The 72089-nt window shown below is 50.1% G+C and overlaps 1 protein-coding gene across 3 annotated transcripts; it reads right to left on the bottom strand.

The window, feature by feature from the left end:
• Nucleotides 1–22515: 22515 nt before the first annotated feature.
• ptafr (platelet-activating factor receptor) lies at nucleotides 22516–59327 on the bottom strand. 3 transcript variants are annotated; one of them, XM_038797103.1, is made up of 2 exons: nucleotides 59019–59327; nucleotides 22516–24733 (listed from the first exon to the last, which is right to left on the bottom strand). In XM_038797103.1, exon 2 carries the CDS (start codon nucleotides 24667–24669, stop codon nucleotides 23590–23592), a length of 1080 nt encoding a protein of 359 aa, XP_038653031.1. In that variant the 5' UTR covers nucleotides 24670–24733; nucleotides 59019–59327; the 3' UTR covers nucleotides 22516–23589. The 3 variants fall into 3 exon arrangements, 2 of the variants coding, with proteins under 2 accessions (XP_038653031.1, XP_038653022.1); XM_038797094.1 differs by lacking the exon at nucleotides 59019–59327 and adding an exon at nucleotides 28513–28643; XR_005460656.1 differs by lacking the exon at nucleotides 22516–24733 and adding an exon at nucleotides 42008–42047.
• Nucleotides 59328–72089: the final 12762 nt, after the last annotated feature.

Genomic DNA, 72089 nt, shown 5'->3' with positions numbered 1-72089 from the left:
GCATCCTGGGGAGGCACCTAGACGTAGTGGTAGAGCATTATTTTCATCTGGTCATCACAGACGAGCTGTTTGTCCAGGGACTGGAACCCCATTCGGTTTACGTAGGGCACCCCCAGATGGCCCGGTGAGCGCAGGGCAACATGTGTGGCTTCTATTACCCCCTGGACCTGGGGCATCCCTGCGATAGCAGAGAAACCTGAAGCCCAGGCATCTCGCTGGGCTTGATCCATGTCAAAGATGGTATAGTTCTCCACTGGAGCATGCAGGATATTCATGATTTGCCGGATGCACCTGTGAGTGTGGCCTGTAAGACACACACGGGTCCCCGCTCGTGGTGTAAAGGTTCAGGGCTGCAGTGATGTAGACAGCCACCAGAAATGGGTGTCCTCCTCCAGCATGTGGTGCCAAGTCCGCGAGAACATGACACAGGTGCCGCACCCGTCCCCTTCTTGAGGCGGAGCCTCCTGCAACATGCGCAGTCTGTCATCTATTCAAATGGTCAGCGACGCCTGTACACCATGGGCCGTCGCGGGACTCCCCGTCTGGTTCTCTCCCTAGCCTGATGGACGGCCGGGTCCACTGGGTGTGGGGTGGGGTCCGGCACATGGGCTTCCGCCTCCAGCATCTGCAGACGCCTCTGCTGCTGTCGTCTCTGGCGTCTGGCTGCCCGGCCTAGCAGCAGCACCACGATGGCAACTTTGGTGGCCAATAACGCTGCCATTGCGTTCAATATCTGTAAAGAATTGGGAGTGGGTATTAGACTAACACAGCGATGGCTCCCACCCTGGGACCCTCCATTCCCCCATTGATCCCCTCCCCCCACGCACAACGCCCTGCTCACGCACACCCAGCCGCAGCGGGCCGCCCTCACCAGACCACAGTCTCGGTATCCCGGTCACCTTCACCAGGCGCTGTTCCACTCCCTGTGCCACTCACCCACCCTGAGGCCATGGACATGTCCACGGAGCTGTGTTCCATCCCCTGGGTGTTCAGATATTGGCTGCTGTGTGTGTAGTCTTGCCTCCTGTAGGGTTCAAGCACAATGTCCAGGCATCAAGGTGTGAGTGGGATGCTAGGCAAGGACTCCCAAATGCTACATGGCCCACCTATCCATGGAATCCACTTGGGTTGTGCTCACTGAAGCATGATTGCCAATTCCCTATTAGCAATAGCCTTCAGTCACATGGCCAGAGGCCTCGGCAGTCGATGGGGGTTATAGGTAGTCGGTGGGACAGACAGGCAGGGACAAGGGTTGCACCCGGAGCGGGTACATATGATCCATTGGTTGACATGGTGGTGGCGCAAGCGGTTGACCCCTCCCGGTGCCTCCCCCCACCCTCCCATTGTGGTCCACCCCTGCGAGGGTCCCCCACCCCCAGCTGAGGGTCCACCCAACCCCGGCCGAGCACAGAACTAGCAAGCCCAGTGTCCGCGGGCTCTTTGCCTGTGAGAAATGATGGCTACATACACCTTGGTTCCCCGCAGAAGCTCTTCCGCCAGGTTAACGTTTTTCAAAAGGAGTACTAATCGGCGCCAGCGTCACTACTTGCTGGGGAGGCTGCTGAATAAGGGGTCTCTCCCATTAATTGTATGGAAATGGAACTTAAGTGATGATAATTGGTTTCTCGCCACACTATGGCGAGATCCCGATTTCGCCTATGGGGTGGACTGGCTGCTTCGCAAACTGTTTAGCTCCTGGTGCGATTCTGGTTTTCTGCTCCTCCCACTTTTTAACGGCCTCATTTTGCTTGAGCGATAGTGCAATGAGGCCGGAGAATCCGCCGTACATAATTTTCTTTTCATAAATTGATGTTGACATTGCACAATTCTACCATTCACCTGTAATTGCCCAGTATAACATCCTTAATAATAGATCCCAATGTTTTCTCTACACCAATATCAAACTAACAGGTCTGCAGTTCTCCATTCTCTCTTATCTTCCCTTATTAAATAGTGGCTTACAGTTTCTACTTTACAGTCCACAGGAACCTTTCCAGAATCTAAATAGTTTTGAATGATAACCATCAATACATCCACAATCTCTCTAGCCTTCAACACTCTGGAATGAAGATCACCTGGTCCAGGCGATTTGTCACTCTTCAATCCAATTAACTTTTCAAGTACTGTATCTTTCCTCACACTAATTTGTTTTAGTTCCTCAGTTTCACAAGTCTCTAGATTGCCCAGTATTTCTGGGAGATTTCCATGTCTTCTTTTGTGAAGACAGATGCAAAGTAACTGTTCTCCACTATAAAGTCTTCTGTCTGTGGTGATATCATGGTTGTGTTGTAATTCACCGACTGACCACTAGGAGGCTCATTAGTATATAAGTGAATGTTAGAGTCAGGAGACCTCAGACTGATTAGGAAGCTGGGAGAGAGGTTGCTTATGCATGGTAATATTGTTACTCGTCTATGTTTTTGTATAGTTGACCCAATAATAAATCATTTATACTTTTGCTACAAGTGTTCATGTAATATAAATCAGGCCATCCAACAAGAACATTACACTGTCTCCACCTGTAATGGATCCATATTTGCCCAAGGCATGTTATTAATGAAGCAACTGAAGATGGTTGGGGAGAGAACACTTCCCCTTGGAACTCCTTCAGTGATGTCCTAGGACTGTAAATACCAGCTTCCAATGGCTAAAACTATCCTCCTTCATGGTAACAGACATCTACAGATGCGGAAAGATGCCCTCGTATAAATAGGATATGGCGCTCGACTCATCGATAGACAGTTCCAACCCGCCACAGCAAGAAAACGCAGCGACCTCCCCGCCACAGCAAGAAAACGCAGCGACCTCCCCGCCACAGCAAGAAAACGCAGCGACCTCCCCGCCACAGCAAGAAAACGCAGCGACCTCCTCAGAAGTCAAACAGGGGACACAATCGACAGAGTACCCTTCGTCGCCCAGTACTTACCTGGAGCGGAGAAATTACGACATCTTTTTCGCAGCCTTCAACACGTCATTGATGAAGACGAACATCTTGCCAAGGTCATCCCCACACCCCCACTACTTGCCTTCAAACAATCGCGCAACCTCAAACAAACCATTGTTTGCAGCAAACTAACCAGCCTTCAGAACAGCGACCACGACACCACTCAACCCTGCCATGGCAATTTCTGCAAGACATGCCAGATCATCGACATGGGTACCACCATTACACATGAGAACACCACCCACCAGGTATGCGGTGCATATTCGTGCGACTTGGCCAACATTGTCTGCCTCATATGCTGCAGGAAAGAATGTCACGAAGTGTGGTACATTGGCGAGACCATGCAGACTCTGCAACAACGGATGAATGGACATCGCGCGACAATCGTCAGGCAGGAATGTTCCCTTCCGGTCGTGGAACACTTCAGCAATGAAGGGAATTCAGCATCTGATCTTTGGGTAAGCATTCTCCAAGGCGGCCTTCAGGACGCACGACAACACAGAATCGCCGAGCAGAAACTTATGGACAAGTTCCGCACACATGAGCACGGCCTCAAACGGGACCTTGGATTCATTTCGCATTACATTCACCTCCCACCATCTGGCCTGGGCTTACAAAATCTTACCAGCTGTCCTGGCTTGAGACAATTCACACCTGTTTAACCTGTGATTGTCCCTCTCTCCAGTTACTCCATCTGGACCTGTAAAGACTTAATTACCAGAAAAGACTCGCATTCAAAGTATCCTCTTGCATCTTTGACTTTGTCTATATATATATATGTTTCTGGAACCCACCTCTTCATTCACCTGAGGAAGGAGCAGTGCTCCAAAAGCTAGTGATCCAAAACAAACCTGTTGGACTTTAACCTGGTGTTGTAAGACTTCTTACTGTCCTTCGTGCCAGCTGTCAAGCTAACCACTAGAATTCGAGCTCTCAGCTCTTCCAGCCAGGTCTGGATCAAGATTGTAAAGAGAATGGAAGCCATGTGACTGTAGCTGAACCTGAACTGGGTGTCAGTGAGCAAGTTCAAGATGAGTCAATATTGCTTGATAGCACTATTAATGATTCCATCATTATGAGTGTAAGATAGTATTCAGGGCTGTAACTGAGTTGGTTAAGAATATCCTGTTTTGTTGTCGATGAGACATATCTTAGAATCATCTGTATTGTCCAGTTATCTAAAAGGTAATCAAGGGCTGCAAAAGTACTTGCATTATATTAAAAGTCAGAAACTGGAAATGTTTGCATGGTTGATTGTGCTTTTAACTGAGCAATTGAAAATATTTTAAAGCTTGAGGTGAAGGATAAAATTGAGTTAAAGTTTATGACTATTCTGGGTGATAAATGCCCGGAAGTTTTTGCTGAATTTGCTATTGTTTTACAGCTTGGCTAAGGGATCATCCAGCTTTGTGTAAAGTTCTTCATGATATTGTCAGGGTCATATAGTTTGTTGTGTTCAATGGCGGGGAGCCAATTTGTTTTGTCACTTGGAAGGAATCATTGGTTGGACACTAGTACACTTGATGATGGAGACCTTGGGGAGATGTTGTTTAACATCACCTCCTTAGCGTCTTTGGCAGGAAACACTTTGTATTCTCCCAAGCAGTGACAAGCCGGGCCCTGCTTGCAGTTGTTTATGATAGGGATATTCATGGAGCTTCCTCCTATTATTAGTTGCTAATTACCCACTTCCGTATTTGACTGGATATAATAGGGCTGCTAAACCTTGTGTTCTGTTAGTAAGCATGTCATTTCAATCGACATGGTGGCACAGTGGTTAGCACTGCTGCCTGATAGTGCCAGGGACCGGGTTCAATTCTGGCCTCAGGTGACTATGCAGAGTTTGCACATTCTCCTCGTGTTTGTGTGGGTTTTCTCTGGGTGCTCTGGTTTCCTCCCACAGTAAAAAAAAGATGTGTTTGTTAGGTGGATTGACCATGCTAAATTGCCCCTTAGTGTGTCCAAAGTTGTGCAGGTTATGGGGATAGGGCAGGGGAGTGGGCCTTGGTGTGATGTTCTTTCAGAGGGTCGGTGCAGACTCAATGGGCTGAATGGCCTCCTTCTACACTGCTGCGAATTAATTCCATGTCAATAAGTCGAGCGCCTGCTGTTTTGGGGTATTTAACATGCATGTAACCCTGTGTAGTAATTTCACAAGTATCAGAACCTCATTTGGAGGACTACCTTTTGCTGATCGTAGCAGCTCCTTCTACCTGAAACAGATCACGTGATGGTGGTAGTTGATTGTGCCTTATGGATGCCCAGTTTTCGGTCTGGCCTTAAGCTGTGCCATGTAACATGGTCATAGTACCACACTACCTCATGGAGAATGCCTTCATGGTGGAAAAGAGGTATTGATTATCTAAGAGCAGTGCATGTCTACCATTGCTACTCTTGGAGAGAAGTGTCAGTGACATGTTGGTTTGTGCGGTTAAGGTGGAGTGTTATTTCGGTTCCATCTAGAAGATGCAAAAGAACAAGCTCGAATGACAGATCCTTCCATTTTTCAATCCATTTCTATCCCTTTACTCAGTTTTGCTGTGCTCCAACATCACTATATAAGAAACTGTGCCATGGTACAGTACCTATATAAATAACTATAGGCATAAATATAAATAACTACAGATATTTAAAACTATTCATTCACAAAATGGTCCTTGAAGTGTAATTTAATATCCCCAATAGTCATTGCGTGGACTGCCTGGATGTCCAGACAAGGCATGAACTGTAGTCTGTGCATTCTTTTTTTTAATACATTTAGATTACCCAATTTTTTTATCCAATTAAGGGGTAATGTAGCGTGGCCAATCCACCTATGCTGCACATCCCCGGGTTGTGGGGGTGAGATCCGCACAGATACGGGGAGAATGTGCAAACTCCACATGGACAGGGAGCCAGGGCCGGGATCGAACCAGGTCCTCGGCGCCGTGAGGCAGCAGTGCTAACCACTGCACCACTGTGCCGCCCCAGTCTGTGCATTCTTAACTGACCCTAAACAGGGAGGCAAAGGTGGCAGAATTTATTATAGTGTTCCCTGGATAAGGAGAGAAAAATCAGTTAGCTGAAAGGGCATGCATATGTGGGTAAGTTAGTTTAGCAGAGTCCATCTCAAGTAAAAGGGCAAAAACACTTCAGTAATATTATGAACATTCATACAGCGGGACATAGTAGGATTACCAGTAATTGGTTTGTCTTATGTACAGTAAAATGGGTGCGAATAACATGGAACACAACATCATCACCACCACAAGTGTAGCCTACAAATAACTGAGAAGTGAAAATATCGAAGGCTTGTTGCAGCTCAGCCACATGGAGCCAGCTGAAAGCAACATTCTGTACTACCTCAAACCTATCTAACATTACAGAAGTTTTGTGGTTAATTTCTGATTTATATCTTTCTGAACCACTCTATTTCTGCAGTGTAATAGTATTTGCAAGATATTGCAGGAAATCCTGTTTTCTGAGGGACAGGAGCATGATTCCATGTAATACAGGATGGATCATTCTGCTGTTAAGATTCAGAGTAGGCAACTGTGACGTGGGTGGACCAGAATTTTACACCCCCATTTGTTAGCGAGCTGGCCGGCCGAGTTGTGTACAATCAGTTGGTATGTCAGGGTGCCATGCCAGCAAACTGATGCTTCCGCTGGTAATTTAATAGGTGTGACGTGACCTATCTACCCTTACACCAATTGAATCTCTTAAATGGCCAAGCCATTCACCATGTGCCCAACAAAGCTCACCACCATCCCATGGTATTCCCTGCTCCCGTTTGTTTTCCCCTCACAATGATGCTCCCCTCGCCGCACCCCTGGGTGCTGGGCTGACAGTGCCCGGGTGCCAGCGGGACTGCCACCCTGCCCTGTTTCCGACCACCCGGGGGTCTCCAATGGCCTTGGAGTCCTCACTCCGCCCCAGGTGCTGTTACATCTGGTTCACATTTGTGTGGACCAGTACTAAATACGCCATGTCGAGATCTTGCAGCTGATGGGTCCTGGGCATTGGATGAATTCAGCATCCAGGTATTTGTGCGGCTCATTTAAATATGCAGATCTGGATCTCGCCTACTGAGAGCAAGATCCAAATCATGCCGGGCGGATTGAGTCGGGTGACTCACAATCAGCCTGGCGCAGAGTCCAACGTTGGGCTTGCGCACAATTCAACCGTTGTGCCCGGATTCACACCGGGCGCAATGTGGCCGCTAAATCGCACCCAATGTCTCTAATATACTGCTCCCCAAGGAATCCCAGAAATCATAACAGAATCCCATTCGGCCTCTCCTAAAGTCTGTCTGTCTTTTAAACCAGGATTAAAAATAAATATTACTGCAGCAGATACACACCTTAACCCAGACCTTTAAAAACATTACTGCAGATATGTAGAATACAATATATATATATACCAATTTCTTACATTCCTCACAATCGCCCATTGGTGCTACCCTTGTTGTAATATGAGGCATGATCCAATAATGGAATAGGAACCTTGCCAGCTCGTATTCTGTTTCACCAAGCTATTCTAGGATGGGTGTTATGGAGCAGGCTGGATGTGCCTTACTATGCGGCACGTATAAATGATTGGAATTCCTGACTAATGAACAGGATCCCATTGTCCATGACCTGTACGTCCGGTATCTTGTGGGTGCTAAATGGTTGCCATAATTTCTCCACTGTAGTCCTTGAGGTTGAGGTGAGCATCCTGTGTATGCCCAGCCACTTGGAGTGGGCATCTACGAGGACCAGAAACATCAACCCCATTAATGGCCAAGCAAAGTCACCATGCAAACGCACTCAAGGGTGCCCTGGCCATTCTCAGGGATGAAGCGAGGCTAATGGGGGGAGCTCCTGGAGCTCCTGACATGCCGGGCACCATTTTACCACGCTCTCAATGTCACCATCAATTCTGGGCCACCACACATTGCTCCTTGCCAGCATCTTCACCTTCGAGGTCCCAGGATGTCCACTATGCAGGTCCTAAAAGATCATCTCTCGACACAGCCATGAGACAAGCACATGAGCTCCCCAGAGGAGGATGCCATCCTCCACACTGACCTCCTGCGGCTTCATTATATAGCGCTGTAGCTTTGCCGGGGTTTTTCCCTGTAACCCACATGCAGGACGATGTAGCGTAGTTTTGCCAAAACAGGCTACCTCTAGGTCCACATACGGATCTGCACAGCCATCACAGGCAGAGTGTCCATGCAGTTCAGTAACTGGTGTAGAGGGGGGTCATAGACTGTGGTGATATGCATCACTGTAGATACACAAGGGGTTAATGTAAGTACACATAGACTAGCTGGACACTAGAGGGAGCACAAGAGACATGACACACAGATACTCAACCAATAGGTCAGTAAGATAGGACACGACCAATGGGCATTCACGATACCACAGGGGGGCTTTACACCAACCCATATATAAAAGACACAGCACACATGATCTTCCTCTTTCCAGTGGAGAGACTCAGTGAGTACAGACACAGGGTTGATTCAACATCACACCCACCACGTGGACTGTAGCAGACTGGTTCGTCAGTCTGAGTAGCTATAACAGGATTAATAAATGTGTTGAAGTTATCTCCACTTCTGAACCTTCCTTTGTCAGAGTGAACATCAAGGAAGCAGCTTATGCTACGCCAAAAGCATAACAAGACATGGTACCAGTTGAGTGACTGTTTCAATCCATATAGTTACAACTCAGCAAACAGTGACAACCAGCAACAACAGCCAGGCAAGACAATGTTTGGGATTCCGGTTCCACAGCAGCTCAGGTACCAAGGCAATCTTAGTGAAAACTGGCGTTGGTTCAGGCAGAGATTCGAGATCTACCTGGTAGCGTCCGAATTAGATGGCGTGGCGGATGCAGAGAAAATAAAGCTTCTACTCACCATTGCGGGTCCAGAAGCAGCAGAAATCTTCCAGACCTTTAAATGCTCAAAGGGGCAAAACAAGAGCGATTTCCAGGCAGTCCTGGACAAATTGCAAGAATTCTACAAGGGACATACAAGAACAAACGGCAAAAGAGGCGCCAAAACTCACCACGAGGTAGGCTTGCAGCAGAAATCTGCAGTTTTGAATTGCAGCCATCTTGGTAAAGGTGCTGCACATGCGCAGTTGAGAAAAAGGCCCCAAGTAAAGCAACAGTGATCTGAGCATGCCCAATCGCTTCCTACGACCTACGTCACACGCATCATGATGTCAGAGGCCCCAGGTCACGCCCACTTAAAGGGGAAATGTCACAAAACACGATAAAAACATTTTAAAGCTGTAAAACCCTGCTGGAACGACAGCACAATGCTTGAAATTCGACCAGTAGCTGAAAGTAACCTCCTCAGAACCCTGCAACAAGCAGTTAGCACCGCCCCAAAGAGATGATACAGTCCTTAAAATACAACGACTCCGACCTTTATTTCTTCTTTGGACATCGCGAGCCCAATGCCAGCTCCGACACAAACAGCGATGACATGGTCCTAGAAGACTACGACTCAGACAAAGGTGTTTTCATTAGAGATGGCGACCCCAGTACCAAATCCGAAACCGCAACAAGATATGTTCTACAGTGAAGAATCCGACACAGATGCGGATGTGTTCTTCAGATTTGAGGATCTTCAGCCCAGCATGTATGACATCCCGACTCGTGAGTGCAGGATTATGCTGCGACCTGACACCGAGAGACAGAGAGCGGTACAATCCCACAGAGAGCGGCCTGCTGCCACACAGAGAGTGGTCTACGCACCTCAAAGGGTCCCCGACTCCACACCGAGATGGTCCACGCACCACAAAGGGTCCCAGCCTCTACACAGGAAGCGATGAAAGACTCACCAGCGAGTCAACTGCACGTCTCCACACTAGAAATGACTCGAGTGACACAAGCTTCCACAGCGAGCTCATGGACAGCCTCCACGATAGAAGCAATGCAAGACTTCAAAGCGCAGTCCTTGCATGAACAAGACCATGAGGGTCTAGCAACCTCCTCTGAGCAACCAGCAGCAGGCGATGCAAGTCTGCCATGCTCAAGTGAACAACAGAACGACTATGACAGTCTGCCATGCTCACGTACACAGCAAGAAGACTATGACAGTCTACCACGCTCCAGTGAACAGCAAGACGACTATGACAGTCTACCACGCTCCAGTGAACAACAAAGCGACTATGACAGTCCACCCACATTGTTTGAGCCACCAGAAGAAGACTCTGACAGTCTACCCAGCTCAAGTGAACAATAAGAAGCTACTGAGGCTCTATCCACTGTATGTGAGACAAGTGACGACAGCATCCCACTTCCCATACAAGATGTGCAATGTGACAGACCTCAGCTAATGTGTACAGAGGCACACGATGATCACAGTGAGACCATTGGTGACTCCGGTGACACCACGTTACTTCAAACCACATTCGCTCGAGCCTCTCCACAAGCAAATGCATTCCTGAATGTTTTGACTCCAGACATGGAGCATCAAGAAATCTCAGCCGACTCCAGTGAACCTGCTATGACTCTGGACGGGGAGCATCGACAAACCAACACTGACTCAGGTGAAACAGACCAGACTCCAGACGGGGAGCATCGACAAACCAAAACTGACTCAGGCGTAACAGACCAGGCTCCAGATGGGGAGCAACCAAACACCAAAACTGATTCAAGTAAGCCGGACATGACTCCAGATGGGGAGCGCCGCAAACTCAGTGACGGCACGCTCAAGAAAACAGCAGATGCCACAAAGCACGCTGACACGGGTAACTGTGTGAACGACTCGTGTGGTCCTTGAACACAGCGAACACAACAACAGAACCATCCAACACAACATCACAACCTATGAAAACCATATCAAAGACAACGACACGACGCGTACCAAAGGCAACATCATCGACAGCAAACACGACAAAGACTACACCAATGGATCTACGACTGGTACGACATGGTACAACTCTACCCATGAGGAACACTGTTACTGCTCAGCTCAGTACAATGACATACCATGGCAGGACGATGCATCTTCCCAATTCACATGTGCTGCACTACCAACAGGCAACCTGGCTTTCAGGACAGATGCCATTCAACTTCACTATCACAAGCATCGGAAGAAAAAAAGACTCCAAATCAGATAACAAAGTGATTTGACCACTTCTTGGTTCCTTATGCACAGGGACACTGATGGCGTTCACAAGGACATGCCACCATCAAAATCACCAACTCACCAACATAACAAGAAAGACATTCGACCATGATAATTGATGGGTTTTGGACTCATACATATGAGTTGGACTTATTGTTTAATGATCACTGTTATCATAATTTGTACAGAGCATCGCTTATCTACCTGTCTTTTTGTTCAATTTTCTTTACCAGTGTACAGAAAATATGCAACACGAAAAAAGGGGGCATGTGGTGATATGCTTCAATATAGATACACAAGGGGTTAATGTAAGTATATGTAGACTAGCTAGACACTAGAGGGAGCGCCAGAGACATGACACACAGACACTCAACCAATAGGTCAGTAAGATAGGACACGACATTACCACAGGGGGGCTTTACACCAACCCATATATAAAAGACACAGCACACATGATCTTCCTCTTTCCAGTGGAGACACTCAGTGAGTACAGACACAGGGTTGATTCAACATCACACCTACCACGTGGATTGTAGCAGACTGGTTAGTCAGTCTGAGTAGCTATAACAGGATTGGCGAACCCGAGTAGGAGAATTGTAAATAGTTTAATAAACGTGTTGAAGTTATCTCCACGTCTGAACCTTCCTTTGTCAGAGTGAACATCAAGGAAGCAGCTTATGCTACGCCAAGAGCATAACAAGACATAGACAACTTATCGAGTCAACTGAAGGAATCAGCATTTGCTATCTGTATACCTGGTCAATTCTCAAACCTGTACTCATAATCTGCTAATAACATTGGCTTGTGCTGGATCCTGGCTGAGACTATGGGATGAATCCCTTTGTCCTCCTTGAAGAGGCCCAGTTGGGGCTTATGGTCAGTGATGACAAAGAAGTGGTTCCCGTAGATGGAATTTCTTCACCGCATATACCCTGCCAGCCCTTCTTTCTTTGTCTGAGTGCAGCAATGTTCCGCATTGGCCAGCATCCTAGATGTGTGTGTTATTGAACGTTCCAATCTATCGTCCCACCAATGGACAATATTGCTGAAATGCCATATGGGGAGATTTCGCATGTGAGGTTGAGCAGCCTTGAAGAGTCACAATGTGCCAACAGCTGGAAGGTAGTGGGCACCATCTAACAGCCTTGTTGCGCCAGGCACAAATCCGAGTGAGCCAGTTAGATCGAGTGAAAGGCCGAAATCGGAAACCATGCCAGGCGCCGATTGGTTTCCGATCTAACCAGCCCACTCCCATTAGCGAGATCCGGATCCCATGGCAATGCGGCGAGAAACCAAGAATCACCAATTAAGGCCACTCTCCATCCCATTAATGGGAACAACCTTCCATGGTGAACTGGCTCCCCAGCGAGCAGAAACATGAAGCTGGCACAATGGCTACTCTGGGAACCAGAGGAGGTGAGTAGCCGTCTTTGAGACCAGACAATCAGCCCAGGACACTGGGACTTCTGCCCCAGTGCCCAGGGTGGGCGGGTAACCCACCAGGAGGAAGGGACCTTCGGGGGAGGTTGGCCCCATCGGTGGGGGAGGGGGGGGGGGGGGGGGTCGCCTCTGGGCTGGGGGGGGGGGGTGATGGGCTCAGCGCCAGTAGGTCCAACATGCCACCCCCCGATAGTGTATACCCATACAAGGGGCAACTTCAGGTGCTGCCTGTCCATCCCACCGAACCACCGAACACCTCCTGAGCAGAGCCCTGTCTGCAGTAATATGGTGCAAGTTACTTTAACTCCCGCTGACCATGGCAGCCTCTGGCTGCACAGCTGAAGGTTATTGCTAATAGGGAATTGGCAATGTTAGTAATGTGAGCACTTTCCAGCTGCAGGTTGTGTTTGCTGCATGCTGCATGTGGTGACCTGCAAATGCCTGGAGGGTGCTGTCGCTGGGAGTTTGCTTGCTGTTTGCTGCTGCCTTTTCTGTTTGCCCGCTGTCTCGTCCTATTGGGTTTACTTGCTGCTTTCTGGATGAAGAGAAAGAAGAAAGAAGGTAGTTGTCTTTCGGTCTCTTTTACCTGGAGTGCGGCAAGGGGACGATTTTGGTGGGTCTACTCGTCAGCTGAGGATGTAGGAGGACTTGCTCAAGCAGCCTACGGATGTTTTTTTTAAAAATCATTCCAATTGAGGGGCAATTTAGCGTGGCCAATCCACCTACCCTGCACATCTTTGGGTTGTGGGGCTGAGACCCACACAGTCTGTGGATGTTTTTAAAGGTATTTTTTTGTGTATTCTGTTCTGGACATGTGGGTCACCTGTTAATGCCACCTGTGACCCGGTCGTCGGACAGGGTGGTGATGAAAGATCAGACACCAATACTCAGGAGAGGAAAGGCGTTGGCCCGGTTCGAGTGCGAAACCCCGCGGTTGTTGGGACACGTTTTTTTTAATTTATAGTACCCAATTAATTATTTTTCAATTAAGGGGCAATTGAGCGTGGCCAGTCTATCTAACCTGCACATCTTTGGGTTGTGGGTGTGAGACTCATGAAGAGACGGTGAGAATGTGCAAACTCCACACATACAGTAACCCGAGGCCGGGATCGAACCCGATTCCTCAGCGCCATGAGGCATCAGTGCTAAACACTGCACCGCCGTGCCGCCCTCGTCGGGACTTTAATGGACTACTGGCGACATTTTATGTACAGTTGACATCTGCTGCTCCAGTTATGGGAGCCGTGCTGGTCGCTGGTGTTCCTTGTTTTCCTTTTGCACTGTGTTCGGTCTATGTCTATGGGGCGGGGGGAGTTGTTTGATGAATACCATGTAACTGCGGTATATTTTTGTCGCCGGTTGCAGCCACTCCTACCTCTGAGGCCTGGGAGTCGATGGTAGACATTGCCAGTGCTGGAGAGCTGGTTTTTGCATTCTCTCCCTCCACTGCTATGCTCCATGTCAGTGCAGCCTTCCAGCGGTTGGCTCGTCCAGCAGCTTTCCACTGATGCAGATCGACTGTAGGGGCGAGGGAGGGGCGGGCAGGTAGGGTGTCATTTTTGCACTGTTGGCAATGTGTTGCTTTTTGTCTGGCAGCTGTGTGCTTGTCTGCTGCGATACTTCTTGCTTCTATTGACACATGGCAAATTACCAATGCTGAAGAAGACATGGGGTGTTCTCTTCCCTTCTTCCGCTGCGCCCCGTGTCGTGTGACCTTTTCCAGTGGTCTTTGCTGCTCGTTGCCGCGAGCGGAGAGGGGGGAGGGATGTGTGTGTGCACGGACTCGGCAGCTGGTGGTATAGTTTTTTTTTGTCTCTTGTCTCGATTTTGTCTTTGTACAGCTGGTATCCTCATTATATTCCTGCCTGTTTTGTGTTTTCCTTCGGTGCCGCTGCCGATGCTGGTGGGGGGTGGGGGAGGATGCACGCACTGATGTTCACAGAAGTACTTTCCCCTACACACTTTGGGCAATTTTCCGTGGAGGTCTGCTGCGGGGACGGGTGGGGGTTGTCCTCATTGTATTGTCTTCTGTATTTTGATACTGTCAATAAACTCAATCAGGTTGTGTTTGCTGCTTGCTGCTGCTGGTGGCTGCAGAAGCCTAGAGGCTGCTATTGCTGTTTCCTTCTTTTTCCGTGGCTTGAAGGAAGGACAGTTTTTTCCAAGATATCGGGCTCACGGAGTATCTGGCCAGCGAAGAGATGGGACGCCAGCAATAATGCCCTCAAACTGGTCCCTTTACATGAGGCTGCCTCCACCTGCCCACACACCGACCACTCCTCCAATGCCCATTTACTAACCATTGCAATGTTTTCTGCCCAACAATAGTTTTGCGAGCTCGGTAATTCTAAACCAGTCCACAGCCCAGCTGCCACCGATCACTCTCCAAGAACACCCTCCTAGCCCATGGAGCCTTACCCAATGAAAAAGTGAGACCTCTTAATCAATCCATTCAACCCTGAACGTTCCACATAACCAACCAGGTTGTGGGCTTCCCCCTCCCTCCCCATTCAGCCATAGCCCCTCTTTACCCAGCTCCCCCTGGTCCATGCCTCACTCACCCTCCCCAAGATGTCCGGCGCCAACACATCTTAACCAACAGCGCCACACCAACTCCCCTCACGTCAGCACACCCATCCCCCAACCCCCCCATAAACAAATTTTAAAAATCTAATTGGTGGGCCCCGATCGCGAGCCAGGCCACCATGTCCCACCCCACCCCCCCCCCCCCCCCCCACCCCCTTCCAGGACAGCCCCTGCAGACAAACCTTCCAGCTCCCGCCGTGTGGGACCTGAGTAACCCACGCCGGCGGGACTCGGCCACATTCGGCAGCCACTCGGCCCGTCGGGGTCCGGAGAATCGCCGAGGGGGGCCGCTTTCAACGGCCCCTGACTGATGCGCCGGGAATCCCGCGGGCGCCTGAGATTCGCCGGGGAGAATCGGGAAGTCGGCGTCAGGGCGGCGTGGCGCGATTCTCGCATCCCCCGGGGATTCTCCGGCCTAGCGCGGGGTCGGAGAATCCCGGCCATTGGCTGGACTCTGCGATTACGCCATTTTTGAGGCGGAGGAGCATCCAAAAAACAGCGCCGTCCCCCGATTGCGGCGTAAAATCGGATTCTCCAGCCAATCGCCGAACTCGATTTCAGCATCGGCAATTGGAGAATCCAACCCGTTGTCTGGCCTGATAAGTGTTTTCCATCATATTTTGTTCTGACTTATGGAAAATCTTTAATGATTTATTTATATATCATATATTTTAATTTTCTGATTTGCTCTGTTCTCCTCACAGTAATTGCAATGTAACAAATTATTTTTAAAAACATTTATTCATAAATTTGCAAGTTTAAATCATAAATTACAAATAAAAATGGTTGAGCAACATTCGTTATGAATAAACACAAACAATAGTACAGAGAATGAGTGCAGAGTTTCTAAAGGAGTCTTTCTATGATCTGCCGAATCTGCGCATCATTGGTCATCGGTTTTTCACCAAGTCGATGTACACATTATTGCAGTGCAGTCTCTGTCTGGAGTAGTTTGTTCTGTGGGAGATGCACCTCTCGTATTCCCAAGGCATCCCCTTCTACCACTGCACTGACTTAACATTGATATTCATTCTTCCTTCAGCTGTGGCTCCTTGTCACTCTTTCCCTCAACAAAGAAGTGTTGAGATATGTTTCATGAAGTCACTGGATGATTTGCCACATGATACATTCATGTACAGGGATGGTCAATTATGCACACTTTGGAAGTGTCTGCTGTTTGGGACATGGAAGGTCCATTTTATGATAGTTCGTGAGATTTATGAGACAGGAGACATCAAAGACCTTGGATGAATTGCAGAAATGGTCCAAATGCATGTTTTTAGCAGGGAAATTTTCAAAACATAAATTTAGATTACCCAATTCATTTTTTCCAATTAAGGGGCAATTTAGCATGGCCAATCCTCCTGCCCTGCATATCTTTGGAATGTGGGGGCAAAATCTACGCAAACACGGGGGGAATGTGCAAACTCCACACAGACAGTGACCCAGAGCCGGGATCGAACCTGGGACCTTGGCGTTGTGTGACAACAGTGCTAACCAATGTGCCACTGTGCTGCCCTCGTTAGCGGGGAATTTAATAGTCTTTAGTGTCACAAGTAGGCTTACATTAAAACTGCAATGAAGTTACTGTGAAAATCCCCTAGTCTCCACATTCCTGCGCCTGTTCAGGTACACAGAGGGAGAATTCAGAATGTCCAATTCACCTAACAAGCACATCTTTCGGGACTTGTGGGGGGAAACCGGAACACCCGGAGGAACCCCATGCAGACACAGGGAAAACGTGCGCACTCTGCACAGACAGCGACCCAAGCCGGAATCGAACCTGGGGACCCTGGAGCTGTGAAGCAACAGTGCTAACTACTGTGCTACCGTGCCACCATGCTTCATCTGAGTGAGTAAACACCACAAAGACACCTTGAATATTATCATTCTGAAGGCCACTGCCTCCTTTGCAGATGTGCTTAATGGAAAGACAAACAAAAGCTTTTGATTTCCTTGATGCAATATGGGTGTCCAGTTTGGGCATTAAGTCCTTATAATCACCAAAAAGAAATTCAACTGTACATTCACTGGGCCAAGCAGAATTCTCTACTGAACGTTTAGACAAGCTCACAATCTGTACTCAAGCACAAGGACTCTATTTAATTACAGTAAACATTCCCTCAAAGGGATTTTTATTCAATCACCTGAATTACTATCCAGAAGAGAAAATAAGAAGACACCTTCACAGCTCTAATAAGGTAAGGACATGATTAACAGTAGGCGATTTGGATTTAATTGTGTCTCAAAGTGGAAACCATTTGGCTCACCTTGCTTGTTATCCAATGACTTGGAGTTCCAGACTCTTTCCGCAGATTTTTTTTTTCCTTTTCACTTAACCTACACTTCAATCTGCATTCAGGAACTGCATTGCGGTTGAAGGCTTCACATCCCTGCCAATATTCTTCCCTTTTTTGAGGAGAAGGTCAGGCTGCCCGGGGCACGAGATTTACCCAAGTCATTTCTTTATTAGCGTACTACTGTAGGTGGGAATGATTGCTGCCAGTCCCTCTGCTTCTGCCAATCATTTGGTTCTATTGTAAAACTACATCCAGCTGCTTCAACTAAGAACCGGCAAGGCTCAATAAATGATGGAAGTCGTTGCCAAATCTTCCTGACAACTTTAAAACATAGCTGTCTTACCTTCTAGAAAATTGTTTTTTATCCTGTCTTGAAATAATGTGCCTTCAACACAATGGCAGGAAATAACACTTGAGGAAACTTCCAGGAACAATCATTCATCTCCAATTAATCTAATACCCCGCTCATTTAGATTACTCACTTATCAGAACAGTAGCCTGAAAGCCCAGGCGAGATTTCCAATAAATATCACAGAATTTGAGACTATACCATGGGTGCTATTTACAGGTTGAAATTCAAGCTCTTCATTCTAGATGTCAGCTCGCTGTGGGTTTTGTGTGAACGTGTGCCTGACTGTCAGCTTTGTGAATAGAACGGACAGTTATTTAACCTCAAGAAGATCCCATAACTGGTATTGCAAATATTTATTTATTTATTTTAAAAAATAATTTTTATTGAAAAATTTTGAATTTATACAACAATAACGCACCATAGTAAAATACCAAAAATAACAATAATATTAACAATCATAAACATTCGCCCCACCCCCATGCACAACACAGCATTTCAATAACAACGCAAATTAACACAATATAAAGTTACAGAATAGAAACTACAATAAGGAACACCCCCCCCCCCCCCCGCCGCGCCCCCCCCCCCCCCCCCCCCCCCCCCCCCGGTTGCTGCTGCTATTGACCAAGTTACCTATCTTTGAGCCAGGAAGTCCAGAAAAGGCTGCCATCGTTTATAGAACCCTTGTACTGATCCTCTCAGGGCAAATTTGACCCTTTCCAGTTTTATAAATCCCGCCATGTCACTGATCCAGGTCTCCACACTTGGGGGCCTTGCATCCTTCCACTGTAGCAAGATCCTTCGTCGGACTACTAGGGACGCAAAGGCCAGGACACCGGCCTCTTTCGCCTCCTGCACTCCCGGCTCTACCGCAACTCCAAAAATCACGAGTCCCCACCCTGGTTTGACCCTGGATCCCACCACCCTCGACACCGTCCCCGCCACCCCCTTCCAGAATTCTTCCAGTGCTGGGCATGCCCAGAACATATGGACGTGGTTAGCTGGACTCCCCGAACATCTGGTGCACCTATCCTCACCCCCAAAGAACCTACTCATCCTAGTCCCGGACATGTGGGCCCGGTGCAGCACCTTAAATTGGATGAGACTAAGCCTCGCACATGAGGAGGAAGAGTTGACTCTCTCCAAGGCCTCCGCCCAAGTCCCGTCCTCTATCTGCTCCCCGAGTTCCTCCTCCCATTTAGCCTTCAGCTCCTCCACTGACGACTCCTCCACCTCCTGCATTACCTTATAGATGTCAGACACCTTCCCCTCTCCTACCCACACCCCCGAAAGCACTCTGTCCATCGTCCCCTGCGAGGGCAGCAAAGGGAATCCCTCTACCTGTCGCCTAGCAAACGCCTTTACCTGCAAGTATCTGAACATGTTCCCTTGGGGAAGGCCAAATTTATCTTCCAGTTCCCCCAGGCCCGCAAACCTCCCGCCAATAAACAGGTCCCTCAATTTGCTGATGCCCGCCGTTTGCCACCCCCTAAATCCCCCATCCTTGTTCCCCGGGATGAACCGATGGTTGCCACCCAGTGGAGCCTCCATCGAGCCCCCTGTTTCCCCCCTATGCCGCCTGCACTGTCCCCAGATTCTTAGGGTCGCCGCCACCACTGGGCTCGTGGTAAACCTCTTAGGGGAGAGCGGCAACTGCGCCGTTACCATGGCACCCAGGCTCGTACCTCTACATGACGCCATCTCCATTCTTTTCCACGCCGCCCTTCCCCCCTCCATCACCCATTTACGCACCATTGACACATTGGCCGCCCAATAGTACCCCAGAAGGTTGGGCAGCGCCAGCCCGCCTCTATCCCTCCCTCGCTCCAGGAGGACCCTCTTCACTCTCGGAGTCCCATGCGCCCACACAAAGCTCAGAATACTGCTAGTCACTCTCCTAAAGAAGGCCCTGGGGATAAAGGTGGGCAGGCACTGAAAGAGGAACAAGAACTTCAGAAGCACCGTCATTTTGACGGACTGTACCCTCCCCGCCAACGATAATGGCAGCATGTCCCACCTCTTGAACTCCTCCTCCATCTGATCTACAAGTCTGGTGAAATTATGCTTGTGAAGAGTCCCCCAGTCCCTGGCCACCTGCACCCCCGGGTACCTAAAGCTCTCCCCTGCCCGCCTAAGCGGGAGCCTACCAATTCCTTCCTCCTGGTCTCCAGGGTGCACCACAAACACCTCACTCTTGCCTAAATTTAATTTATAACCTGAAAATGTCCCAAACTCAGCTAGCAACTCCATCACCCCCGGGCTGGTTTGGCTCACCAGGCTAAATCGCTGGCTTTTAAAGCAGACCAAGCAGGCCAGCAGCACGGTTCGATTCCCGTACCAGCCTCCCCGGATAGGCGCCGGAATGTGGCGACTAGGGGCTTTTCACAGTAACTTCATTGAAGCCTACTCGTGACAATAAGCGATTTTCATTTCATTTCATTTAATTTCCCTCCCACCGGGTCCGCCACATACAGTAACAGGTCATCGGCATACAACGACACCCTATGTTCCTCTCCACCTCGCACCAAGCCTCTCCACCTCTCTGAATCCCTCAACGCCACCGCCAGCGGCTCGATTGCCTGTGCAAACAACAAGGGGGACAGGGGGCAACCCTGCCTGGTCCCTCGGTAAAGCCGGAAGTACTCCGACCTCCTCCTATTCGTGGCCACACGCGCCATCGGGGCCTCATATAGCAGCCTTACCCATCTAATGAACCCTTCACCAAATCCAAACCTCCCCAACACCTCCCATAAGTACCCCCACTCCACTCTATCGAAGGCCTTCTCTGCATCCAGCGCCACCACTATCTCTGCCTCCCCCTCAATCACCGGCATCATGATGACATTCAACAATCTCCGCACATTCGTGTTCAGCTGCCTTCCCTTCACAAAACCTGTCTGGTCCTCGTGCACAACCCCTGGCACACAGTCCTCTATCCTGGTGGCCAGGATTTGTGCTAGCACCTTAGCATCCACGTTGAGGAGAGATATGGGCCTGTATGAACCACACTGCTGGGGGTCCTTGTCCCTCTTTACAATTAACGAGATCAGCGCCCGCGACATCGTCGGGGGCAAAGTCCCCCCTTCCCGCGCTTTGTTGATTGTCCGCACCAGCAAGGGGCCCACTAGGTCCACAAACCTTTTATAAAATTCCACCGGGAACCCATCTGGCCCCGGTGCCTTCCCTGACTGCATCTGCCCGATCCCCTTAACTAGCTCCTCCAGCTCAATCGGCGCACCCAACCCCTCCATCTTCTCCTCCTGCACCTTCGGGAAAGAAAGCCCGTCGAGGAACCTCTCCATTCCCCTCCTCTCCCCCGTTGGCTCCGACCGGTACAGTTCCCCGTAAAAGTCCTTGAAGACCTCATTCACCTCTACCCCCTTCCGCACCACATTCCCACTCTTGTCTCTCACTCCAGCAATTTCCTTAGCCGCATCCCGCTTGCGGAGCTGATGAGCCAGCATCCTACTTGCCTTTTCACCATGTTCGTATACTGCCCCTTGTGTCTTCCTCCACTGTGCCTCCGCCTTTCTAGTGGTCAGCAAATCAAATTTAGCCTGCAGGCTGCGCCTCTCCCCCAACAGTCCCTCCTCTGGTGCCTCTGCATACCTCCTGTCCACCTCCAGAATCTTTCCCACCAGTCTATCCCTCTCACTCCTCTCGCTCCTCTCCCTGTGTGCCCGGATGGATATCAGCTCCCCACGAATCACTGCCTTCAGGGCTTCCCAGACCATCCCCACCTGAACCTCCCCCGTATCATTCACCTCGAGGTACCCCTCAATACTTGCCCGGACCCTCCTACACGCCTCCTCCTCCGCCAACAACCCCACATCCAACCGCCACAACGGGCGCTGGTCCCGCACCTCCCCCATCTCCAACTCTATCCAATGCGGAGCGTGGTCGGAGATTGCAATGGCCGAATACTCGGCCTCCTCCACTCTCGGAATCAGTGCCCTACTCACCACGAAGAAATCTATCCGAGAGTAGACCCTATGTACGTGGGAGAAGAAAGAGTACTCGCGTGCCCTCGGCCTCACAAACCTCCATGGATCCACCCCACCCATCTGGTCCATAAACCCTCTCAGTACCTTGGCCGCCGTCAGCCTCCTACCCGTCCTAGAGCTGGACCGATCCAGTGAAGGATCCAACACCGTATTAAAGTCCCCCCCCATGATCAGACCTCCCGCCTCCAGATCCGGGACCCGTCCCAACATACGCCTCATAAAGCCCGCATCGTCCCAATTTGGGGCATACACACTAGCCAGTACCACCTTCTCTCCTTGTAGCCTGCCCCTAACCATGACATACCTACCCCCCTTATCCGCCACCACCTCCGATGCCTCAAACAACACATTTTTCCCCACCAGAATCGCCACTCCCCGGTTCTTCACATCCAACCCAGAGTGGAAAACCTGCCCCACCCATCCCTTCCTCAGACGGACCTGGTCCGCCACCTTCAGGTGGGTCTCCTGAAGCATTGCCACATCTGCCTTTAGCCCCTTCAGATGAGCCAGTACCCTTGACCGCTTCACTGGCCCATTCAACCCTCTCGCATTCCAGGTGACCAACCGGATCAGAGGGCGTCCCGCCCCCCCCTCCCATGTCGACTAGCCATAGCCCGTCGACTGCCCGCCCCAGGCCAGCACCCCCTGCCCGACCCAGTTCCCACGGCGACAACACCTCCCCTCTGTCCCCCCAGCCCCCACCAGCTCCTTCCTGACCCTACCAGCAGCAACCCGGTATTCCACCCCTCCCTTCCCCCCCAGGCTAGGAACCCTCCTAGCCGCGAATTGCAAATATTTATTAGCCAACATTTTTTAAGTCAACGATTTTCATCTGTTGCCTTCAAGGATAAGCTGTCTGGCTGAGTCTCTGAAGACAATAAGATAAACCAGACAACTTTAATAATTTGGTGAAGGGAGCATTAAAAACCAATATGAAAAAACACTTTACGGTTGGAGTGTGGAGCTGTAATTATTTTCGATTATACATAGCATCAGCATAGAGCAAAACCTTTGTAAACGTGTACGCCAAGTTTCTGCTCTTATTAGCTTGTTTAACGACTGTCTAATCAATTTGCTATTTAAAGCCTACAACAAGATCCACAGCAGGATCTTCCAGTCTGTTAAAGGTGGAGGTGACCCCCCCTCCCCCACCATGGTGGGTTCCCCAGCGTTGGTACAGGCGAGCCACACAAAACGTTATAGACCGGAAGATCCTGTTGACAGCCAATGACGAATTGCCTCCGCCACTGGGAAATACCCATATATTAAGTCACGTTCTCTGACCTACATTGCATTTGTTAGCCGGTCCTCGACTTCAAATCCCTCCATCCCCTCATACCATCTCCATCTCTGCAGATATTCTGCTTTATCCTCCATATTCACTCTTCCAACCTTTCGTCATTTGATTTTTGCCTTTTATGCATCGATTTTCACATTCACCTCAGCAACAGTGGTCAAAAGTTCAATCACCTTGTTCCTGGTATTTAGGTCTCCCTCGCTGAACCTTTAAATAGCTCCAGTTCCCTTTCTAATCTTTGCAAAGGTTCTCAAAACGCAATTTCTTTGGCAAAGGTTTCAGACGCCACTCTTAATTTTAGGTCGCTTGACTTATGTACCTTTTCTCCCCGTGAGACACTAATGGTGCTGTAAGTTGTAATTGAAAGCTAAAATGCATAGCCACCTAAATCATTTTTGTTAAATAATTGAAAGTGGACAGTTTATCCATGGCGGAGACTATTGTCTCGTGACATTAAATAACATGATGCTCATATTTAACAACTGTAAGTTCAAAAAGAAAGAAGTAAAGATAAATGGCACAAGTCAAGAAAAGTCAACATTAATTTGGTCCAATCAGCAACTACACTTAGATGAGTTGCCAGTGTTTTGCAAAACTATCTCTCCATCCACATTAGTTTCCGTGGAGATGGTCCTAATGCTCCTCCGAGTACTTCTCCATCGACTGAGACGCTGTGTCAAAAATCTCCTGAATTTCTTGGTCAGGAAGCAGTATATGATGGGGTCCAGTGTACAGTTCAAGCCCATCAAACACAGCGTGATCTGGTGGGTATCATTCAGTGCGCGCCTGAATGCACAGTCATCCTTCCGCCACAGTTCCAGGACGGTGAGGGTCCAGGGGCCGTGGACCAGATGATGGGGGACGAAGCAGATGCAGAAAACGGTGATGACCGCGCACACCATGCGGAAAGCTTGTTTCTTCACCTTCTCACTCCTGGTCGGCTGGCCTGGCTGTGAAGAAAGCAGTTTCAGGATGCACAAGTTGCAGGCGATAATTATAAGGAAGGCAAGGAAGAAAGCTCCAATCAAGATGAAGTGAATGATAACCACAGGCGTGGATGAGTCACCGTCATATCCTTCAAAGCATTGAGTAACGTTGCCAACTGGGTTTGTCCCTTGTTGGAATAGGAAGGGGGATGCACCCCCAATGATTATTAACCAGATGACTGTTGATATAACGAAGCCTCGCTTTCTGCCATTCTTCTGAACTGTTTCAATGGGATAAGCTACGGCACAGAACCTGTTATAACTGATCACTGCCAGAAAGGCAATAGAACAGTAAGTGTTGATAAAAAATAGGCAGCCAGCCACCCTGCAAAGAATTTCAGAAAAGATCCAGTCCCCTTTGGTGCTATAGTACACTATCCAAAAAGGGAGGGTCAGGATAAAAAGTAGATCCGTCACACTCAGGTTCACCATGAAGATTTTAATCTCAGTCATGCTCTTTGCTGGGGTCATCAGTTTAAAGACCCACAGCACGTAACAGTTCCCCAAAAGTCCGAATACGAAGATGAGACTGTAGACAATCGGAAAGAGAATATATCTGAATTCAGCATCAACCTGGCAGCTGCTGTTGCCCTTGTAGGAGAGGCCAATGACAGCCGCATAGGAGATGTTATTGTCTGGTAAATCCATCACTGAACTCTACTGAGCCCAAATCTTGTAGAAAATATGAAGCGTTTGCAAATAGCACTGGTACCTGCAAAGAAAGTAAAAACAAAGGTGTGACATTTTCAAGTCAGTCGCACAGCCCAGAAATGGCCCTTTGGCCAATCATGTCTGCGCCAGTCAAAAACAACCACCTAACTATTTTGATCCCATTTTCCAGCACTTGGCCCATAGCCTTGTATATCTTGGGATCGCAAGTGCCATCTAAATACTTCTTAAATGTTTTGAGTGTCTCTGCCTCCACCACACTTTCAGGCAGTAAGTTCCAGACTCCCACCACCCTCCGGATAAAAAAGTTTTCCCTCACATGCCCTCTAAACCTCATGCCGCCTGCCTTAAATCTATGCCCCCTGGTCATTGATCCCTCCATCAAGGGGAAACGTTTCTTCTACTCTATTTATGCCCCTCATAATTTTATGCATTTCAATTTTGTTCCCCCTCAGTCTTCATTGCTCCAAGGAAAATAATCCAAGTCTATCCAATCTCTCTTCAGAGGTAAAACTCTCAGTGATTTAGTAACGAGAGCATATAGGGTTAAGATTATTATCAGAAAAGTAAAGCTTAGGGACATATTGGGAGAATTTAGTTTCCTCAGACAGTTATTAGAACATGGAATATCCCAGCAGAAACATTGAGGGAGCCACATGCTCGATAGTTTTTCAAAGGGAAGAGGAAAACATTTTGAAAAGATATGTGGAAAAGGGAGGGGAATGGGGCAAAGTTGACAGATAACATCTATCTCTGCATTACTAAAACAGATTATCTGGTCACCATTTGATGCTGTTTGTATGGGGGACTGGGCAAATTGGCTGCCATTTGACCTTTCTTTCAAGGGAGTGGAGTATAAAAGTAAGAAATTCTTACTACAACTGTACAAGGTGAGCCCCACCTTCGACTAGTGTGCTATTTAGAAAGATTCACATTGCACAGACCAAAAGTTGTTAACTGCAGCATTCTTAGAGCTCCTAAACATTCTGTGATGATCCATTGAATTAATCCCCCTCCCTGGCCTCTGCTAAGGCTGAACCAAACTGTTTGCCACCTCTACAAGGTAGCACAGTTGCACAGTGGTTAGCATTGTTGCTTCACAGTGCCAGGGTCCCAGGTTCGATTCCCGGCTTGGGTCACTGTCTGCGGAGTCTGCACGTTCACCCTGTGTCTGCGTGGGTTTCCTCCGGGTGCTCCGGATTCCTCCCACAGTCCCAAAAGACATGGGGCGCGATTCTCCGCAAATGCGGCGAGTCGTAAAGGCTGCCGTGAAACTGGCCATGTTTCACGGCAGCCTCCGCGCCCCCCCTCCCGGGACCCAATTCTCCCCCCCGTGCGGGGCTAGCAGCGGGGCCCGTGAAGCACGGCATCGCGGCCTTAGCGACCGTCGCTAAGTCCGCGCGCCAAGCGTCACGATGGCTGACGCGCACGATGACGTCAGCCGCGCATGCGCGGATGACGTCATCACGCAGACGCGTCAAACCCGAGCATACGCGGGCCGTCATGCCCCTCAGCCTCCCCGCGGACTGATCCTGTGGGGCGGCGGAAGAACAAATAGTGCGCGGGTATCGGACCCGCTGCCCGCGATCGGTGCCGACCGATCGCAGGCCCATGCCACCCTTGGCACGGCCGTGGTACGGCCATGCCAATCGGTGCCATGGTTGTCTGGGACGGGCTCTTTGCGGCCATTTTCACAAACGCTGAAAGCAGGTGTGATCGCGGCCGCGAAAACGGCCGTAAACTCCGCGGTATTCGGCCCATCGGCCTACGGTGAATCGCTGTTCGCCGTAAAAAACGGCAAGCAGCGATTCGTGTCGGGGGTCGGCCGGAGGGGGGGGGGGGAGAATAGCGGGAGGCCGTGAAAATTGTCGGGAAGGCCCTCCCACTATTCTCCGACCCGTCGTGGGCAGCGGAGAATCGCGCCCATGCTGTTGGTAATTTGGACATTCTGAATTCTCCCTCTGTGTACCCGAACAGGCACCGGAATATGGCGACTAGGGGCTTTTCACAGTAACTTCATTGCAGTGTTAATGTAAGCCTACTTGTGACACTAATAAAGATTATTATTATTATTGAACAAGAGCTGAGCTTCCAACCCCAAATCTTCTCCAACACCTACTGCGTACTTCCACCTTTATCCCATTGTCCATCACCATTTTGTAATTTCATATCTCAGATCTATGAATAGATGACACACCAATTTAAATGTGCGCAGGAACTTTATTTACAATGCTTTAAAATGTCTACTCCACCTACCCTGCATATATTTTTGGGTTGTGGGGGTGCGACCCATGCAGACATGGGGAGAATGTGCAAACTCCACATGGACAGTGACCTGAGGCCGGGATGGAATTCGGGTCCTCAGCGCCGTGAGGCAGCGGTGCTAACCACTGTGCCACCCGTCATCTCAGTGCTCACTGACTTCCATCGGTTCCCGGTTAAACAACGTTTCATTTTCAAAATTCTCAGCCTTGCTTTCAAATCTCGACATGTCCTTGCCCTTGTTTGTCTCCATAACCTCCTTCAGCCCAACAACCCACAAAGAACTCTTCACTCCTCCAATGCCGGGTGTTTCTTCTACATCTTTGATTCCCCAGCCCTACCATTGGTGGCTGTGCCTTCTGCTGCCAAGGCCCTTCGTTCTGGTAGTCCCTCCCCAAACCCCTCCACCCCTCAACCACTCTCTCGCCTCCTTTCAACCTGTCTCTTTGACCAAACTTTCGGTCCTCTGTCCTATTTTCTCATTCAGTGGCTCAGTATCAAATTTTGTCTGGTAACGCTCATGTGAAGTGCTTTGAGATGTTTAACTGTTAAAAATGCTAGTTGTTGTTGTAGAGAAGTAACATGCAAAGTGTGAAAGTAACCTTTTCCACTGCTCCCCCCATTCTTTTATTGCAGAGAATACTGAGTTCACTTGCACTGACATTACCTGAGTGTAAGATCAAAGGCCAGGCAGCCACAAATGCCTAATGGATGTCACAGGGGTCGACGGTGGCCTCACAGAGCTAGGGACACGAGTTCAATTCTGACCTTGGGTGATTGTGTGGAGTTTGCACATTCTCCCGGAGTGTCTGATTTCCTCCCACATTGCAAAGATGTGCAGGTTAGGTGGATTTGCCAGGTGGAATTGCCCCTTGATGTCCAAAAGGTTAGGTGGGGTTACTGGGTGGGGTTACAGGGAAAAGGTGGGGGTGTCGCCTAGGTAGTGTGCCCCTTTGAAGAGTCAGTGCAGACTTGATGGGTCAAATAAACTCCTACTGCACTGGCGGGGTTCTATGACTGATATTTTTCCCTCCTTAGCCGAGGATCATTAAGCTAATTGTAATGTCCTTCCTATCGAAATAATCTCATTCCCCGCAGTTTCCTTTATAAAACTTCTGAAGATCCCTAATTGCTGGTGCAATGCTTCTGTGTTTCCCTAGTAACTTTTCCAAATGTTCAATCAAATGCAGTTGGGTGAGGAACTAAGTGAGTTTTTTATTGTGTCTGAACTTCTGACACACCGATTAGATTCTATGAAATATGTCCCTTCCTTCCTTAGGGTGGTGTCTTATGTAGTGTGCCAGAACATTGAAATAAAGCCACCTAAATTAAAATAGTCAAATGTTACCATTAAAAATGGTCATCTAGTTCTCAATTCAAATTGCCATCATCTTTAATACTCACAGCGGCAAAAGATTTTTTTTCCCCCCTGATTGGTTGTTTTCTTTACCGTTAGGAAGAAACCGTTCACTCAATCAGCATATAATTCGCTAAATAAGAGCACCTTATCCCAGCCAAATATTATTTCTTCAGATACAGCAAACAATTGAAAATACTCACCCTTTCCTGAAAACTGCCGAACAATGTAAATGACAAATAAGAACTCAGGATCTCAGTCTTCAGCGATCCCTCAAATATATGAAAGGACTCCGATGAAAATTACAAACTTCTGGTACGACATTGCAGTTAGAGTGTTTGTTAGTCATGTACGAGGGACTATTTCCTGCTTTGCTGTTCATGAATCTCTTGAGCAATTACATGACAAAATACAGATCTGTGAAGAGGAAGTAACCGGGAAGGATACTGGAGTCCGCAAAACGTTTATGTTTAAGGCTGAAGTAGTGCCATTTATGACACTGAAAATCTGTGTAGTTTTACAAAACCCACCGTATAACAGGAATGCCGGATTTTTAAAGGGATCAGAAATAGCACAATAGGCTTTTCTCTTTGGACTACCCGACAGGAGCTTGAAATAGTGACACACTGTTCTTACCTCAGGCACACTGTTCTTACTTCATTCAGAAATGCCTTCTCACAACAACCCTATTGCTCAAATCTAAAAGTTCCACAACTTGTTAGAATTTCTTTTTTTTAATTTAGATTACCCAATTATTTTTTCCAATTAAGGGGCAATTTAGCATGGCCAATCCACCTACTCTGCACATTTTTGGGTTGTGGGGGCGAAACCCACGCAGACACGGGGAGAATGTGCAAACTCCACATGGACAGTGACCTAGAGCCGGGATCGAACCTGGGACCTCAGCGCCGTGAGGCGGTTGTGCTAACCACTAGGCCACCGTGCTGCCCCCTTGTTAGAATTTCTGTTGGTGAATAAGCTTTGCATAGGCATAGATCATAAGGCATGTGGGTGACTCAGCAAAGCAGGATTGTCCATGGCATAAATGGTATGCGATACCCTAATACATAGAAACATACATAGAAAGATAGAAAATAGGAGCAAGAGTAGGCCATTCTGCCCTTCGAACCTGCTTCGCCATTCAAGGTGATTATAGTTAATCATCCAACACAGAAATCTATACCTGCTCCCCCCCCCCCCCCCCCCCCCAATCCTCTGATCCCTTTAGCCCCAAGAGTTATATCTACCTCCTTCTTGGAAATATACAATGTTTTGGCCTCAAATGTTTTCTGTGGTAGCGAATTCCACAAGCTTACCATCACCTGGGTGAAGAAATTTCTCCTCATCTTTGTCCTACATGGTCTACCCCGTTTCCTCAGATAGTGACCCCTGGTTCTGGACTCGTACACCATTGAGAACGTCCTTCCTCCATCTACACTGACCAGTCCAGTTAGAATGTTACAGGCTTCTGTGAAATCCCTTCAGTCTTCTAATATATTCAACAAATATAACCTCTATAAGGTGAGACTCAATTTCTCCTCATATGTCAGTCCCACCATCCCAGGAATCAGTCCGATGAATCTTTGCTGCACTCCCTCTGTAACAACATCATCCTTCCTCAGATTTTGCACACAACATTGAAAGTGTGGTGTCACTATGAAGACCAGCATACCATTTGCTTTCTTTACTGCCTGCTGGACCTGTATACTTGCCTTCAGTGACTGGTGTACACAGACACCCACATTTTGTAGCACATTCCCCTCTCTCAATCTGTAGCCATTCAGATAATAACCTGGCTTCCTGTTTTGCTACCACATTATACTGCATCTGCAATACATTTGTCTCACTCACTCAACTTGTCCAAATCACACTGAAGCATCTCTGCATCCTCCTCACAGCTCACCCTCCAACACAGCTTTGTGTCATCTGCAACTTTGGGGATATTACATTTAGTACCCTCATCTAAATCATTAATATATATTGTGAGGTAACTAGCATTGATCCCTGTGGTACCCCACATGTCACTGCCTGCCAATTGGAAAAGTACTTGTTTATTCCGACTCTTTGTTTCCTGTCTGCGAACTAGTTTTCTATCCAACTCAATGCACTACCCACAATCCCATTCACCTTAATTTTGCACGCTAATCTCCTAAGTGAAACTTTGTTGAAAGTCCAAATAAATAACAGCCACTGGCTCCCCCTCATCAATCTGCCAGTTACATCCTCGAAGAATTCCAATAGATTTGTCAAGCATGATTTCCCTTTCTAAATCCATCCTTACTCTGTCCAATCCTGCCATTATTTTTCGAGTGCTCTGCTATCAAATCTTTGATAATGGATCTGAGCATTTTCCCTAATGCCAAAGTCAGACTGTCGTAGAAATATAGAAAATAGGAGCAGGAGGAGGTCATTCCGCCCTACAAGCCTGCTTCGCCATTCATTATGATCATGGCAGATCATCAACTCAACAGCTTAATCCCACTTTACCCCCATATCCTTTGATCACCTTCGCCCTAAGTGCTATATCTAACTGCTTCGTGAAAACATAAATGTTTTGGCTTCAATTACTTTCCATGGTAATGAATTTCACAGGATCACCACTCGCTGGGTGAAGAAATTTTGCCTCATCTCTGTCCTAAATGGTCTACCCTGCAGCCTCAGACTGTGACCCCTGGTTCTCGACACTCCCACCATTGGAAGCATCCTTCTTGCATTTACCCTGTCTAGGCCTGTAAGGATTTTATAGGTTTCGCTGAGATCCCTCATTCTTCTGAACTCCAGCGAATACAACCCTAACCGACCCAATTGCCTCTCATACATCTGTCCTGCCTTCCCAGGAATCAGTCTGGCAAACCTTTGCTGCACTCTCTCTAGAGCAAGAACATCCTTCCTCAGATAAGGAGACCAAAACTGCACACAGTATTCCAGGTGTGGCCTCACCAAGGCCCCGTATAATTGCATCAAGACACCCCTGTTCTTGAATCCTATCGCAATGAAGGCAAACATACCATTTGCCTTCTTTACTGCCTGCTGCACCTGCACGCTTACCTTCAGTGACTGGTGTATGAGCATACCCAGATCGCGTTACACATTCCCCTCTCCTAACTAATGGCCATTCAGATATTAGTGTCCCTTTCCATTTTTTCTATCAAAGTGGATAACCTTTCTATTTATCCAAATTATACTGCAATTTAGACTGGTCTATAATTCCCTGTTTTCTCTCTACCTCCCTTTTTAAATGGTGGGGTTACATTATCTACCCTCCAATCTGTAGGAAATGCTCCAGAGTCCATAGAATCTTGGAAGAAGACCACCAATACATCCACTATTTTTAGGGCCACTTCCCTAAATGCTCTGGGATGTAGATTATCAGACCCTTGTGATTTATTGGCCTTTCCCCAACACCAGTTCACTACTAATACTGATATTCTTCATTTGCTCCCTCTCACTAAACCCTGTGTTCCCCAACATTTTTGGTATGTTATTTGCGTCCTCCATTGTGAAAGCAGAACCAATGTATGTATTTAGTTGGTCAGCTATTTCTTTGTTCCCCATTATAAATTCCCCTCTTTCTGACAGTAAAGCAACGATTTTTGGCTTCACCAATTTTTTTCTCTTCACATATCTATAGAAGCTTTTACAATCAGTTATGTTCCCCACAAGCTTGCTCCTGTACTCCATTTGCAGCTTCTTTTTTTAAAAACGTATTTATTCAAAGTTTTCAATAAGTTTACAAAACCCACCAAAAAGGAAAATAATACAAAGAAAGAAGGGCAACATGCCAACAGAACAGAACAACTTAACCCTCTAAACCAGTGGTTCTCAACCGGGGTCCACATGGGGGTCCATGTAACATTACTGGGGGTCCACACAAACAAAATACCGAATTGGGGGTCCACGGTGATATTTGTGGTCCATGGAGCAATTCTACTTCAGAACAATTGTTATTACTGAGAATCAAGTAGAAGAAAAAAATGTTTGTTTTCATGATGAATATTCACATTTCTCCCTCTCTCTCTCTAGAGTCTAAACGATAAACAGTTTAGCAAATTAACACCCAATTCAAAACAGGATAGAGCATGCGCCCCTTACAAAGAGCAAAATAAATCGCCCCCCCACCCCCCCCCCCCCAACCAGGTTGCTGCTGCTGTTTTTTTTAATTAAGGTTTTGCAAAATTTTCCATATTAAACAGTAATAGTCTTAACACAGCAACTTAGTGAACATTAATCTAGTGCATAAAGAGAATATACATCAGCAATCCACTAGACGTTACCCCACGCGCCTCAATCCTCCAACCCCCTCCCATCGGGCACTCTCCCCCCCCCCCCCCCCCTCCCCCCTTCCCCTCCCATGGGTCGCTGCTGCTGCTGCTGCTGCTGAAGTGTTAATTTTCCTGGCGAAGTCAGTGGACGGTATTGTGCCCCTGCTCAACAGCGGCAGCTCTGTACCCGTGGCAAAGTTATTTACACACATATGTAGGCATCCGCTCGTGGTGTTGTCCCTTGCTTCTTCCGGACGGATTTCGCTGACGTTGTCGTCCCGTGCGCACTTCTGCTCCTGCGGCCCTCCCATCTTCCCCATTTTCTCTGTTCCTGTGGATGCCAAGTTTGTTAACGTTTCCCTGCCTCCCTCCTCCCCTTCCCTGGCTCTCCTCTATTGTTCCCTGTCTCTCCCCTCTGCCCCCCCTCCCCGATTCTGCCCCCCCCCCCCAAGCCCTGTGGTTCGCCTTTCCTTCCTCTTAGGTTTAGCTGCTGACCGCCAGCTAAACAGGATTCTACGGCGGGCAATCAGGGAGGCAAAGGCAAGGGCGTCCGCCCTCCTTCCCAGGAATAGATCTGGCTGGTCTGAAACCCCGAAGACCGCCACTATCGGGCATGGCTCCACCCTCACCCCCACCACTTTGGATATAGCCTCGAAGGCGGCTGTCCAGTACTCCACAAGTCTGGGGCAAGACCAGAACATGTGGGCCTTGTTGGCCGGGCCTCTTTGGCACCGTTCACATCTGTCCTCCACCTCTGGGAAGAACCTACTCATACGGGTTCTTGTTAAGTGGGCTCTATGTACCACTTTTAGTTGCGTCAGGCTGAGCCTTGAGCACGTGGAGGTGGAGTTGACCCTATGCAGTGCTGCATTCCAGAGTCCCCACCCTATCTCAATCCCCGGGTCCTCCTCCCACTTCCTTCTTGTTGCGTCTAGTACGGTGTCGGCCTCTTCTACCAGTCGGTTGTACATGTCACTACAGTTTCCTTTATCTAGTATGCTTGCGTCTAGTAACTCTTCCAGTAGTGTCTGCCGTGGTGGTTGTGGGTATGTCCTTGTCTCCTCTCGTAGGAAGTTTTTTAATTGCAGGTACCTTAGCTCGTTCCCCCTGGCTGGCTGGAATTTCTCTGTCAATTCGCCCAGTGTTGCGATCCTGCCGTTTGTGTATAGGTCCCTGACTGTCAGTGTCCCCCCGTCCTGTCCCCACCTTTTGAAGGTGGCGTCAGTCAGAGCTGGCGTGAACCTATGGTTGTTGCAGATGGGAGCTTTACCTGACATTTTGGTCAGGCCAAATTGCTGCCGTAGTTGGTCCCAGGATTGTAGGGTGGCTATTACCACCGGGCTGCTGGAGTGTTGTTTGGGTGGGGATGGGAATGCCACCGTGGCGAGGGCCCGGATTGAGGTCCCCCAAAAGGAGGTCTCCTCCGCGCGCACCCACCCAGCTTCTGGCTCTTTGATCCATCCCCTTACACACTCAGCCGTCGCCACCCAGTGGTAGAAAATGTAGGTTTGGGAGGGCTAGCCCCCCCCCCCCCCCTGGATTTTGTTTTTTGCAAGACCTTCTTTGGGATCCTAGCATTCTCCCCCCCCCCCCCCCCCCCCCCCCCCCTTAGTTTGTCTAGTGCTTTGAAAAAGGCCTTGGGGATGTAGATCGGGATGGATCTAAACAGGAAGAGGAACCTGGGCAGTACGTTCATTTTGATCATCTCGACTCTCCCCGCGAGGGAGAGTGGGAGTGTATTCCATCTTTGCAGGTCCTTTTTTACTTCCTCTGTCAGACTGGTGAGGTTCCATTTGTGGATCCCTTTCCAGTCATGGGCTATTTGGATCCCCAAGTAACGGAATTTATGTCGGGCTTGTTTGAACGGCAGCCCCTTTAGTGCTGCCGCCCCCCCCCCCCCCCCCCCCTTGCTGGTGTACTGGGAAGATCTCGCTTTTGCTCATGTTGAGTTTGTAGCCCGAGAAGGCACCAAACTCTTTCAGGAGCGCGATGATTCCGTCCATGCTGCTTTGTGGGTCCGAGATGTAAACGAGCAGATCATCTGCATAGAGTGAGACTCTGTGCTCTCTGCCGGCCCTTTGGATCCCCCTCCAGCTTTTTGCTGCTCTGAGCGCAATTGCTCGTGGCTCGATCGCTAGACCGAACAGCAGCTGGGACAGTGGGCATCCTTGTCTGGTGCCCCTGTGCAGCTGGAAGTATCGAGAGTTGGTATTGTTTGTCCGTACGCTCGCCATGGGAGTGCTATATAGGAGTTTTACCCAGGAGGTGAACCCTGTTCCAAGCCCGAACCGCTCCAGTACCTCTATGTGGTATTTCCATTCGACTCTGTCGAAGGCCTTTTCTGCATCTAGGGAGACAATCACCTCTTGTGTTCTCTCCCCGGATGGGGTCATTATCACGTTCAGCAGGCGCCTAATGTTCGAAGTAAGCTGTCTACCTTTGACAAAGCCCGTCAGGTCTTCTGCTACCACCTCTGGCACGCAGTCTTCCAGCCTTTTGGCTAGGATCTTGGCCAGTATTTTGGCATCCGCGTTCAGTAGTGAAATTGGTCTGTATGACCCACATTCCGTTGGGTCTTTGTCCTTCTTAGGTATCAGCGAGATTGAGGCCTGTGCTAGCGTGGATGGCAGTGTGCCCCTGGCTAGCGAGTCTGTGAACATCTCCCGCAGGTACGGGGCCAGTGCTGTCGCAAATTTTTTGTAGAAGTCCACCGGGAACCCGTCTGGTCCCGGCGCCTTCCCCGCCTGCATGGAGCTAATGCTGTCCATGATCTCTCCCAGTGCTTCCAGGCCCTGTTTTCTGCCCTCCCCCACGACTGGTATGTCCAGTCCATCAAGGAACCGTTTCATCCCGGACTCCTCCCTTGGGGGCTCTGAGGTGTACAGCCCTTGGTAAAAGGCCCTGAATGCTCTGTTGATCTTTTCTGGTTCCGTTTCTAATGTGCCCCGAGTGTCCCTGATTTGTGCAATTTCTCTGGTGGCCGCCTGCTTTCTCAGCTGGTGTGCCAGCAGGCGGCTGGCTCTGTCTCCGTGTTCGTATAGGGTCCCACGTGCCTGGCGGAGTTGATGCACTGCTTTCCTGGTGCAGAGCAGATCAAAGTTCCTTTGTAACTCTTTCATCTTCGCCAGCTCTACGGCCGGGGCCTCGGAGTATTTGCGGTCTACCTCCAGTATGGAGTTGACCAGCTGCTGCCTAGCCGCCCTTTCCTCCCTATCTCTTCGCGCTTTGAAAGCGATGATTTCCCCTCTTATTACGGCCTTTAGTGCTTCCCAGAACGTGGAGGGTGAGACTTCCTCGTTCTGGTTGTTCTTCGTGTACTCTGCTATGGCCTGCGATATCTTTTCATTGAAGGCCTTGTCTGCTAGTAGGGTAACGTCCAACCTCCATGTGGGGCGTTGGGCCCTGCCCGCCTCCAGCCTCACGTCCATGTAATGTGGAGCGTGGTCTGATATCACAATTGCGGAGTATCCCACTTTGTCTATCCCTGGAAGCACCGTTTTCCCCACCACAAAGAAGTCAATTCTGTTGTATACGTTGTGTACTGGGGAGAAGAAGGAGAATTCCCTCTCCCCTGAGTGGGTGAACCCCCAGGGGTCCACTGCTCCCATCTGCTCCATAAAGTGACTGAGTTCCCTTGCCATGCTTGAAGTCTTCCCCGTTTTGGGGTTTGATCTGTCAGTCGTTGGATCCTGTACACAGTTGAAGTCCCCCCCCCCCCCATGATTAGTTGGTGCGTCGCTATGTCCGGGATTTCCGCCATGGTCTTCTTGATGAAGCTCATGACGTCCCAGTTGGGCATGTACACGTTAACTAGTACTACCGGGCCCCATCCAGGGCCCGCTGACCATGACATATCGCCCCCCTGGGTCCGTAACCGTCTTTGTCGCCTTAAACATCATCCATTTGCTGATCAGTATTGCCACCCCCCTGGCCCTCGTCCTGTAGCAGGAATGGTAGTCTGTCCCACCCAGCCCTTTCTTACTCGCAGTCGGTCCTGCTCTCTCAGGTGCGTCTCTTGGGAGGAAGATTATGTCGGCCTTCATATTTCTTAGGTGGGTGAGGACTCTGGATCTTTTCATGGGCCGTTGAGTCCCCTTACGTTCCAGGTGACTATCCTGGTGGGGGGCTTCTGCCCCCTCGCTCCTGTGGGATCAACCATATTTACCTGGTGGACGCGTCCCTGCCCTCCGGGGTTCCCCTTTGTCCAGGATGGCCACTGTTGCTGCTCTCTCCATGCGGTCGGGCCCCTGCGCTCTGGGGTTTCCCTTTGTTAGGGGGCCGTCCAGGATGGCCGCTGTCACTGCTCTCTCCATGCAGTCGGGTCCCTGCGCTCCGGGGTTTCCCTTCGCCCAGGGGGCACCCGACATGGCCGCCCGCTGTTCGACTGCCACGCGGGTAGTCCCCTGCGCTCTGGGGCCTCCCTTCGCCCAGCGACCGTACTGGGCGGATGCTTGCAGCCATTCCTAGATCCGAGCCCTCTGTTGTGGCACTTTGTAGCCCTATTGTTGTTCCTTTTCTAGCCATGCTTGTCCCTCCGTCCCTGCGTTCCCCATCCCCCGGGTCCTTCCCTTCCTGTGCCCCCTCCTCCCCGGTCCCTCCCTTTCCCCCCTTTTATCCCCCCCTCCTGTATATCCCTCCTTTGTCCTTCTTTCCCCTGCTCCTATCCCCGTTTGTTCTTCCGCCTCTGTTGAGTGGTCCCCCCCCTCCCTGCCTGGCGCCTTCCCCCCTATTGGGGGCGCGTTGCGGCCCTGCTTTGCTGCATGTCCCCAGCGCTAGCTTTCTTGCTAGTGTGGTGACCCCCCCTCTCGGGAATTTCTGTCACGCTTCTCCTTTGCCCAGCCTCTGCGTTTTTCTGTCTGCTCTTCCCCCATCCTACTCTGCGCTCTCCTCGCTTGCTCTCCCTTCTCCGCTGCTCTCGTTCCCTCGTGCTGGGGCCTGGTCTCCCAGCCGTGGTGATCCCTCAGGTAGCGGTTTCCTCTTTGATCAGGGTGCGCTCGCCCTGATGGGGGGGGGGGGGCTGGTGTTGCCTCACCCCTCCCCCGTCGGCGTGCTGTTGCCCCTTGCCTGGGGCCCCGTATTTCTACTCTCGCTGCTGTTTTTCCAGCCCACGTTCCTCGATAAACTGGTTTGCTTCGGCAGGAGTTGTGAAGAAGTATTCTCTTTTTTGGTATGTGACCCAGAGTTTCGCTGGGTACAGCATACCGATACGCACTCTGCTCTTGTGAAGAGCTGCTTTCGCTCTGTTAAATTCGGCCCGTCTCCTGGCGAGGTCTGCCCCGATGTCTAATTCTAATGACGTGTCCTTCCCATTTGCAATTTCTGTTCTCCCTGGCCCAGCGCAGGATTGTTTCCCTGTCTTGGTACCGGTGCAGTTTAGCTATAACTGCCCTCGGGCGGTCCCCCACCTTGGGCTTCGGGCGTAGCGACCGGTGTACTCTGTCCATTTCTGGTGGGTCGGGGACAGTTTCCCTCCCCACTAAGTTGCCCCAGCATCTCGGCCACATAGGCAGTGGGGTTTCTACCCTCAATCTCCTCTGGCAGGCCCACTCTCCTGACATTTTGCCTTCTCGGGTGGTTTTCCTGGTCGTCCACCCTGCCCTTCAGGCTCCCCTGCGTTGTGCCCAGTCTCGCCGCCTCTCTCTCCAGGGCCATCATCCGGTCGCTCATGTCAGTTGCGGCCTTTTCCACTTCCTTAATGGTTGCCCCTTGGGCTTCCAGTTTCTTGTTTTGGGCTTCCAACTTTTTCTCTTGGGCTTCCAGTTTCTTCTCTGCTATGCCCAGGGTGAGCTACATCTCTGCCAGGGCCTTGGCCATTGCTGCCTGTACTGTGGCCTCCATGTCTGCTCTGGCCTCTGCCTTATTTCTCTGCTGATGCTCCCTCAGCGCCTCGGCAAAGGCTGCCTTCCAGTACCCCTCTGGCCCAGGGGGGAAATACTCCTGTCTGACCAGGTCTTTTTGTTGCAGCGTGGCTTTGGTTCCCCCACTTCATGTGACGGTTGGCTCATCTGGACGGGCTCGCATAGTATCGTCCCGTTTGCTTTTGGTGCCTCTTCTCCCTCTGCTCTGGCTCCCTTCTAGCATTTTCTTTAGGTAAGTTTTTTTTTTAAAAGAGGTTGGAGAAAAAAAAAGTCGGGAAAAAAAGGACAAAAAGAGGAATTCTTGTTTGTTTTTTTTTGGTTATTTACCCCCCTTCCTCCAGAGGTTTTCTTTCCAAAGTCTTTGTTGGTTTTTTTTGTTATTTTTTTTTGGTGGGGGGGGGGGGGGGGGGGGGAGGTCTTCTTTTCCCTCTCCGCTCCTCACTCACCAGGGTCGGGAGAGAGAGAGGCTTCTGGTCGGGTTAGGGCTTCTTTGTTCTGCCACCTGCCTCGTGGTGGTTGTGTGGGGGGGGGGGGGGGGGGGGAGGGGCTCGGTCGGGCCGGCTCGCAGGTCGGCGCTCCAGGGCACTTGCTCTGCTGGGGGTGGGGGGGGGGGGGGGGGGGGTGTGCTCGGTCCGGTCGCCGTTCTTGCTTCGCTGGGGGGGGGGTCCTCGGTCCGGTCGGCGCTCCGGGGCACTTGCTCCACTGGGGGGGTGCGCGGTCCGGTCGGCATTCTTGCTCCGCTGGGGGGGGGGGGGGGTCCTCGGTCCGGTCGGCGCTCCGGGGCACTTGCTCCACTGGGGGGGTGCTCGGTCCGGTCGGCGTTCTTGCTCCGCCGGGCGGGGGTCCTCGGTCCGGTCGGCGCTCCGGGGCACTTGCTCCGCTGGGGGGGGGGGGGGGGGGGGGGGGGTTCGCCGCTCTTTTTGCAGAAAAATCCACGGGGAACCCCCGAAAAAGATCGCGGACTGGCGGGAGCCTCTTCTGAACGCGGCCGCTCCGTTCACAGGCGCCACCGGAAGTCCATTTGCACCTTTTTAATCATTTGCTGTATTCTAAACTGCTCCCAAATCTCAGTTCTATTATTTTTCTTGGCCTATTTGTATGCCTCTTCCTTGGTTCTAATAATACCTCTAATTTTCCGCGTAAGCCATGGTTTGGCTGCATTTCTGGCTTTATTGCGCCAGACAGAAACAAACGATTGTTTTAGTTCACCCGTGCGCTCTTTGAATGTTTGCCATTGCCTATCCACCGTCATCCCTTTAAGTAACATTTCTCCAATCCATCATAACCAACTCGCACCTCATACCATCATAATTTCCTTTATTAAGATTCAGGACCCTAACCTCAGAATCAACTACATCACTCTCCCTCTTGATCCAGAATTCTAACATATTACGGTCGCTCATCCCCAAGGGGCCTCGTACAATTAGATTGGCAATGATTCCTTTCTCCTTGCAAAATACCCAGTCTAGGATTGCCTTTTCTCCAATTGGTTCCTCAATGTATTGGTCCAGAAACCATCCAAATACACGCCAGGAATTCCCCCTCTGTAGTATTGTTACTAATTTGATTTGGCCAATCTATATTAAAATGACCCACAATAACAGATGTTCCTTTATTGCATATGTCTCACATTTTCTGTTGAATGCCATTCACAACATCACCACTACAGTTTGGGGGTCCATATACAATCCCCAGTAATGTTTATTGCACAATATTGTAGATGTGAGACAGTTATGATGAGGATAAGGTGATATAGATTAGATGGAATTGTGTCTGATACAAATGATAAGGGATTTTGTGTGATTCAGAATAATATGGGATGACAAATCAGTTAGTTAATTGGGAATAGGATGCTATGGACCATGGCAGCCATGTCAGGATCAATAAAGCGTGGCTGGGCTCCCGGCACAATTCATGGTGGTGTGACCGGATAAGTAAGATGCAAAAATAGAAATCAGCTGACATTCCTGGTCCTGATCAATATCCAGGGATTCTTGCTGGAAAGGAAATGTCATTATCAGACGATTTGACATCTTCTGCATATACAGGCAGGATTATTAATACCGTTCATCTTCTGAACCTGCCGATGACGCACTCCTGCCGCAGGTTTCCCTGAGGGGTGCATTCAACGAGAAACCCCGAGATATCCCTGGTGTCCTGACCAATATTTCTCCCTCATTCAACATAACATGAAGAGTTTAACTAAATACTGATTGTGGGATCTTGTTGTCTGCAAATTGGCTGCCGAATTTCCTGCATTACAGCGGCAACTACACTTCAAAAGCATTTAGTTTTCTGTGGCGCGCTTTGGAACGCCCTGAGGTCATGAAAGGCGCAATATAAATACAAGTTTTTCTTTATTGCAGAGAGAGGGAAAGACCTAAATCAGGGATGTGGAACGGGCCCTGCACATGGGCTGCCGCCTTGAGCCTCCGTTGGCACTGCTTCCGCTGCCTTCTCCAGCGCCTGGGCGCCTGGCCTGCCAGCAACACCGCAAGGCAGCTGCTGTGGGATCCACAATATCATCTGTAATGTGATATCTGTAAGTTATTGGAGAGGGTGAGAGACCGGCAATCAGTTAGGGCTTCCACCCCAGGATTTTCGGGTCCCCCAAGCCTCCCTCACCCGCCCCGAGCTGATTGTCTGTTTGCCAATTTTAAATAGATGTGCCCGCATGGCCGCTCACTGGGGAGCTGGTTAGATCACGGGAGGATGTGAGATAGGGCGTCCGTCCCATTAAGGGGGTGGAGATTGGCCTTAATGGGTGACAATTGGTTCTGGATCTTGCCAATGGAAGACGGGGGTGGGATTCTCTATCCCGCCAGACCCGTTTTCTGGCGTGGTATGCCCCTACCGGCAGCGGGATCCTCCATCTCGAAAGCCGGCCAAGGAAATTCCCATTGTGGCCACCTGCACGCTGTTGGTAAATCTACGGCTGAGTGTGCTGCCGGTGAAGTGGAGGATCCCGCTGATGGAGAATCCCGCCCAGGATGTTTGAAAAAGAATATGCGTTTTACTTTCTCTCACCCTTCATTTTACTTTTAAGCTGCATTTCGGAGTGAAATAATTAAAACAGCAAAATATCATGTGTTTCATAATACAAACATAGAACCCTATAAATACTCAGCAACATGTTCAGTGATATGACAGAAATGGCTGAACATTTATGGTTGATGGCTTTCCATTACAGCCATCAGGTGCTGCCTGATCTGCTGACTATTTCCAGTATTGTCTGTTTCAAATTCAGGTACTTTGCATCTGGGAGTCGATTAACTCAGTTGTCCTGTTCTCACTCAATTCTGACGTAAAATCAATCCACCAGGTGTGGGTCCTGAAGGCCGGCTGGTGTGGGTCCTGAAGGTCAACCAGTGTGGGTCCCAAAGGTCAGCTGGTGTGGGTCGCAAAGGTCAGCCGTTGTGGGTCCTGAAAGCCGACCTGTGTGGGTCCCAAAGATCGGCTGGTGTGAGTTCCAAAGGTCGGCCGGTGTGGGTTCCAAAGGTCTGGGGGTTTGGGTCCCAAAGGTCAGGGGGAGGGTGGGTCCTGAAGGTCGACCCGTTGGCAAAAGTGGGTCCCTGTGAAAAACATTGATCCAAACAATGCCTCATCTTGAGTCAGTGCCTTCAAGCAATGGAGAAGAAGGAATGAGGAATTAGAAAAGAAAAAGTCATATAAGCATTGCTGAGTTTGCAACATTTCCACAAAAAAACTTAAATAAACTCCTCAACCTCCACCCCCACAGGCATCCATCACTTAACAATTACCAGTTAGATAATAAAATACCGATGACTTCTGGTGACGGGGATGTGCTGAACAGTCGCACATCAGATGGCTCTCCTCCAGAAAACAGTAAAATTGGCACTTTTGGCCACATTTAGCCCCAAAAATCAGACTCATTCATCCCCTGGCCCACAAAGACAACAGAGAGGAAAATAATGCAAAGAAGCAGCAGGTCGAGAGGCCGCAGAGAGCCAGAAACCGCGGAAAAAGGGCAGGAGCAGCGAGCAAGCGGGTCAGTGGACCCACGAGGTGAGAGCACCTCAGCCACCCCAGATAGAGAGAGACCAGTGACCCGGACCGTGGGCTCCCCCCCCCCCCCCACCCACACCACCCCACTACCCCCAACCAGGAGATGGTTGGAAGAAGTTCCTAACTACGGAACTAACCACAAAAAAGGACGAGATTAAGGCAGAGATTCAAATGGCAGCCAAGGTGGCAGTGGCGGTAGAGCTGGGCGGCATGCAAATGGCGCTCTCTGGCATGGGATAGGAGGCTGGAAGCCCAAGGGAAAACAGTGCAGGAATTTGAAAAGGCTTCGAAAAGGATCCACTCCCATTTGGAAGCAAGTGGTCATATTAGCGAGAAGCAGCACGGTTTTGTGAAGGGGAGGTTCTGTCTCACTACCTTGGAAGCAGGGACAATAGTAACGTTTAAGGGGCATCTTGACAAATACATGAATAGGATGGGACTAGAGGGCTACGGACCCCAGAAGTGTAGAAGATCTTAGTTTAAACGGGCAGCATGGTCGGCGCAGGCATGGAGGGCTGAAGGGCCTGTTCTTGTGCTGTACTTTTCTTTGTTCTTTGTTCTAAGACCATGGCAGACATTCCCGACATAGACACACACCGACTGATTATGGAGGAGGTGGGTACTATAACTGTGAACAGGACTCACTGATGGACAGATCAAACCCCAGGACAGGGAAATTGGCAGGCATGGCTTAGGAACTGGGAACGTTCATGGAGCAGATGGGGGCAGTGGACCCATGGTGGTTCATGCACCCAGGTGAGAAGGAATTCTTGTTTTACTCACCAGTGCACAAGGTCTGCATCCGCGTCGACTTCTTTCGAGAAATAGTCAGAGCGGAATGCTCTGCGATTGTAATCTCCACATTATATGGATATGAGGCTGGAGACGGGCCGTGCCCAGTACCCCACATGGAGGCTAGATATGAACCTCTTGTCCTACAAGTTCTTCTGCCAGAAAACATCACAGGCAATAGGTGAGTACGTTATGAACAACCGGAATGGGGAAGTGTCGCCTTACACATTCTGGGAGGCACTGTAGGTGGTGATTAGGGGAGAGATCATAGCCTACAAGGCTCGGAGAGTTAGGAAGAGAGGTCGGCTAGGCAGCAACTGATCGACTCCATACTGGGGGTCAACAGAAGGTGCTCCGAGGCCCCGACCGTAGAGGAGACCATGGAGGAGAGGAAAAAGCTTCAAATGGACTTTAACCTACTGTCCACCAGGAAAGCAGTGTACCAACACCACCAGGCACGTGGGACCTTTTATGAGCTTGGAGACAAGGCTGGTCGTCAGTAGCTCACCAGCTGAGAAAGCAGGCAGTCACGAGGGAAATAATCCATGTAAAAGACAGCAGAATCAGACTGGTAGCAGAACGAAAAATGGTCAACGAAGCATTCGAGGCCTTCTACCGGATACTGTACACCTTTGAGTCCCTGATGGGTTCCTCAATGGACTGGACATGCCATTCATGGCAGACAACCGATGGAGGGAGCTGGAAGCACCACTAGGTCTGGATGAGGTCATGGAGAGCATCAACTCCATGCAGGCGGAGAAGGCAGATGGGTTCCCAGCAGACCTTTGCAAAACATTTGTGCCAGCACTCACCCCGCACCTACGGGAGATCTTCACAGACTCACCAGCGAGGGGCACCCTGCCTCCAACGCTAACACATATCGCTGATACCCAATAAAGACAAAAACCCAGCGGAATTTGGATCATACAGACCCATTTCACTGCTCAATGTGGGCACGAAAATAGTCACAAAAGTCCTGGCCAAGAGACTTGAAAACTGCGTACTAGAGGTGAGAGCAGAAGACCAGACAGGCTTTGTTCAGGGTAGACAGCTAACTGCGAACATCAGACAGCTGCTGAATGTAATAATGACTCCATCCGGGGAGAGAACATCAGTGGTGATCACCTCCCTGGACGCAGAAAAGGCCTTCGATGGAGTTGAGTAGAAGTACCCCCTCGAGGTACTGAAGCGTTTTGGGCTAGGGACATGGTTCACCTCATGGGTGAAACTCTCTTGTTCGTCCTGGCAATTGAGCCGCTGGTGATCACCCTGCAGGAGGCTGCAAGGGAATCCAAAGTAGGGACAGAGAGCACAGTCTCACTCGATGCGGATGACCTGTGCCTCTACATCTCGGACCCGCAGAACGGCATGAAAGAAATCACGAATCCTGGGAGAATTTTGAGCCTTCCCGGTCTACAAACTCAACCTGGGCAAGAGCAAAATATTCCCATTGAACTCGAGAGGGGGAGGGGCAGAGCTGGAGGGTATACCATTTAAATAGCTCAAAGCAAATTCCGCTACCTGTAGATCTAGCTAGCACATGAATGGACACGGATCCACAAGTGGAACGTGACCAGTCTGGCGGAGGAAGTTAAAAAGCACCTACAGAGATGGGAGGCACTCCCGCTTTCCTGGCTGGGGGGGTGCAGATGATCAAGGTGAACGTACTTCCAAGGTTCCTCTTCCTGTTCAGATCCGTACCAATCCACATACTCAAGATCTTTTTCAGGCAATAGACAGAATTATTATGGTGTTTGTACTGTGGGGGGGGGGGGGGGAATCCAAGAATCCCAAATCAGCCCTACAAAGGAGGAGAAGGATGGGGGGGCCTGGCCCTCTCCCGTACTTGCAATACTACCACAAGGCAGCAGAAAGAGGAGTTGATGGATGAAGGAATCGAACACAGGATGGGTGAGGATGGAGGAGTCCTCTTGTGCAGGCACAACCCTCCGGACCCTCGCAGTGGCAATGCTCACATCCTTGACAACAAAGCACTCAACAAACCCAGTGGTGGTAGCAACCCTGAGAACCTGGATCCAGATGAAGCAGCAGTTCAGTCTGACCGAGGTATCCACCATGGCCCCCAACTGCGGCAACCAGAAGTTTCCACCGGCCGTGCTAGACGCCACCTTTAAGAGGTAGAGACAGGTCGGGGCAGACACTGACGGTTAGGGACTTTTACACAGGAGACAGATCAGCGACCTTAGAGGAGCTGACGGAGAGACTGCAACTACTGAACGAGAACAAACTCCAACATTTGCAGGTCAAAAACGTTCTCCGCAAGGAGACAACAATGTCCCCAAGGACCCCGAGATACACAGTGTTAGAGGAGGTTCTGAGCGTTGACAGTCTAGGGAAAGGCAACTATGGGCACACTCCCCACTGGACGAAATGAGGGAAAAATGGGAGGAAGAGCGAGGGACACAAATAGGGTGGAGACTCTGGGGCGAAACAGTGAACAGGGCCTCCTCCTGGAACTCCACCTCCTCATGCATAAGGCTAAGCCTCATGCAGTTCAAAATGGTGCACAGAGCACACCTAACCAGAACCTGAATGAACAGGTTCTTCCCGAAGATGGAGGACAAATATGAACGGTGCCAGGGAGGCCTGGACAACCATACCCACATGTTCTGGGCCTTCCCCCAACTTGTAAGATTCTGGACAGCCTTCTTCGAGGCAATGTCCAAGGTTGTGGGGGTAAGGGTGGAGCCGTGCCTGAGTGGTAGTCTTCGGGGTATCGAACCAGCCAGAACTACACATGGGGAAGAGGGCCGATGCCCTTGATTTTGCTTCCTTAATCGCATGCCGAAGAATCCTGCTTGGCTGGCGATCAGCAACACCATCCACAGCTGCAGATTGGTGGCAGACCTGTCAGAATTTCTCCATCTGGAGAAGATCAAATGCACCATCCTAGGGTCAGAGGATGGCTTCCACAAAGCGTGGAGGCCATTCACTAACTTGTTCCAAGACTTGTTCGAAGGCAACAACCAACAGAGTGGGGGAGGGGGGGGGGCACACAGGAGACAGCGAGACCACGGGGAGCAGACAGAAATTGGAAGGGAGGAAACGGGGGAGGGGAGACCAGAGGAAACAACAAGGGAGAGGCCGGAAAGCAGCCAGCACAAAGACTAGAGCGGCCAACACAAAGCCACATGAAAGAGAAACCTCAATTGCAGGCCGACAACAGGATGGGATGAGGGGAGAAGAAGGGGGAGGCCAAGCAATAGGAAGGGGGAAGAAGGAGAAGGAGGGCACTGCCTACAGATAAACATCAGACATTTCCCATGGTGAAGTAAAAGGCCAAGGAAAGGACCCTATAATAGCCAAAGAAGGGATACGTGTCAATGGGGGCAAGAGGGGGGAGGAGGGGGAGCAAATGAGGGGGGGGGGGCACACTAAAAAAGAACAACTTATAAATTATAACCGTTGCATTTATCTTTAATGAGCGTACAGTGTATAAAATGTAAAAACTTTAATAAAAATGTTTTTTTTTAAAAAGAAGAAATTAAGGTACCTCTAACCTGAGGTACTTTTGGTGGTATTCCCTCACAGCAGCTGAAAGTTGCTATAGGCCGGGGGGACCACCTGTAAACTGGGCTGCAGCAAGGTCAATTTACTTTTTTGTGAAATCCTCAGAAATGGCTTTAAGCTTCTTTCCAAATTTTTTGCCTCTGTTGAATTTTGGCCACAGACACAGATAACATTCCGACATATTGGTTTGTAACTTATCACGCACCATCACATTTTGTTTCATATCAGCTGTCAGCTTCTTTTCTTCGGGCTAAGTTAAGATGGATATCATGTGGAGTTGGTGAGATTGCTGACTATATTACGTTGTGGTGTGTCAAATCTGCTCACCGTTTTAATTGTCAGCTTCCGGGTTCTGGGTGCTTATCATTTAAATTCTTTGCCTCACTCTGACCTTTCACTCCTTGGCCTCCTAACACTATTCCAATGAGACTCAATGGAAACTGATGTGTTGGGTAAGCTGGGTCTGCAAGGACTGCGTTTCCCACAGCAGTGAGAGAGAGACAGGCTTCCAACACTTGAATAAATGCAACTCTATTTTATTGAACTCTTAACTATTAAACATACTTTAACTATGGGTTGACACTATGCTGAGTTGACTGGAGCCCTGAGGCTAACCTGACCAGACTATCTTACTAACACATGGTGGATGTTCTAGTTGTTGCTCACGAGCTCTGACTGTCTCAGAGGCTGCATCCCAAGAAAGCGGTAAAACTAGTGCCCTCTGGCTTTATAGTGGCCGTGTCCTGTCTGGTGATTGGCTGCTGTGTTCTGTGTGTTCATTGGTCATCCGGTGTGTCAATCAATGTCTGTCTGTGCACCATCATATACTTGTGTGTATATAATGACATCTCCCCCTTTTAAAAAATGTGTATATGTCAATAAATAGTGAGTGTGAATGAGCCTGACTATGTACAAAGTATGTGAGCATATTTACATGAGTAGGAGCCTGACTATATACAAAATGCGTAAACATATTTACATCGGCAGGTGTCTAGTGCAGATAGAGTGCACATAACAAATTAGGAAGAAACAATATATACAGATGTGTAAACGAAGCACAAGGCAATGAAACATTCAGTCTATAAATTCAGTCTCTGTGGCGGGCGACGAATTCTGGTTGACCGAACAAGCATTTGGCTCTGTTGAGTCGGAGGCCATGCTCGTGGATCCTCTGGACACTCAGTTGAGGCGATCGATGTGTTCCTGCGGAGTCATGGACCAGACAATGATGTCATTGACGTACACTCGCGCTCCCTTGATGCCCTCCATTATTTGTTCCATTTTACGGTGGAACATCTCCGAGGCGGAGATGATGCCAAAGGGCATCTGGTTGTAACAATAACGACCAAATGGGGTGTTAAAAGTGCAGAGCTTTCAACTGGATGCGTCCAGTTGTATCTGCCAAAACCCCTTGGAGGCATCCAGCCTCGTGAAAACCTTGGCGTGAGCCATTTCGCTGGTGAGTTCTTCGCGCTTAGGGATAGGGTAGTGTTCCCTCATGATGTTACGGTTCAAATCTTTGGGGTCGATACAAATGCGAAGTTCGCCTGACGGTTTTTTGACACAAACCATGGAGCTAACCCAGTCCTTGGGTTCCGTGACCTTAGAAATGACGCCCTGGTCTTGGAGGCCTTGCAGCTGCTGCTTGAGGCGGTCCTTAAGGGGCGCCGGCACCCGACGGGGTGCATGAACCACAGGTGTGGCATTCGGTTTCAGAAGAATCTTGTATGTGTCAGGGAGTGTGCCCATACCCTCGAAGACTCTGTGGTATCGTGTCATGATGTCACTTAAAGGGTGGCCTAGTGGTTAGCACAGCTACCTCACGGCGCTGAGGTCCCAGGTTCGAATCCCGGCTCTGGGTCATTGTCCGTGTGGAGTTTGCACATTCTCCCCGTGTTTGCGTGGGTTTTGCCCCCACAACCCCAAAAATGTGCAGAGTAGGTGGATTGGCCACGCTAAATTGCCCCTTAATTGGAAAAAATAATTGGGTAATCTAAATTTTTTTTAAAAAATGATGTCACTTAATTGGATTTGGAAGTTTGCATCTGGCGAGGCTGATGCCTCAGCGGGTGACATGGAGTGAACCCGCTGCACAAGATTCAGGAATTTGCAGGCCTGAGCACTGAGCAAGGAAGCTTTGTTGGACGCTACAATTTCAAAACGCAGGGTGGCTCTTGAAGAATGATGAGATACCACAAGCTGGCATGAGCCACTGGCAGCAATGGCACTGCCATTGTAGTCGAGAAGCTGGCAGGCCGATGGAAGAATGTTCAGCTTGACGTGGATGTTGTCCAGGTCAGACTGCAAAATGAGGTTGGCTGAAGCGCCGGTGTCCAGCCTGAAGCATATGCGAGATTTGTTGACCGTAAGGGTGGCACACCACTCGTCGTCCGGATCAATGCTCATCACTGAGAGTGGTTTAACCTTTTTTGCGGAAAGCATCATATGCTTGGTGATGATGCCCACCCGGAATGGGGATGTGAGATCCTCAGTGTCAGGATCTGGAACCATATCGGAATCGGAGTCTGCAACGGGTTGCCGCACTGATCGGACGTTCCTGCGCTGCTGCTGGGATCGCTGTGCGTTGGTCAGTTGAGCAGATCTGCACAGGGCTGCGTAGTGGCCAAGCATGCCACACTAGAGACAGCATCGAGATTTTGCGGGACATTGCCGCTTTAAGAGGGCGGAGCCACAGTTGCTGCTGTCATGGCGCCAATGTCAGGACACTCCTTGCGCCACCGCGCATGCGTGATGCGGTCGAACGATGTGCGCACCTGCGCAGTTCGGTCCTCGGCCTCGCCATCCCCTCGGTCATTGCGCACATGCGCAGGAGCCTGGGAAAAGTGCGTGAAATGGCTGCCTTCATCCAGACTCAAGCCCTGGAGCTGTTTTACGGCCTGCACCCGCTCCGCATCGTGGGGGCGTTGCCGCGCCATCTCTGCCGCCTTGATATGGGAGTACCAGTCATTAGCGTGCTCATGTAGGACGCAGGTCTCGATGGCAATGGAGAGGGTGAGCTGCTTCACTTTAAGGAGCTGCTGGCGAAGGGGGTCGGAGTGGACCCCGAAAACGATCTGGTCGCGGATCATGGAGTCGGAAGTGGAGCCGCAGTTACAGGATTGCGCGAGGAAACGGAGATGGGTTAAGAAGGACTGAAAAGGTTCATCCTTACCCTGAAGCCTCTGCTGGAACACATAGCGTTCAAAGCTCTCGTTGACTTCAATGTCATAGTGGCTGTCGAACCTCATCAGGACTGTTTTGAACTTTGTCTTGTCCTCACCTTCAGCAAAGGTGAGGGAGTTAAAGCTGTGGATAGCGTGATCCCCAGCTGTAGAGAGGAAGAGAGCGGTCTTTCTGGCATCCGATGTGGCTTCGAGGTCGGTGGCTTCAAGATACAGCTGAAACTTCTGCTTACAAATCTTCCAGTTGCCACCGAGGTTGCCGGCGATGCAGAGCGGCGGGGGGAGGGCGGACGCTGTCCATGTTACCGGATGGCTGATCGCTGGTCAAAGGCAGATTATCTCAAAGTAGGTCCGTCAAACTCTAACATGACTCACTGGTACCATGATGTGTTGGGTAAGCTGGGTCTGCGAGGACTGCGTTTACCATAGCAGTGAGAGAGACAGGCTTTCAACACTTGAAGAAATGCAACTCAATTTTATTGAACTCTTAACTATCATACATACTTTAACTGTGGGTTGACACTATGCTGAGTTGACTGGAGACCTGAGGCTAACCTGACCAGACTATCCTGCTACCACATGGTGTATGTTCGTGTTGTTGCTCACAGGCTCTGACTGTCTCAGAGGCTGCATCCCCCAGAGAGCAGGAAAACTAGTGCCCTCTGGCTTTATAGTGGCCGTGTCCCGTCTGGTGATTGGCTGCTGTGTTCTGTGTGTTCATTGGTCATCCTGTGTGTCAATCAATGCCTGTCTGTGCACCATCATATACTTGTGTGTATATTATGACAGTAACCATGAGAAAAAGCATCTTTCAGTTCGGGACGTTACACACTTGCAGACTTACATGTTCAACATTCCAAGTCGTACTCAAAATTATAATTTGTTTTTCAGACAGCAGCCTTTTGTTATGAGTCAAATATTCATCCGATTGCTTTTTCCCTTTCACCAAATCATAAAGCTTGCACTTTTGGCCTCTCCTCCCCTGTCCAAGCCCTCCTCCCTTGCCGTTGCACATGTTTAAAACCTTTTATACCTGCAATATTCTTGAGCTGATGACAGGTCATTGTGTGAAACGTTAATTCTGTTTCTGTCTCCACGAATGCTGCCAGACCTGTACTTCCAGCATATTTATCATGGTTCTTCTGTCTTTGCAGCTTAGTCACTACTTGAAACTCCTCACCTAATTGCACCACAGGAACATTATGAGCACAATGACTCATAATTCAGGGAAAACCAACACCACCTCAATCTTGCCCAGATCTTGAGCATAAAGGGCAAACCGCAATGGTGACGCAAGGCTAGTCAACCAACCCATTAGGAAATACAGAGCAGGGAACGCACTGTCTTCATTAACAAATTTCACAATGCCTAATGAGGCTTGTACAACCAAGCAGCGTAAATCTGGGCCTGGATTCTCCGTTTCTGGGACTAGGTCCCCATACCGTCGTGAAAACTGTGGTCTTTTACGCCAGGAAAACTGGCGTCAAAAGGCACAGATTCACAGCCCGGCAGGGGGCTAGCAGGCAGCTGTCATAGTGCTCGCAGCCCCAGCTGCCGATACGCCCCGCCCCCTGCCCCCCCCCCCCCCCGCCCCCCCCCCCCCGCCCCCCGCCCCCCCCCCCGCCCCCCGCCCCCCCGCGCACTTCCAGGTCAGAGGCCACGCATGCACCCAGCGGCGGCCTCCAGGGGCCACGCCTTGCTCCATGGCGGACTCAGCCCACGGACCTGGACTGCCAAAATAGTGCCCCCGATCGGCGGCTCGCCCGCCCCGGAACGCCCACACACATAGCCCCCTGTTCCGAATGAGGCAGGACCACATTAGAAATACACCGTGGGGAATTCGGCCGGTCGGCAATGGCCTCAGGTGGTGGATACGCGGCACGGCATACTCCCCAAGTACACCGCTTTTCAGGGGACGGAGAATTGCGGAACCGCTGCCTGTCCCGATTTCTTGCGGGAAAACAAATCCTCCGTCCCGTCGCCGAACGCGATTTCGGTGTCAGGGTGCGAAGAATCCAGCCCCAGAGAGGTGTAACGCAGGCTGTCAAAACGCTATCTTCCACTGCCGATTCAAGCCATTTCAATACTGCGAATGGGTGGGTGATATCGAATTGGCTGCCCATTAGATATCATCCCCCTATTTGCAGACAGCAAAATGAAAAATTGGGTGAGCCACACAACAGGCAATTCGGCCAATTCTCCCCACCATCAATGCTAATATGGTCTTCAACACACTTTTTGAAGTGCTTATCTGCTAAGTGCTATTAAAAAGAAAACCAAGATCGCTTTGGACGCGGAACAGCAGACTCAAGTTAAAGGCCGCTGAACAACGTGTTTAGCCGGGTGTTTCTCAGTGCCTGCAGCCCCAAGGCAGCCCCAATCTTTCGACTCCCCACTGTGGCTTCAGGACCTCCAACTTACCTCTTCTGGGTTACTCGGGCAAGCCCCCCCCCCCAGCATGGGCAACCTGGGAACCTGGCCACTGATAGCATGGTAGTGCCCATGCCAGTCTCACAATGCCACCCAGGCACCCTGGAAGTGCCCGGACAGCACTACCAGGGTGCCCAGGTGGCAGTGCCAAGGTCCCACACTAGCAGTGCTGAGGGGCCAGGTTGACGTTTCGAGCATGGCAAATCTCGCAAGAGGCTTCTTGCGAGATTCAGTGGCCTCGTTCCGACTTCAAGTCGGGCGCGATGAGGCCACTGAATCATGCCCTTTGTGTATTTATAAACACTTACTTGGATTGTAACTGTTGTTTGCAATCCAACATATTTGTAATCAATTGATCAAGTGACTCAGCACAGTTGTTGTTGACTGATGATTAATGAACACCTCACTCTTTCCATTTATGTTAGGGTTCCCAATAATTTGAATCAAGTCACAGTTGTGACTTGGCTGGTTTAGCACAGGACTAAATAGCTGGCTTTTAAAGCAGACCAGGGCAGACCAGCAGCACAGTTCAATTCCCATACCAGCCCTCCCGAACAGGCGCCGGAATGTGGTGACTAGGAGCTTTTCGCAGTAACTTCATTTGAAGCCTACTTGTGACAATAAGTGATTTTCATTTTTCATTTTGTGCTTTCGTTAAACTCTTCCCTGCAGCTAAGAGAAACCATGGGCGCAATTCAGTGGCCTCGTTGAGCTTGAGCTAGAGCACGACGAGGGCGGTGAACAGCGGGAGTGGCCAAAAACGAGAACTACGCCAGGCGCCAAGAGGTTTGGGATGTAACCGGCCGCTCCTGTAAGCAAAATCAGGATCCTGCCGTAGCACGGCGAAAAACCAGTTATCACCACTTAAGCTCTAGTCCATGCAATTAACGGGAGCCACCCCAATCCAACGGTCTCCCGTGACCATCCCGCCTCCCCAGCAAGTGGTGATGCTGGCGCTGATTTATACCCCTTTTTAAAAATGTGAACCTGGCGGAAGGGCTGCTGTGGGGAGCAATGAGTCCAGGGGTGCTGGGCTTGGAGGGGGGTAGGGGGCCAACTGTGGGAGGGGGGGGGGGGGGTCCACCCTCAGTTGAGGTTGTCAACCCATAACCCCCAGTGTCCACAGAGGCCATGGCCGTGCAGCTGAAGGCTATTGCTAATACGGAATTGGCAATCATGGGTAAGTGAGCACTTCACACAACCCAAGTGGATTCCCATGAGTGGGCGAGTCATGTAGAAAGTGGAAGTCATTACCTAAGCATCCCAATCAAATGGTGAAGCCTGGACACTGCTGAAGGCAACACCACACACGCTGCAGCCAACATCCGAACACCCAGGGGATGGGACACAGCTCCAGGGAGATGTCCACGGCCGGATGGTGGGTGAGTGCATTGGGGAGGGGACCAGCACCCAGCCCAGGTAACGTTATGTGCTGGTGTCAGGGGTACAGGATCCGGGAATCGGTGAGCCCCCGCCGTGGCTGGGTGATCATGGGTAGGGCATTCCGGGTGTTGGGGGGGAGGAATCAGTGAAGAAATGGAGGTTCCCGTGTGGAAGACATCGCTGTTCATAAGTCTTACACCCTCTCCCAATTCCTTACAGATATTGAACGGTATGGACAATATTTTGAACCCCGCGGAACTTACCCTCGTGGTCCTGCTGGCAGGCCGGGCGGCCAGGCAGTTCAACAGAGTCTCAAGGTGACAGCACATGTGCAGGGCCCAGCCCCACATCCAGAGGACCCAGCTGCCCATCAGGCCAAGGTGAGACCCAGAGGGGGAGGCCCGCGACAGCCCCGGGTAGACAAGCTGATCTTTCGAGCAAATGACAGACAGCGTGTGCCACAGGACGCTCCACCTCAACTAGCAGATGGTGCGACCCCTGTACCATGTCCTTACGGGCTTGGCACCATGTGGAGGAGGGGGACACCTGCTCTCTGTGGCCATCAAGGTCACCACAGCCTGTTGTGTTCTGTGTTGCAACCATTGTAATGATGTACACAGATCATATAGATGTCTAACTATATAAATAATTAATTAATAGATGCATGGAAAAGATAACTAAGGAACTACAATACAGACGCTGGCTACTAAATGAATTCAGTGAATCCTCCTGGAGCTACTCCACATGCAACTGTTTTCTTGGACATTTAATACCAACTGGTGAGTGTCTTGCGTCACGTGATGGATCTCTATTGCCATCAACTGGCTGGAGGTCGCATTACTACCTAGATGCAGAACTGCGCACAGAATTATCACAGGCATATCACCACAAGCCCTTAACGCCTCGGGATCATTCCAGGGCTCAAGTGGGGACTTGTGTGGCATCTCACAAGCTACAGCCCACCGGTGCTTCCGACAGCACACTGATGCCCTATTTGCCCGGGCAGAAATTTTGTAAACTTTCACATGGACCAAGCCCAACAAGATGCCTGGCAGCAGGCTTTTCCACCATCGCCGGGATGCCCCAGGACCAGGGACTGATAGACTGTACGCATGTCGCCTTGCACTTACTGGGCCATCAAGGAGTGCCCTACATCAACAGAAAGGGGTTACACTCCCTGAACTTCCAGCTGGTGTGCACGTGTGTGCATGCTTCCCAGGGAGACAGCTACATCCTGGGGCAGTCGGACATCCTCGGCCTCTTTGAGGACCACCCTAGGATGGCTGGCTGGCCCTTGGGGGATAAGAGGTACCTGCTGAGCACCTTGCTAATGCCGCCAGTATGAAGGCCAGTGAACGATGTGGAGACCCGATATAATGAGGCCCATGTGGCTACCCGGGCTGCCAGAGAGTCGCCTGCTTTGTGGTGGTCTGCTGTGTCCTCCAGAAACTGGCACAGCAGTGGGACGAAGTGCTGCAACCTATGCCCAGGTGACACTGGTGCCCTGTGGCTCACCCTCAGGGACCCTTGGGAAACAGGACATCCCTCCTGGCTTCGACCGCCTCTAGGAGCCATGCCAGGTCTGCATCCCTGAATTATGGGGCCGGTTGTCTTGGCGTTATGGATGCGAGCTGAGTGGGGTTGGCTGTGCAACAGCAGTTCAAGTGCTGCTCTACATTGTTAGCGGGGGGCTGGTGAGCACGGTCCTGGCAAATCGACTGGCGAGCCCTCTGTGGTGAATGTGATTCACACCGGATTATAATCTGTATATACATGTGTCTATATTATAAGTGCAGTTGCACTACCTGTCCTCCAGGGGGAGTAGCTCTGGGAATGCTCGAGTTGTACGGGGCTTCTCCCTTGGCTCTGCCCAGGACTCCTCCCCCGGAAACTGCTGTATAAAGATTAGGGCCACATGGTCAGCCGGCCAGTTCACCGAAAGTTCAATGGCTAATAGGCTGGCTCTGTTGTGAGTATACTAAAACCGCTATTCTAATCCTACAAGCATGTGTCCGTAGAATTGTTGGTTCCAACACCCTCATTTGTGGCTTGTAGCTCATGGGCCTCCTTAAGTGGGCCAATTAATGTTGTATTGCGGTGACGGACTTGCCGGGCCGAACGTCAGGAAACTTGTGGCAGTTCCTGCTCGCACCACATTTAGAAACCCTTTGGAAGAATCGGGTCCCTCGTTGATAACCTCAGGAAGTTTGCGTGTTCACAGTGTTAGGTTTATTATCAAAGTGGTTGCAGCATTTTATCTTAGTCTTTAGCCCTGTGTTGATGGAGAAAGAAACTTTCACTTTGCAAGGCAGTATATTAGCCAAGCATTACATTTAAGGCTTGCCTTGTTTTAGTTGTTTGCTATAAATCTTAACACAAGAAGCAGACTTGTCCTGCAGCATGTTCTAATTTCGCGCCTCTCTGCCAGAGGTAGCTTAGCCAACAGAGATTAGTGCTGGAAAAAGGCTGATATTTTACAATGCAGCTGCAGGACACCTCCCTATGCAAAGGTACAAATTTCCACATCTCAGTTCCCTATGCTGACTGCCAACTTGAGGGGACAATACACATCAGCGTTGTGAGAATCTATTAAAAGTCTCCCTAAACTAATTCTTTCCATGCTGTGCTCGCTGCTACTCTCCACTGACACACTGGTAAAGGGCCTGAACCAAAACTTTGGGTGGGATTTTCCGGCCATGTCCTCCTGGCAACCGGAGAATCCCACCCGAGATCAATGGGTGTTTCCATTGTCTGCAACTCACCCATGGCAATCGTGCGGCAGGCGGGACGGAAGATCCAGCCCTTTATTTTCAGCCTTTATTTGATTGTGGGACAAATTGTTTACTAGCGCCACAGTTTCACTTCCCCTCACTTCCAATTGTATTCATAGCTGCAGTTATACTTTTGTGTTATACAATCATCTGGGGCTGGATTCTCTGATTCCAGAACCATGGGCAGGATTCTCCGAGCCTCCAAGCCGAAATCGCAATCGGTCCCCAGAGAATCGCTCCCGAATCGAGCGCGCGCAAACTACACGACGCGAGTAGGGGTCCATTGATAGAGGCCCCCCCGCGATTCCCCGAGGAAAACTGGCCAGGTTCCCGACGGCATGGCTCAAACCATCTATCGGCCGTCGGGAATGGTCGATTGTGTCTGCAGACTTAGTCTGCGGCCGCCCTGGTGGGGGGTGGGGGGATCGATCACTGGGGGGGGGGGGGGGGGGGGGGGGGGCCTCATGGACGGCCAGGGGGACGATCGGGCTGACGGACCCATGGGCACGCGCGACCTCCGGGGGGGGGTTGGGGGGGGGGGGGGGCTTCATTTCAGGTGCCACTCCGAGGGCTGAGTCCGCCATGTGCCATGGGGCGGCCGCTGCCGGCCACCGCTGTGCGCATGCGTGGACTCCTGGCCGGAAATGCGGGGCCCCTTATCCGTAGCCAGAGCTGCGAGAAGCACTCCAGGGCCTAGTAGCCCCCTGCAGGTAAGAGAATCACTCAGAACTTTCTTCAGGCGTGGGGACATAGCCCCATTATTGGAGAATTCCGCCCAGTGTTTCTCAGCAGTGTGCCATTCGCTGTCTGTACAATTCTATATTCCTGCCTCTTATCAATGGGATTTCCCATTGAAACCACCCCATGCCGCCGGGAAACCCACAGGCGAGGGGTGCGCTGATGGCAAGAAAAGAGAATCCCAATGGCCGAAGGATTCTCAGCTATACGAGACCTTCCTTGGGAAGGCCTCCTCGCAATCTAGGCCCTGAAACTACACGTGGCACTGAGAGATAAACCCAGTGTCCATCAGAACCACAAGAGGCAGATCAGGGCTTACTTTATCGATTCACGTAGCTTCAGAAGGCAGATGCTCCTGAAAACAGTTGAAATTGGCCAGCTTTATACAGAATTCTGCACGTTTGACCCCAATAAATAAACTGTGAGCTGTGTTGTGTAAGACTGCATCCCAAGTGCAACACGAGGTTTTTGTGCTTTTTCTCGTGAATTTGGTGGTGCAAATCGAGCTGAGTCTTGGGCTGCGCTGGGGTCGCTCAGCATTCATCTGCAGCTCTCCCCAGTTTGAAGTAAATCAAGTCCAAGATCAGGTGGGCTTCAGGCCTGTTTGTTTTAGCACAAGGCACAAGCATTACACTCATAGCCCCATCAATACCCATTGTATCCTCATGCCATTGACCCAGGTAAGTTTCAGACTGTTCGGGAAACTCATGCGCTGGCAGTTAAAACCAGAATTCAGGGTTACCTTTGTCCAATTGTCTTATACATATTTCAATGTCAAATCCCCTATTCCCACAGGGCTTCCCTCCAAATACACCCTGGCTAAATGTCAAAATGAGCAGGAATATGCTGGGTTTCCAACAAGCCGGTATTTTCTGATGTTTTAGCCCTCCGTCCACTTGCAGCAATCCTTGCCGCAACCATGAACCCAGCCCTTTGCCACGCCCCCTGCCATTGGGATAACAAAGGAACAAGGGTGTCTGTAGCAGATCGGCTCTTGTGAGAAAGAAGTTGGGTAGGGCTGGCATTGTTATTATGATTAAAGTTTTTGCAAGGGAGGCGAGGAGAGGGTGAAAGCTCTGCTTGGCATCAGAGAGAATGACACGATTTTGAACACGCTGGGCTGAATTTTCCAGGGCTTTTGGGAGGACTGGGAGGCAGAAGGACTGACAAAATGATAGGGGAGGCATTGGAAGAGGAGACAGACCTCTTCCCTCCATTCCTGCTGTATTTCCAGCAGCAGGAAAGTTAAGGGCATTCTAACTAAATGCATGTAGCATTTGCAATAGGGGAGATGATTTGACTGCACAGTAGAGGTCAATTGGCATGTTATAATTGCCACTATGGAGATATGATTATCAAGTGTCCGACAGTGGGAACTGAATATTCAAGGATATTCATTATTTCGAAAGAACCGGTAAAAAGGAAAATTAGGTGGGGTAGCGCTGTTAATAAGAAATGGGATCACTACTGCGTGAGAGGCACATGGGATTGAGAGTAATATACTGGCATGGATTGAGAATCTGAATATTAATGATATCAAGCAATATGGGGATAGCGCAGGAATAGGGTACATGACCAGCCATGATCTAATTGAATGGTGGAGCAGACTCGACAGATTAAATGGCCAACTCCAGTTCCTATGTTCCAATATTCCTGAGAGTAAGTGAAGTCCAAGAGCCAACTTGAAACAGTGAAGCCCAGGAACTCAGAGAATGAGGTATTTTTAAAATTGTTACCTTTTTGTGGTGGCAGAGAGCACTGGATTGTCCAACAGCAGAGCGCGATGTTACAGCGGGGATCCCAATGTGCAGCAAGGCACATTGATCTGGAGAGAAGCGATGGGATGAAAAGAAGTTCTGTTGATTTCTCACAGACTTTGACTTCTGCCTTTGTTACGCGCAGAGCATAATGTTTTGACGTGGGAATCACCTATGAAATTTGAGTTTCCAGTTAAGAGCATGTGAATTTGTTGTTGCAGCATGATCACATATATGTCTGTACGTGCGTGGGCTCTTGTAGCATGCCTAGTTTTGATTCAAGTCCCAGAACTACATTTAAGCTTGCTTACTTGTGCAAATTCCAGTCCCACCCACATAAGAGCCAATATTAAAACTGGGAATGTCCGCAAAGAAAACCTGATCTGTCACATTGTAGGCATGTGCAGTTTAATGCGTAACCTTTTGTGCTTCATTGTGACAGAGATAAAATGCAACCACAAAATGTTAGCAGAGCTCCCTACATGGCACACTAGCTTATGTGTTACTGCAGCAGATTGTTCGCCTGATCTCGTTGCTACAAGTGCTGACCTATTCTTTTATCTGATAAGCGGTTAGGATTTAGCACAGTTTAATTTGGTGGCATATACAAGATTCATCGGTAACCTTTTTGTCATGATCTCGGTAGAGAACAGCAAGCAACATTTCTTTAGACAAAATTCATAATCCCATTTTACTTTCTAAAAGAATGAAGCCTCACGATTTCACAGTTGAAAACAGAAAATGTTTTTATTATGCAATAGTGAACAAACCAAACACAATATACTACCTATCCTCAGCTCTAATATCCAGAATTAACGTTGGAAGCATTAACATCAAAGAAAACACAGATTCTCTCACACCTTCAAAAGGGAATTGGATGAATACCTGAATGGAAAACAAGTTGCCATGATATCGAACAAGGTGCTGGGGAATTTGACTAATTCTAATGCCCTTCAAACGAGTCGGTGCGGACACGATGGGCCAAATGGTCTCCTGTGCCGGACTGTTCTACGATTCTAATGTGCAATGTAGCCACTGTAGCCACCTAAAATGGACACTGAACCAAACAAAATGGAGAATCGCTAAGACTGTAGGGAAAAACAGTTTAGCCAAGGCAAACAACCTGCAAACACTCATTAGCATTTTGCAAGCAGCAAAACCAGTTTCTGGCCAGGTGGAAGATCTCCAACCAAAGGTGATAATGGCAGAACGTTCTACATACTAATGAGGCAGTCCAGATCTAGGCACACACAATGGCAACATTTGGGTTTGAATAAGATACTTTAAGTGGATGTCCAGACAGAGCGGCACCAGAAGTATCCACTATAGAAACCGCCCCCACCATCGAGAAAGACCCTTACATTGGAGGAATTCAAAAGATATCGATTGGAAGCTATCCAATCGATACCTAAAGGTAAAGCCCGCCCAGGAAGAGGGAAGGACATTGGGGACCCCTATAAATATAGACCCCCACACATGGTCCTGTCTGTTGTTTCGTGCTCCGGCTTTGACCAAGACCTCCAACTCGTATCCTGACTCCAGCCGTTGAGCACCAGCCGCCGAACCGTAAGTGCCAATACGACGCTCGCTACGCGAACCAAGCCCGCTAGACCCCCAGTGACCAGCACGCTTTCTGAAGGTTGCAGCCCAAGACCGGGACGAAGGCCTCGCTCCCTGACCTTGCCTGTTCCTGTGTAGTTAAGTATTCTGTTTGCTTAGTTTAGTCATAGCTTAGTCCCTTAGTGTGTGCATGCGTATTTATTATAATTGTATAATAAATATTGATCGTTTGGAACTTACTAATCGGTGTATCGTTTTATTACTTTGAACCTGACCTTGAGATATCTGTGAGTTGTCTATATGGCAACTGGCGACTCCTGAGCTGAAAAATACATAAGACAGAGCCTAGTGGTGTTAAGCACACAGCCTTTAACACAGGCAAGTTAATGCACCCCAATAAACGCGTTCTGCGCCCATAGCAAAACGTGCAACACCTTCAAACGAGTCGGTGCGGACACGATGGGCCAAATGGTCTCCTGTGCCGGACTGTTCTACGATTCTAATGTGCTAAAGTACAGCTCCCCCAGTTGCCAGAAATTGTTCACTTAAGTGGCCATTTATTTCCTCCAAGACTGTAAAGTAAATGTCAGCAGGCTATTTAGCTATAGGAATAGTGTCGGACCATTGCAACAAAAGATGATCTTGGTGTTATTCAATTTTTCTAATATAGTCCCAGGGCTTACTGCAATTACCTAGGGCCTTGGTGATACCACACCTGAAGTATTTTGTACGGTCTTGATCTCCTTCGAGTGCACGTAACGACAGTTCAGTCGACTGATTCCAGAGACGAGGGGGGTTGTCCAATGAGGAAAGATTGAGTAGCCTAGGCCAGAATGTAGAAGAATGAGAGATGGTTTCATTGAAACATAACATTCTTATGGGGGCTTGACCGGATAGATGCTGGGAGGATGGAGCCCCTGGCTGGGAAGTCCAAACCAGGTGACAGTTTCAGAATAAGGGGTGGCCACTTAGGAATGAGATGAAGAAAGATTTATGCAACCAATGGTCTTTGGAATTCTCTGTTGCTCTCACGTTGAGTATTTTAAAGACAAGAATTGATAGGATGTAAGATACCAAGGTAATTAAGGTATATGGAGATAGTGCAGGAAGATTGAGTTGAGGTCGAAGTTCAGCCATAATCTGATTGAAAGGGTGAGCAGTATAGAAGGGCCAAATGGCCCAGAGGTAAAAGTATACCAGCTGAACCATGGTTGACGCAGGCACGCAATTAGAACAAAGAACAAAGAAAAGTAAAGCACAGGTACAGGCCCTTTGACCCTCCAGACCTGTGCGACCATGCTGCCCGTCCAACCTAAAACCTTCTGCATTTCTAGGATCTGGATCCCTCTATTCCCAACTGTGGTGAATGTGATTCACACCGGATTGTAATCTATACATACATGTCTGTATTGTAAGTGCAGTTACACTACCTGTCCTCCAGGGGGAGTAGCTCTGGGAATACTCGAGTTCTATGGGGGCTTATCCCTTGGCTCTGCCCAGGACTCCTCCCCCGCAAGCTGCTATATAAATGTCACTGCCACATGGTCAGCCGGCCAGTTCACTGAAAGTTCAATGGCTAACCGGCTGCGTCTGTTGTGAGTATATTAAAACCGCTATTCTAATCCTACAAGCACGTGTCCGTAGAATTGTTGGTTCCAACAATTTAATATACTCAGGAAACAGTCGAAGAAATCATGGAAGCAGCCCTCAAGCCCGGACGCCTAGAACTCGACCCAGAGGATGCAGAGGCTAAGGAAATTTTTTCCCACTGGCTGAGATGTTTTAAAGCCTACCTGGCAGAAGCCAGCACCGCCGGAACAACGGAGGAACAAAAACTCAGCCTACTGCACGCGAGGGTAAGCCACAGAATCTCCACACAGCTAAATCCGGCCGGTTCTTACACCACAGCGCTGGCAATATTGGACAAAATGTACGTTAGGCCCATTAACGAGGTTTATGCACGCCACGTGTTTACGACCCGCCGTCAGTGGCCTACAGAAACGCTAACCGAGTTTGTAAGGGAATTGAACAATCTTTCCAATTACTGTAATTATCAAGCCGTTACCGCGGCTGAACATAGGGAGCTTGCTGTGCAGGACGTTTTCGTGGTGGGCCTCAGATCTAACTATGTGCGCCAAAGACTGCTAGAAAAGGGGGCCCAGGACTTAGACACTACTGTGGAGGCTGCTACCACTATGGAAGTTTCCTTCCGCAGCCTCACCTCGTTTCCCGCGGACCCCGCGACCTCATCGTGGACCCCCGACCAACAGTCCCCCCAAGCCTGTGCCGCATGGCCCCCCAGCTACCGCGCTGCCAAAGCCAGTTACTCTGCTGCCTCAGCCAGCTACTCGGCTGCTTCAGCCTGCCATTTCTGTGGCCAAAGCCAGCACCCGCGGCAGCACTGCCCGGCCCGTAACTCGACCTACAGCAGCTGCGGGCGAAAAGGACACTATGCCAGAGTGTGTCTGGCGAAGAAAGCCCCAGCCTCTAACCCTCCCACGGCTCAAAGCACTCGTTCCCTGAATTCACAGGCCTGCAGGCCCCGAAATGCTGCAGCCTGTATGCCGACTCCGCCCCCACCCGACATGTGCGACTCATGGGGGCGGCCATCTTGGCAATCCTCCTCCATGCGGCCGGCCATGTGCGACTCATGGGGGCAGCCATCTTGGCAATCCTCCTCCATGCGGCCGGCCATGTGCGACTCATGGGGGCGGCCATCTTGGGATCCATCCCATTCAAACTCTGAAACTCACCTCGACGACTACGAACTCAGAGGGCAGTCATCACGGGGCCACTCCAGCTCAGCTGATTGAGCCGCCGACTACCCGCAACTCAGCTCAGTCACCCTGGATCAATCCCGCCCCAAGCACCTACGAAGTTCGATGGCGGAGGTCCAGATCAACGGGTACAGCACGCCATGCCTCTTTGACTCCGGGAGCACCGAGAGCTTTATACATCCAGAGCTGGTAAGACGCTGTTCGCTTTCTATTTTTCCGGTGAGCCAAACTATCGCCCTCGCTTCGGGCTCCCACTCAGTCCAAATCCAAGGACGCACCATTGCTACGCTCGCAATTCGAGGCGCTAGTTATTCTAAATTTAAACTTTATGTCCTGCCCGACCTCTGCGCGCCACTCTTATTAGGCCTGGATTTCCAGTGCAACCTCAAGAGCCTCACCCTCAGCTTCGGCGGGCCCCTGCCCGCACTCACTATCTGCAGCCTAACCATGCTGCGCATCTCCCCCCCTCCGCTCTTCGCCAATCTCACTCCAGATTGCAAGCCAGTAGATACTCGCAGCAGGCGATACAGCCTACAGGATAGGGTCTTTATCCGATCGGAGGTCCAACGGCTGCTCAATGAGGGGATCATAGAGGCCAGTAATAGTTCCTGGAGAACTCAGGTGGTGGTCGTCAAGACCAGGGGAAAAATTCTGCATGGTCGTCGACTATAGCCAGACCATAAATCGCTTTACGCTCCTAGACGCGTATCCCCTCCCCAGAATTGCAGACATGGTTAATCAGATCGCCCAATATCAGCTATTTTCCACGGTGGATCTGAAGCCTGCATACCACCAGCTCCTAATCCGCCCGGAGGACTGCCACTAGACGGCATTCGAGGCCGATGGCCGCCTCTTCCATTTCCTCCGGGTCCCTTTCGGCGTCACTAGCGGGGTTTCGGTGTTCCAACGAGCAATGGACCGAATGGTAGACCAGTACGGGCTGCAGGCCACATTTCCGTATCTGGACAATGTTACCATCTGCGGCTATGACCAGCAGGACCACGACACCAACCTCCACCGTTTTCTCCAAACGGCACAGAAATTAAATCTCACTTATAACAAGGAGAAATGCGTTTTCCGCACAAACAGACTGACCATCCTCGGCTACGTCGTGGAGAACAGAGTCCTGGGCCCAGACCCGGACCGCATGCGCCCCCTCTTAGAACTCCCCCTCCCTCATTGCCCCAAGGCCCTCAAACGGTGCTTGGGGTTCTTCTCATACTACGCCCAGTGGGTCCCTCAATATGCGGCAAAGCCCGCCCACTCTTTAAGGCCACACGATTTCCCCTGTCAGCTGAGGCGCGCCAGGCCTTCAGCTGCATCAAGGAGGACATCGCCAAAGCAGCCATGCGAGCGGTGGATGAATCCACTCCCTTTCAGGTTGAGAGCGACGCCTCAGAGGTAGCTCTAGCAGCCACTTTAAATCAGGCAGGGAGGCCCGTTGCATTTTTCTCTCGTACCCTATCCGCTTCAGAACTCCAACACTCCTCAGTCGAGAAGGAAGCACAAGCCATCGTGGAGGCTGTTCGTCACTGGAGGCACTACCTCGCAGGTAGGAGGTTCACCCTCATCACCGACCAACGATCGGTTGCCTTTATGTTTGACAACTCGCAAAGGGGCAAAATAAAAAATGATAAAATCCTCCGGTGGAGGATCGAACTCTCCACCTATAGTTACGATATTAAATATCGACCGGGGAAGCTCAACGAGCCCTCGGATGCCCTGTCCCGCGGGACATGCGCCAGCGCGCAGATCAGCCGTCTGAAAGCCATCCACGTGGACCTCTGCCATCCAGGGGTCACCCGGCTCGCCCACTACATCAGAGCCCGAAACCTGCCTTTCTCCAACGAGGAGGTAAAAGCGGTCACCAGGGACTGCCCAATCTGTGCAGAGTGCAAACCGCACTTCTATAGACCAGACAGGACCCACCTGGTCAAGGCTTCTAGGCCCTTTGAACGCTTTGCGATCGATTTCAAAGGGCCACTCCCCTCCACTAACAAGAACATTTATATCCTCAACATCATCGACGAGTTCTCCCGATTCCCTTTTGCCATTCCATGCCCTGATATGACCTCCCACACAGTCATTAGGGCCCTGCATAGTGTCGTCACCCTGTTCGGTTTCCCCACCTACGTGCACAGCGACCGGGGTTCGTCCTTTATGAGCGACGAGCTGCGTCAGTACCTGCTCGACAAGGGCATCACCTCGAGCAGGACTACCAGTTACAACCCCAGGGGGAACAGGCAGGTGGAGAGGGAGAACGCGACGGTCTGGAACACCGGCCTACTGACCCTCCGGCCTAGAAAGCTCCAAGTCTCCCAATGGCAAGAAGTCCTCCCAGACGCGCTCCACGCAATCAGATCCCTCCTCTGTACAGCTACAAATCAAACCCCTCACGAGCGACTCATCATTTTTTCTAGGGGCACCACCACGGGAGTCTCACTTCCAGCGTGGATGAGGACACCAGGCCCGGTCCTCCTGAGGAAGCACGTCGGGGGCACAAAACTGACCCCCTTGTTGAAAAGGTACACCTCCTCCATTCCAACCCCTAGTACGCATTTGTGGAGTTCCCGGATGGTTGCCAGGACACAGTATCCCTTCGGGACCTGGCACCCGCTGGATCCAGCCCCCCCCCCACCCCTGCTGAGGAACCCCTTACCCCATTCCCTATGCTGCCGCCCCCTCGCGCCCCCGATTCCGCAAGCTCACCCCACCGGTTCCACGAGCCAGATCCAGCCTGCCCCCAGTCTCCGGTAGAGCCAGAGGTGTATAAAGTTCGGACGGGACCCACCCCGGAGTCTGCCATCGTACCCCAGCTCTCAACACCCACCCAGCCACCGCAAGAGGCTGCAACCCCGGTGCTCCGCAGATCGAAAAGAACAATTCATCCACCGGACAGACTAAATTTGTGAGCCACCACCCCCGCTGGACTCGATTTTTTTTCGCAGGGGGTGAATGTGGTGAATGTGATTCACACCGGATTGTAATCTATACATACATGTCTGTATTGTAAGTGCAGTTACACTACCTGTCCTCCAGGGGGAGTTGCTCTGGGAATGCTCGAGTTCTATGGGGGCTTATCCCTTGGCTCTGCCCAGGACTCCTCCCCCGCAAGCTGCTATATAAATGTCACTGCCAAATGGTCAGCCGGCCAGTTCACTGAAAGTTCAATGGTTAAATGGCTGCGTCTGTTGTGAGTATATTAAAACCGCTATTCTAATCCTACAAGCACGTGTCCGTAGAATTGTTGGTTCCAACACCAACGCATTCAGGTATTTATCAAGACGCCCCTTAAACGTCACTATCTATCATATCCTGATTCCACCACCTCCTCCGGCAGTGAGTTTCAAGCACCCACTACCCTCTGCTTTAAAAAAGTGCCTTGCACATCTCCTCTAAACGTTGCCCCTCGCACTTTAAACCTATGCCTCCTAGTAAATGATTCTTCCACACTGGGAAAAAGCTTCTGACTATCCACTCTGTCCATAATTTTGTAGACTTCTATAAGGTCGCTCCTCAACCTCCGTTGATCCAGTGAGAACAAACCGAGTTTATCCTATCTCTCCTCATATCTAATGCCCTCCATACCAGACAATATCCTGGTAAACCTCTTCTGTACCATCTCCAAAGCCCCACACCCTTCTGGTAGTGTGGCACCCAGAATTGAGTACTATATTCAAAGTGTGGCCGAACTAAGGTTCTATACAGCTGCAGCATGACTTGCTAATTTTTATACTCAATGCCCCGTCTGATGAAGGCAAGCAGCCGTATGCCTTCTCGACTACTTTTTCCACCTACGTTGCCACTTTCAATGGCCTGTGTACATGTACACCCAGATCCGTCTGCCTGTCAATACTCTTAAGGGATCTGCCATTTATTGTATATTTCCCACCGTATTAGACCTTTCAAAATGCATGACCACACATTTGTCTGGATTGAACTCCATTTGCCATCTTTCCGCCCAAGTCTCCAACCGGACTATAACCTGCTGTATCCTCTGACAGTCCTCATCGCTATTCGCAATTCCACCAACCTTTGTGTCGTCCACAAACTTACTAATCAGACCAATTTATGGAAGAGATGGGGGATTTTGCTGTCACACTTTATCAAAATACAGTTCTGGTGCTGGATGTTAATGTGGAAAGGAAAAATGTACTCTTTGCATTTGCAGCATCCCCTGCTTTTATTTCAGACCTACAAGTGCAGGGTTTTAAAGACTCTTCCTGCTCTGTTCACCATTTAAATTCTTTATACTTCTTTAGTTCTTTTCATGTCTTTCTATTGCTTAGATTTTTTACTTGTTCAATTTCATATTAAGAATCATTAAGGGCAGCACGGTGTCGTAGTGGGTTAAAACTGCGGCCTCACGGCACCGAGGGCCCAGGTTCGATCTCGGCCCTGGGTCACTGTCTGTGTGGAGTTTGCACATTCTCCCCGTGTTTGCGTGGGTTTCGTCTCCACAACCCAAAGATGTGCAGGGTAGGTGGATTGGCCACACTAAATTGCCCCTTAATTGGAAAAAAATTTGGGGGCAGCACGGTAGCATGGTGGTTAGCATAAATGCTCCACAGCTCCAGGGTCCCAGGTTCGATTCCCGGCTGGGTCACTGTCTGTGTGGAGTCTGCACGTCCTCCCCATGTGTGCGTGGGTTTCCTCCGGGTGTTCCGGTTTCCTCCGACAGTCCAAAGATGTGCGGGTTAGGTGGATTGGCCATGGTAAATTGCCCGTAGTGTCCGAATAGTAAGGTTAAGGGGGGTAGTTGTTGGGTTACGGATATAGGGTGGATACGTGGGTTTGAGTAGGGTGATCATTGCTCGGCACAACATCGAGGGCCGAAGGGCCTGTTCTGTGCTGTACTGTTCTATGTTCTATGTTCTAAAATGAATTGGGTACTCTAAAATTAAACAAAAGAATCATTAATAATAAAGATGGTAGTTTTTTATTGATTCTTTTATCTGCCCTAGTGAGCAGAATATTTTAAAATCCTTTTTGTGCTTTCCTGTTCAACATTTTGCAGGTCATTCAACACATTGACGTCTGTATCTGCTGTTTCTTTACTCCCCGCTCCCTGTAAATATTCACAGTTGGAGACAAGCCTATTGTCTCTGGCATTTTCTCTGCGTGTTTCAGATTTCCAACAGTTGAAGATTTGTCCATCTGCACGTACTTTCGAAATGAATGAAAGCTTTTGGGAGTGGCTGTTCCAGGAACTCACCCTGACCTGTGTAACAATAGCACACCTTTAATCTTAGTGACAGAAAATGCCTGGCATAGAATGAGGCCATTGAGCTCATTGTGTCTGTGCTGGCTGTGAACAGAGCAACCAGCCTAATCTCACTTTCCAGCTATTTGCATAGCCCTGAAATTGACAGCATTTCAAGTGCATCTGCTCGTGTATTTTTAAATCCGATCATGGTTGTCACAGTGCCAGTGCAGGTGCGATGGACCTAATGGTCTCCTGTGTTGCATTGTTCTACGATTCTATGGCGTGCTACAGCACAGCTCCCCAGATGCTAGAAATTGTTCCCTCCAAACCTGTAAAGTGGATGTCAGTGGGCTATTTAGTTATGTGAATAGCAAAAGGTGATCTTGGTGCCGAATGTCCTCCTTCTGCACTGTAAATTCTACGATTCTATGATTCAATGGACATGGCCACATATGCTTCTAATATAGTCCCAGGATTTACTACAATGATGCAGGGCCCTGGTAAGACCACACAGTGCCCCACCACTCTTTCGGTCAGTGGTTCCAGAACCCATCACCCATTGGGTGAAAATGTTTCTTCTCAATTACCCTCTATTCCTTCTGCCAATTACTTTAAATCCATGTCCTCTGGTCATTGAGCAGCAGACGAGGTCCTCCCTATCCATTCTATCTAGGTCTCTTATAATTTTATGCACCTCAATTAAATCTCTCTGCAGATTCCTCTGTTCCAAAAAGAACATCCCACAAGACCATAAGACAAAGGAGCAGAATTAGGACATTTGGGCCATCGAGTCTGCTCCGCCATTCAATCATGGCTGTTATGTTTCTAATCTCCATTCTCCTGCCTTCTCTTCATACCCTGATCCCCTTATTAATCAAGAAACTTGGGTTGGATTCTCCGCGCCCCCGCGCCACATTTCTGTTTCACCCCGTCGGCAGGATGTTCCGTCACATCGGCCGGTCAATGGGTTTTCCCATTGTGGGGCAGCCCCATGCCGTCGGGAACCCCCCCCCCCCCCCCCCCCCCCAAGCTGCCGGCAAAATGGAGCATCTTGGTGGCGAAGAATCCAGCCCCTTTATTTCCTTGTAGTTAAAATTCTCCATTCTCAGCAAGATCCTCATAAATCTCTTCTTCTACCCTTCTTAATGGATCACATCTTTCCTGAAAGGTCCTTAGAACAGAGCAATCTGGTCCTACTTTCTTCTTTTGCAATTATCCACATCACATCATATGAAGGGCAGCACGGTAGCACAAGTGGATAGCACTGTGGCTTCACAGCGCCAGGATCCCAGGTTCGATTCCCTGCTGGGTCACTGTCTGTGCGTTCTCCCCGTGTCTGCATGGGTTTCCTCCAGGTGCTCCTGTTTCCTCCCACACTCCAAAGACGTGCAGGTTAGGTCGATTGGTCCTGATAAATTGCCCTTAGTGACCAAAAAAAGGTTAGGAGTGGTAATTGGGTTACGGGGATAGGGTGGAAGTGAGGGATTCAGTGGGTCGGTACAGACTCGATGGGCCGAATGGCCTCCTTCTGCACTGTATGTTCTATGACTATAGCTCAGTTAATGAGCTCATTATCTGTGCTTTACTGGGGGCGGAAGCAGGATGGCACCAAGGTCATAAACTCAATAGGTTTTGATCTTTATCTGTTTAATAAATGAAACCAGGGGCACGTTGGCGTCTATCATTCTTCGTCCATATGCAATGGTGCAACTTCTCTAACATCCTGTGTCACAATGCAGGAAACCCTTTCAAGAACCCACGTCTTCAAACAGCAGTAAGACCAAATGAAGGTACACGGTCAAATGTATAGGGACTTCTGTGACCTATCTGGAATTTCCATGATTTTCTGCAACAGTAAAAAAAACCCTCACATACATGACTGAGCTTGTTGCACCCCATAATGTACATTAGATAAACAACGGGCGCAATTCTCCGCACTCACGACGGTGCGGAGAATAGCGGGGTTCGTAAATTTTTACGGCCACGCTAGTCTGACGCCCTCCCGCTATTCTCCCCCCCCCCCCCCCCCCCCCCATGACCGACTCCCGACACGAATCGCTGCCGCCGTTTTTTTACGGCCAGCAGCGATTCTCAGCTGGCCGATGGGCCGAAGTCCAAGGCCCTTTACGGCTGTTTTTACGAACGGCAAACACACCTGGTCTGGCCGTTCGTAAAAACGGCCGTAAAGTCCCGATTTTGAAAACCATGGCACCGATTGGCACGGCAGTACCACGGCCGTGCCAAGGGTGCCATGGGGCTGCGATCAGTGGGCACCGATCGCGGGAAGCGGGTCCGATTCCCGCGCACTCTTTGTCCTTCCGCCGCCCCGCTGTATCACTTCGCGGGGCGGCTGAGGGGCATCCCGGCCCGCGCATGCGCGGGTTTCGCGCAAATGCGCGATGACGTCATCAGCGCATGCACGGGTTGGAGTTAAGATTCGTTAAGCCCGCGATGCCGGAGTTCACGGCCGCGGCATACTAGCCCCAACCGGGGACCAGAATCGGTTCCCGGTCGGGAAGGGGGAGGCTGGCGACGCAAAAACACTCATGAAGGTCTTGGCCAAAAGACTGGAGAGCTGCATACCAGAGGTGGTCGCAGAGGACCAGGCAGGCTTAGTCAAGGGTAGGCACCTCACTGCGAACCTCAGGCAGCTGATAAATGAGCATCCTCCCCCTGGCTGATATTTTCTCATCCCCATCCTCCTGCCTTCTCCCCATAACCCCTGATCCCCTTATTAATCACAAACCTATCTATCTCTGTCTTAAAGACACTCAGGTGAATTGGCCTCCACAGCCTTCTGCGGCACAGAGTTCCACAAATTCACCATCCTCTGGCTGAAGAAATTCCTCCTCATCTCTGTTGTAAAGGATCGTCCCTTTAGTCTGAGATTATGCCCTCTGCTTCTAGTTTTTCCTACAAGTGGAAACATCCTCTCCACATCCACTCTATCTGTGCCTCACAGTATCCTGTACGAACTGTGCCCCTGGCACTGACCCCTGTCCCACAATCCTGTAACCCTACTCCACCCCGGAGGGTAGCCGAATCCCCAACCTGCACAACATGCCGGCACCCTACCGGCCGCCATGACCAAGTACCCTGACCATTGAGACCACCAGGTACCCACCCCCTGGGCTACATGCATCAGACTATCACTGTCATTTTCTGCTTCCCCCCCCCCCCCAGAAGAAGGCCGCTTTTAACCGCCGGAAGCGAGAGAAAACTGGGGAGGCACCACTGGACCTGCGGCCCCTCACCGTGGCTGAGCAGAGGGTCCCTGGATGTGGTCAGCGGCACAGAGGAAAGGGAGGTCGGTGGGATGGAGGTTGGCCATGGGCGAGGAATTGAGACCCTGCTGAGTTGCGGTTCCCCATGACACCTGTGACAACAACCCCCCCCCCCCCCCCCAACACCACCCTCACTACCCCCTCACCCCCACCCTCACCCCTTCACCACCCTCACTCCCGCCCTCACCCCCACCCTCACCCACACACCATACTCACCACCCTT

The sequence above is a fragment of the Scyliorhinus canicula genome, chromosome 1 (genome assembly GCF_902713615.1).
Source record: "Scyliorhinus canicula chromosome 1, sScyCan1.1, whole genome shotgun sequence".
In the NCBI taxonomy this organism is placed as follows: Eukaryota; Metazoa; Chordata; class Chondrichthyes; order Carcharhiniformes; family Scyliorhinidae; genus Scyliorhinus; species Scyliorhinus canicula.
Note: the sequence above shows the minus strand (reverse complement) of the source record. Positions and strands in the feature narration are given on the sequence as shown.

Coding starts and splice junctions, on each gene's coding strand:
- ptafr (XM_038797103.1), bottom strand. CDS start 24,669: ATGGATTTACCAGACAATAACATCTCCTATGCGGCTGTCATTGGCCTC.